The sequence below is a fragment of the Coptis chinensis genome, chromosome 2 (genome assembly GCF_015680905.1).
Source record: "Coptis chinensis isolate HL-2020 chromosome 2, ASM1568090v1, whole genome shotgun sequence".
Classification (NCBI taxonomy): domain Eukaryota; kingdom Viridiplantae; phylum Streptophyta; class Magnoliopsida; order Ranunculales; family Ranunculaceae; genus Coptis; species Coptis chinensis.
Window position 1 is genome coordinate 99,941,546 of NC_141457.1, and position 71,411 is coordinate 100,012,956.

A 71,411-nucleotide genomic window follows, 5' to 3' on the forward strand; every position below is an offset into this window, starting at 1 on the left:
GAGAAAGGTGTGTAATATATAGGAAGGTGTACGTGGCAGTCAGCTGTGATAGACACTCATTATACACGGATTATGATTGGGTTTCGAATTTGAATCTTTGTTGCCTCACGTGCGTATTGAGAAGGAGAAGAAGCCCTTGGAAGCTTTTTACTGCTTCAAAGTAATATGTGCTGGAGAAAAGACAAAGACATTTCGTCCGAGAGAATGACTTTATTCAGGGTAGATTCTCGCAGTGTTGTCCCACAGGTAGGCCCTAATAGTCCACTTAAATTTGAAAGAAATATGTAATCACTAATGGTAATCCGTTTGGTACACATCGTACACCCATGCATTGCTCATTAGCTCATGGACTCGTGCCTCGTGGTAATCCTTTTAGTAAAAAAAATAAAGTAAATGGTAATCTTTTTGGTAGAAAGGTAGTCGAATATGAAGAAAAGTAGAAATTTAATTTTCTTTTACACAGTCAATACTTTTCAACTTGGGTGGAACTGTATAAACTGTAACTCTGTAAGGATGAATATCTGGCCCAATTATAGTGTAGAAATATATGTTTATATGTTAGTAGATTGTAGATGACTAAAGAAAGGTTGGCATTTTTTGTAATTCTGTGTTGCCAGCGTGACAGCGTGTTTGTGTGCTTGTTGACAAGTTTGGCCGGAGAATGTTAAGGTTGACATGACCATGTCAAAAATCAATAATACTTCCGTCCTATATAATTCTCCCGAATCCTGCTGTTAGATTTGGACGTTTCGGTAATTGGATTAACATTTTGTCAACGGTTGGTCAGCAGGACATGTAACAAAACTGCTCACACCTAGCTGTTTTTGGAAAACTACACTCTCACTCTGCAGAATGGATACCAGTGTTTAGAAAACCGGACCGGACCGGTGGTTGAATCAGGGTCCGATTGGAACCGATAAATTTTTGGTTCGGTTCAGTTAAAATTTGAGTTTATAGTTGGACTCTCGGTCTAAACTTAAACTGACCGGCAAACCGGTTCAGTTAAAATTTGAGTTTATAGTTGGACTCTCGGTTGAACCTAACACCTAAACAAGATAATCCAAACTCCAAACCAACATACTACTATGTATTTCTTGTATAAGAAATTTATTTTGATATATAATATCAATTAATATTGAATTAAAATATGTATTTATTTATTTTATTATTGTAATTATTAAAAAATTTGCTAAATAAACATCAATCGGTCCGACCGAGTCGAACCATGGTTGAACCATTTTAACAAAAAATCGGTTCGATTATCGGTTCGGTTTTCAAAACATTGATGGATACTAAACCTATCTTTATGGCTTAGGGACATTCTGCGAGAGGATCGAGTGGCTGTAAATTCAACCTCTGTAATATTTTCTTCTTAACTGTGGAGGCGAGTTTAACATTTTGGAAGGGGTTATGCGGACAAAAATCAACTTGGTTGGTTTATGTCTGTCTGTCCTCATCTCTTCCGTTATGTTTTTTTTTCTTCTCTCTCTCTCTCTCACTTTTCTCTCTTTTACTCTAAATCTCCACTCCTAAATCTCCACTCCTCCATCTTCCTCTCCCACTGGGCTTTCACCCTCACCGCTTAGCGATTAAGATATATATATATATATATATATATATATATATATATATATATATATATCTGATGATGATTATCAAAAAAAAAAAAAAAACGGTTGGTCGGTGACGCAAAAAGGTACTGGATTCGGACCAGATGTGAGGTGGACTCTGGGATCCAATTCCACATTCCCAACCACATCTACTTCAAAGTTCAAACAAAATGCTTCCTCATTTAAGGTACCAATCTCTTCAACATCTCTAGCCACCTAAATTTCTCTTTCACTTGACAATTTTTCTTTTCTTCCTTGGCAACTAAACAAACCTTAAACAATGACTCACAACACCAAAACACCTCCAACTTTCGACACCTCTTACCCCTCTGTCAAAACATTAAGGATGTGTTTGTTAAATTTTAACTCATGGAAAGGAAAGGAAATAAAATGGGTGGTCCACTATGGAATGGAATGGAAAGGAAATAATTTTAAATGGTATTTGTTTGGTAAACTGGGGAAAGGAAAGTAAAAACTGGAGAAAGAAATAATCATGTTTGTTTACAAAAGTTATGGAAAGGAATAATTGTATTGTTGGGTCATGGGTGTATTAGTAGTAAGTCCTTATTTATTTATTTCCTTTCCTTTCCTTTCCACAAAAATTTCAGGGGTTAACTAAAGACACAAAACCTTTTCCATTTCAATAATTTTGTTTCCATATGGAAAAGCCCATTTCCTTTCCATGGGTAAACAAACACCTTATAAACTATGGAAAAAGTGGACCACTTTTATTTTCCTTTCCTTTCCATAGTGTTTCTATCATAACAAACACACCCTAAAGACTTGAACAAAATCCACTCTCTTCTATTAGTACAAGTGTGAGTCTTCTCTTTTTGGTGAACTTATCAAAGTTTGTTTCAAACTGGGCACACCAGAATATGTTCTAACACACTCAACAAACCCAACTTGTTTTCGCAGAATTTAATCATTAGGTGTATGTCAAACTATGGTTTACATGATCAACTATTGAGTTTTTACGCTAAGTGTCAAAAACTAGACGTTGGTTCTGATAATTATATATATCAAAGTTTGTTTTGAGAACTGGGTTTGAGGATAATGTTGTTGTTCAAACTGCACTTATTGATATGTATGCTAAAATGGTTATACGAAAATGTCAACCAGATTTGATTTCTTGGAATGCATTACTTTCTGGGTATTCTTTTAATGGACTTGATCATGAAGCATTTCATGTTTTTCAGAAGATTCAGGTTATGGGGTTTAAGCCTAATGTATGTACCTTTGCGAGTTTAATTCCCGTGTGCAGTCGTTTCGGGGATCTGGATATTGGAACATGTATTCATTGTTTCACTATGAAATGTGGTGTTTTTCTAGATGAACTTTTGGTGCCTGCATTAATCTCAATGTATACTAGTATTAGAGATTGTAAAGGGGGGTTTTGGTTTTCCTTTACATACAGTTGAAGAGGGGAAGATGGGTTTGGGTTTTGGAGAGACCGAGTTTGCTAATGAGCGAGCTGCTTACGTATCTTCTCTTGGTTTTTAAGGGGAGAGAAGAATCAGGTCTTACGTAGTTCAAGTAGGTGGTATTTATAGGCCTAAGGGAGTATTGATCCTTGAGACACGTGTACTCTCTTGTACATATGTAGGGTGGAGACTATGAATGCGTGTTAGGTTGGTTTTAGTAGGAATTGTGTGCTGATTGGGAGTTGGTGCGGTAGTCTATATTTCCCGGTGATGGGATGTAAATGTAAGATTTTGGTGATGATTACATCTGGTGGTGTTTTTATCTGAGGCGTTCTGTCTCCAGTCATTTATTCGTCTTGAGATATTCTTGAACGAGCTTAAGCATACCACTTACATGAAGGGAGCTGCTTACAGATCGGTCTTGAAAGTCGATGTCCTAAGTTCGCTTATGCTTCGCGCGTATGCAATATTCCTTAATGAGGATATTACTCCCCTACAGAGATTTATCTATTGCTAGACAACTATTTGATTTACTAGGTGTAAAGAATGTCGTTGTGTGGAATGCAATGATTTCTGCGTATGCCCAGAACCTAACGTCCAATGATGCTTATAAAGTTTACTGCAAAATGCGACATGACATTGCGCAGCCTAGTCTTGTTACTCTTGTGATGTGCTTGATAACAGTCTATATGGTGAAGCCGTTCATGCTTGTGGAATTAAATATGGTTTAGCACACCAACCTGCTGTAGTTACTGAACTTTTGTCGATGTATGCAAAGCTTGGAGACATAGATTTTGCTCACTTTCTCTTCGGAGGAATGCATGAAAGAAACCTCCTGTCCTGGAATTCAATTGTGCCTGGCTATGTTCAGAATGGGCTTGCTTACAAGGGTTTAAATGCCTTCTCTGATATGCAAGTTGCAGGTTTGGTTCCCGATTCGGTGTAAAGGACACTACCATGGGTAAGTCTGTCCATGCATATTGTCTTGGAAATGGATTTTATTCAACTATCAATGTGGCTAATGCTCTCTTCACATTCTACTCTGAGTGTGACAAACTCTCCACTTCTATTATCCTGTTTCGGAACATGGCGACAAGAAATGTAGTTTCTTGGAATACATTGCTATCTAGTTGTGCTCATCATGGTTACTTTGGTACAACAAATGCAACAAGCGGATATGAGGTTTGATTTGGTTATTTTGGCAGTTCACGGGTATGCCATAAAAACTGGGTTTGGCTTCGATGTTTCCCTCACGAATGCACTTATCTCTATGCATTTCAACTGTGCGCATACTGATGCTGGACACTTGCTTTTTGAAAGCATGCCTATGAGGAGTGTGGTCTCTTGGAATGCTGTGATAACTGGCTACCGCAACAACAATATTAACGAGGAGGTCATGAACATGTTTCACCTTATGATAATGGAGGGCCAGAAACCAAATTTTGTAACTTTGCTGAATATTTTACATGTATGCATGCAGCAACCAGGTGCATGGTAAGTCTTTACATGCATATGTGGTTAGAACTGGAGGTATAGTCGAGCCTTCTCTTCTTACATCCCTTATATGCATGTATGCCAGATTTGAGAATGTAGACTCATGTCGCTTACTGTTTGAAAGGGCAGATAAGAGCAATGTCACTGTGTGGAATGCTATAATGTCTGTGCATGTGCAAAGCGAAAGCCCTAAACATGCAGTTACCTCCTTCATTGAAATGCTCCGAATGCAACATGAGCCAGATTATGTAACAGTCTTGACAGTAATATCTGCTTGTGTCCAACTTAGCAGCCTAACACTCGCTCAGTCAGTGATGCCTTTCATTATTCACAAGGGTTTTGAAAAGGATTTACTCCTAAGCAATTCTGTCATGGATTTATATGCTAGATGTGGATACCTCACAATTGCTAGAAAGATGTTTGATGACATGAAGATAAAGGGTGTTGTGTCTTGGAGTGCGATGATCAATGGTTACAGCATTCATGGCAACGCTGAAGCTGCTCTAGATCTCTTCTCACACATGAAATGTTCTGGACTAAAACCCGACGATGTTACTTTTGTTAGTATATTATCTGCTTGCAGCCATGCTGGCCGGTTTAGTTGAACAAGGGAAGATGCTTTTCAACTCAATGGTAGAAGAATATGGTATGACACCTAGAATGGAGTACTACACGTGCATGGTAGACCTCCTTGGCCGGACAGGCTATTTGGGTGAGGCTTATGACCTCGTCAAGAGATTGCCCTTTAAGCCTTCTTCAAGTTTGCTAGAGTCTTTACTTGGCGCATGTAGCTCCATGGAAATTTTGTGAAGCAATTAGCAGATCGCTCTTTGATATGGATTCAAAATAGTTCTGGATCATATTTGAATGTATATGCAGCAGCTGGAAGGTGGAGTGATGCTAGCAGAGTAAGGTGTAAGGTAAGATGGAAGAAGCAAGACTGCAAAAGGAGCCTGGTTATAGCCTTGTGGGTGAATGACCACTAAGATCTTTTAATCAAGGTGAAAGGATGCCAATAAATCAACTTCTGTGTGTTGAGAAACCGGTAAACCATGCACAAGTGATTATCTTCAACAAGTGATTAAGACTATATCCCTTGGACCAACTGAAACATGGGCAACTGTGTTACACCTTTGTTATGATCAGCAACGGTTTCTGCTATTTATAGAGCTAGGATATGGGTATACGAGTACAGGATGGTCCTGCACAAGCTCTATTACTTTTCCTTCCAAAAATTACAACGGGTGAGGCTAACAGTCAAACTGAGAATTGCAGGCCAATCATACCGATTTTACTTGCATAGTTCATTTTTCAATTATGCTAGTTCCCGAGCAACCATCCTCTCCATCCTCTCTCATCATCTTCCTCACCCTAACGACATCATTCCACCTTCCTGTGGATGCATAAAGATTTGACATTAGCACATACAACCCACCATTCCGCTGATCCAAGAGGAAAATCTTCTTTGCCAGGCTCTCCCCAAGTTTGACCTCTTGATGCAAGTAGCAGGCCCCAAGTAAAGCTAACCAGGTGACAGAATCGGGTTCAACCTTCATGCCCTTAATAAATGTGAGTGCTTCATCCAACAAGCCTGCACGACTAAGAAGATCTACCATGCTTGTGCAGTGTTGGACTCCCGGAACAACACCAAATTCCTCCATCATCTTAAAGTACTTTTGTGCATCATCAACAAGACCTGAATGGCCACAAGCGGATAGCACTCCTAAGAAAGTGATATCATCGGGTTTTATGCCCCATTTCATCATCTCTGAAAAATGGCTTAGGGATTTGTGCTCCAACCTGGACATCCCATAGCCCAAAATCATCGCATTCCAAGTTGCCAAACACGGCTCTTTGATGCTTTTGAATACTCTTTCGGCATTTTCAATGCTTCCACACTTTGCATACATGTCTATGAGGGCAGTCCCCATAAAATCTTCTGTTTCTAGGCTGTTCCTCAGAATGAAGTTATGAAGAATCCTTCCAAATTTCAACGACCCAAGCTGCGAACATCCTGACAGCATGCTGGTCATGGTGATTGTATCTGGACTACACCCAAACATCTTCATCTGGCAGAACAGATCCGTGGCATCATCTAACATTCCACGTTGCACATAGACGGAAATCATTGAATTCCAACTGAATAAAGGTCTTTCATCCAAGCTGAGAAACAAAGAAGCAGCGGCATCCATGTCATCGAACTTGTCATACATGCTAATCAGCCCATTAATCACCAAGCTATAAGAAGTCAATCCGCATTTGATACTGTATCCATGAAGAGAAATCCCAACTCTAAGATATGACAAGTTTGTAAAACCATGAAGGATGCTAACAATTGTAACAGCATCTGGTTTCATGTCTTCATGCTGTATCTTATAAAACCACTTCAGTACAGAATCCATGTTCCCTTTTTCTGCATAACTAGAAATGATTGCTGTTATGGAAACCAAATTCTTGCAAGGCATCCACTCATATAGTGACTGCGCCAATGTTGTGTTTCCAGACCTGGCATACATACAAACAAGTGAAGTAATTACAGAGGCATCAGAGTCGAGACCAATCTTAACAGCATAGGAATGCGCAGATTCCAAATGAGCATTAACAGATAGAAGGCTCACTATAGTAACTGAATTAGCTCTTAAATCTTCCTCACGCATTTGTTTGAAGACGAGTATCGCCTCATCAAAATAACCATTTTGGCCATACGCACTGATCATTGTGTTCCATGAAACTACACATTTCTCAGGCATCCCTTCAAATAAAAGTCTGGCAGCATCTAGATCAGAGCATTTCGCATACATAGAAGTAAGTGCATTTTCTACCCGCGAGTCCAAATCAAGCCCAACCTTAATTCCAAACCCATGAATAGACTTCCCTTGGAAGAAAAGTTCCATTTGAGCACAAGAAGGTATCGCACTAACCATTGTAACAGGACAAGGCCTAAAACCTTGTCTCAACATCTCTATCACCACACCAAATGCATTCAAGTGATACCCATTATATGAATAACCAGAAACTAAAGAATTCCAAGCAATTAAATCTCTGTGGGGTATGTCTTCAAACAATCTTTCCACATAAAAAACACACCCCGACTTGGCATAATGGTCAAGAAGAGCAGTACCTATATAAACAAAGCGATCGAACCCGCATTTAAGAATGTGGGTATGAATCTGTTTAACTTCTTGTTTCACATGAAGCGAGTTTAAAACAAGAGTACAAGATTTGATGAGTAATGAGAAGGTGAGGTCGTTTGGTTTTACATTAGACTGTAACATATGGCGGAAAAGAACAAGTGTCCATCTCGAGTTTTCGGTTTGTAAGTGGGATTTGAGAAGAGAGTTCCAATGAGAAATGTGTGGGTGTGGAGGGAAATGTAAGTTGGTAGAGAAATGGGAGAGAGTCAAGTGTTTGTAGGGTGAAACTGATTTAGTGTAACGAAGAAATGATGTTTTTAAAGAAGCAAAGTTCATGCTTCATTGCTATTTTTTAATTGGCGGGAGCAGCAGAGATTAAATAAAATTGTTGCGGAGCTAATTTTATAAAGTCAAAACATCACTTATTTTAGTTTATTATTATAGCGTTCGATATATACATTTCTTTATTTCAGTGATGATTACAAAATCGTTTATGGTGTTTTTTCCCACACAGCGTAGTCCTTTCCCATGGCAGCAATTCGGAAGTTTGGTGGGACTAGTTTTCCAACATCATACCTTGAACCAATCTTGGCAATAATTTTCTCATTGATTGCAGCTAGATAAAGATCGGCGTCTGAGGCAATAATACGAACAGCGCTATTTGGTTGGATCCCATTCCTAGTCCTTATTGCAGTCAATTTGGCAATTTCCTCCTTTAATCCCCAATCAAATAAGTGGTCATAAAACTGCACAAGGAAATCAGATATACTTTTTAGTCGGTATATCAAGCACATGAAGCTTTCAGAATTATATTTGCATATATGACGCCTGGAATAAGCACTTTCATACCATCATGGTAATGGAAAGTGGTGCTTTATGTTTTAATCTATTGTGCAGTGAATGAAATGTAAAACTTAAATGCAACTATGGAACAAATCAGTTGATCCTAGCACGAGAAAACACAAGAAAAGTTGAACTCACTATAGATGGTATCCCTGGATGAGTGAGTATGTAGACATATCCTTGAATGACTTTATCGGATGGAAATGGCCATGACTTCTGTGTCGATCCTGTGTCATGGTTGTCAATGAAAGTAACACTATATTCTGGTGATAATCCTATCATTCCAGGTGCCTTTTCCATTTGAATCCTTCAATCTCCATAGTTCTCCTTCCACTGCTGCTTGGAGGATTCCCTTTGTAGTGAAATCAAAGGCTGTGACCTTACCTCCTGCTGATTGAACCCAGTGCACTAGTTCCTGCCTATGAGCATCTTGGTTGTACTTTGGCTTCCCGTCCTGCTCGTAAGCAAGAGAGTTCCATACCTCCCCTACAGAAAAATCCGGCTTAGTTTGCTCCATGTAGACTTTTGTGAAATCTGGAGAATATCCTCTGGAAAAATCGAATCTCCATCCATCAAACCCGATTTCAGTCTTAAGCCAATTCATCCAATCAGCTAGCTCCTTCTGAACCCTTGAATTAGTATGATCGATGTCTGGAGCACCGTCAAAGCCAGCTCCAGTATCGGGATTCCCAGTACCATCAGAATATTTTGTGTCGTCGCTGCAAATCATAGTAGGCCCCCAGTCAAGACGTTCATCGGGAGTTCCTCCTTCAAAGATGCAATATACCCCTCTCCCATCTCGCTTATCTGCAGTTCTGTGGTTTATAACTATGTCAGCAATGCACTTAATTCCCTTGTCATGGAAAGCTTTTATCAGGGCCTTCAGTTCATCTTGGTTTCCGTATTTTGATGCATCAAGATCATACAATCTTCCTGGCAAGTACCCTGAGAAAGATTGGAAAACACACTAATATAACCAGGGAAGCCAATTACAGTTGAGCAGAACATTATTCTATATCTCTATTTCTGTAGGACTGCAAAAGAACATTTTCTGTATTTTATATTATTTCATATAATAATTCTATACTAAAGAAAGATTCTAACGATATGGTTGAAGTGACTAATTCTCAAAAAGATTTTATTGACTTCTGTTACAGTTAGCAAGACACTCTTGGAGTTATCGCTCACATGAGTAAGAAAAGAAAAATCAGTGATGTTTGTGTGAAGAAGGCTGAGCGCGCATGCGCTCAGATTGGTCTTGCCCGAAAGTGTGCCCGCACTCATGTTACTAGACTTTTGGTTCAAGGAAAAATCAGAGGGCGCGCTCGATTTTGCCTTGCCGAGGCAGCATGCGCATGTCTAAATTAAGTAGTTTCTATTTGCTTCTGAAAGAACCGATTAGATTATGGGTTACTATATAAATAGAGAAGTAAGGTTTTGGAAAACCTAATACAAGATAACACAAGAAAAAGAAACCCAATTTTGAGAGCTATCAAAATTGAGAGATAACATTTGCAGAGAGAAAAGTCTGTAAAGAGAGAGGAGTGATCTAGTAAAGTGAGAGACTGAAAAAGAGTGATTGTAAGTTCTTCCCACTTTATAAAAAGATTAGCTCTTGTTGAAGTAGACACTATTGCCAAACCATGGTATATCTTTGTGTTGTAGTATGTTTGTTCTTCTCTTTACATTATTATTTGTTGTTAATAGTTGTTTAGAGAGTTGGGCATGTTAGCTAGGTTGTAGTTGATATTTAGAATTTGTCTGGAGTTGTAGTGTTTCATATTACAAATTATTTGTGTAGTGGGTATCGATTGGTATCAAGATTAATCCCAACAGACAATACTTTAATTTATGCTACAAAATACCTTTATGAAAATACGGTGTAGTGGTGTATGTACAGAGTTGCTGTTATAACAAAAAAAAGTTTCTAAAAGATGCATGCTTGGTGTGATTCATTCTAACAAAAATGTGGTTAACTTGTTAGACACAATGGCCAATGGCGTTACGACTTATGACAGAACATGAAATTTTGAAGTCCTGGTGACAGAATTTATTTTGTTTTTTTTCATTTACGAAACTATGTTATGTTAATAGGAAGCAAGTATGAACTTAATCACAAAAGAAGGAATAAGTACGAAGTACGCACATGACTCGAAATCAGGCTTCTTAGAGCATCTCTAGGTGGTGGTAGCATACTCTTCAAATTTGAAGAATGCTACCACAGAATCTGATAGCAAATTTCGACCAACTCTAGGTGGTCGCAAATTCGTGGTCGCAAAATTCATTGGAGACCCACCTGCTTGACATTATTAATCTTGGGCGCCCGATTACTAATGTCGCTACGACGGTGTGGTACTTGGCAGCGCCGATACTAATGTCGCGTGCTATGTTTTATTTAATGTCGCTACGATTCGAATTTTGTCATTTTACAAATTTTTTCAACTTTCGGTCACTCTAGTTAGTAGGAAAAAATGAGTTCGACGACGAATCCGTCTATAATAACCAAACACGATGGAGTGGTGGCGGTGAGGAAGAAGAAAAGCGATGCATAACGTTTGGGATAATCCCGGTGTTGATCTAGATGATGAACTGACCACCGGAATTTGGAAATCAAAGAGCCGAGGGTCGACGATCCATTCTTTGCTTCAATATCGACAAGTCGATTTTGAATTTCTGCGGATGCTATTGATTCGACCATCTTGGGCGGGTGTCTAAGAGGTTTCATGATAGGCATGTCTCAAGAGTTGTTCTTGAACAACGGGGTATGTATTTTAATTTCATAAATTAGTAGTAGTAGTAGTTAATTTTAGTAGTTCAATCATTATATTTTTATTTTTATTTTTTAATTTTAGTTTCATTTTGCATTACATCGGAGATGTGTTATGTATCGGGTTGGTGCACTCTAAAGGGCGTGGTGGGATGATATTAAGAAAAGTCGATTGCACTTGACCATGTTAGAGATGCAATTTTAGCGACTCCCTTTGCTCATCTAGTTGACATCCCTTACAATAAGGCTGACATTCAGGGAGTTATTAATGGTTTAGTTAAGAGATGGTGGAATAGTACACATACTTTTCACTTCCCTCAGGGAGAGTTGGGCTTCACTCCATTAGATTTTTGCATGATATCTGGTTTGAGTATAGGATTAGGTAATCCGTTGAGATGTAGCATCGAATTCGAGTTGTGCCCAAATGATGACTTTCTTCCCTTGTCCGACCCGAGGAGTCATATGATCTTTGGTGTTAGGATTTACGGTATCAAGGCTGCATACATTACACCGTTGACTACTTGATTAGGGATTGCAGGTTTTGATAGATTATTTGTCACTTGATTAGATGATGGTCAAACACATGTTGATGAGTATGTAAGAGCTTTCTGTATGTATTTGATGGGTGTCTTCTTTTTTCCTTCTGGCCATTCCACGATTAACTTGGGATTTCTAGCTAACTTTGAGCACTTGCATGAGTTGGGCAATATTGATTTTGGTGGAGCCATATACTGTCATTTGTTGCGTTGTTTAGATAGGGCTTCTCGGTGGTGGTGTTGTCGGTAGTCCCCGGATAGGAAGAGGTATGGTTTTATGAGTATTTTCGTCTTTGCAAATCCTATCCTCATGAGTAGTATACCGATGAGAGGCCTAGGCTCGGGGCTTGGCACGGACCTTGTCGAGCTCGTCGACCCGGTGAGATCGGTCATAACATAACCGTCCGAACCCGGATCGAGCTTAGCACACAGGCTTCTATTGTTTGGAGGCCTTGGAGGACATCTCGTGCACATCGTAGCGAATGAGTAGATATGCATTGTTTATTTTCATAGGAGGATGGTATTCACTTGTGGGAGTGATATGGAGTGGTATTTAGGGGATAGATGTTACGCACGAGCTCACACCATACTTTGGTATCCCTCGATCCGCTACCCATGTATGGAGGCTAAGGACATGACCTTAGAGCAAGTCATCGAGTAAGCGTGCATTGGACTTTTTCTGGGGCTTCCCGACCTAGTTACATTGCGGACTTATGAGCAATACTACCGTTCTTGGTTTAGGGTGTCTATTGGTCATTTGCTCCCCAGATGGAAGGTCACATTGCAACATTCATGGTTAGCAATTTGGGTGTCGGGCGTGAATTCAGATTGGCCCCGGCGACCCGACGTTTGACTGGACACTGTGCACACATTTGTTCCAAAGACAGATCCCCCTCATCGAGTGGCCTTTGGTTTTCGGTTTGAAGCGATCCGAAAGTGGCGGACGATTTACCGACCCATTTCTTCTATTGATGCCACTCGTGTAAAATACGGTTAGAGCGACCTTGGACATCTATCTCGATAATTATTTTTATTGGTTTTGTTTTATTATTTTGGTTTATTATGAAAATGTCATAAATTATTAATGAATAATTATTTCGGGATGACCACGCATGAGATATGAGACAAACATTCGTGTAAATGATGGCTTGCGCTCCTCGGTATTCGCTACGGTGTTGAGAGAGAGACTTCTTCCAGTGCTCATATGGATTATGACGATTTGCAGCGCCAGATTGATGAGTTTCTGAGAGATTGATCGCACAAGGGGTGAGTTCATCACAGCATGGACAGACGGAGAGTTCAGCACAAGGACAGTCGAGGAGGAGTTCACGGCAGAGGAGGCGTATGTAGGATAGTCTAGGAAGTTGTTGTATGACGATTATTATTATGTTGTGTGATTTAGAATTGTTCATTTGATCATTTTGATATGTTGTGTGATTATTATTATGTTGTGTGATTTAGAATTTACTTCCTTTGATTTAGCAAATGAATTACAATTTTTATTAATAGAATGACAACTAATACATGATTGCAAAAACATAAAATAAAAATAAATAAATAAAAGATAACTATTACATATCACCCTTATTACATACTACTAGAGTTACTATAATTATCAAGCCAGTCATCATTTTCTTCATCATTGGCTTCTTCGTTGTTGGAAGCTTCATTTGTACTACTTGCTCCAGCATTTTTTTTTTTTTCATATTTAGCTACAATTGCATCTTGTTTTAGCTCTAAAACCCTTTCAGAAGCGAGGATTGACATTGTCGAAAGTGACATTGCCAACAACCTAGTCTCATTTTCCTCCTCTACAACACGGAGTTTTTCTTGCTTCAAAAATAACTTTTTGTGTCTTCTCTTGCTTCAATTTCATCATACTTTGAAATTGCTCATTTTGAATCTCTTCTTTATTTCTTCGACTTTCTTTAAAAGCTTCAAGAAAATCATCCATATTTTTAGCGATGGATGCAACATTACCCTCAACGAGTAGAAGCAACTTTCTTTGTTCTTCTCAATTTCTTTGCTCTGCTTCCTACCGTGACCTCTCAAAAAAGCCCGGTCTTGCTAGGATCGTATCTGAGTCTGATTGAAGGTGAAGGGGTAGAGTAAAGGCGTTGAAGGGTTGGGGTTGAGGGTGAAGAATCGAAACCTTCAACATCTCCGGATCTTGCTTTCTTCTTTGGTCTTGGAGCAAAGCGCCGTTATTATGGCGAGTTCTTTGCCACTTTGGTATTTTTTACTAGATTATAACAATTTTGCCATATCCATGGTTTTCCGGTAGTAAAATAAGTTGTTCTTTGCGTCGAAAAGCTACGTTTATTAAAAAAAAAAATCAATATCAAGTAGTATATAAAATGAAGTATAAATTAAGCGAAGTATAAGCGAATCTTACAATGTCTTCACGTCCCCACGCTTGGAGGTTGTTCTTCAAGCTTTCTTAGTATAACATGATATTTGTTGAAGAGCGGTAAAATAATGCCTAACGCGTTGTGAGACTCCCTTCCACTTACGGTTCGCGGTCAAAACCTTGAATTTGATTCATTCTAGCCATAATTTGTTCCCAATAAACTTGACCCGATTGATCATTCCCTACTATAGGATCTTCTCCAATCTCAATCCATGCTCTAATAAGAGCAATATTTTCTTCATTTGTCCAACTTGGACCCCTTCCTTGTTTTGGTTTGTGACATTGAAGTGTTATGTGTGAAAGGTTGAGAGTGTTGTGTGTGAAATGGTTGAGAGTGTTGTGTGTGAAAATGAAGAGGGAGATGAGTGTGGATATAGGAGGTAGAAATCCGCCGTTTTTGCCCGTTGGAGCACGCGACATTAGAGTGTAGCGCCGATAGTAGTGGCGCGGCGATTAATAATGGCGCCGCCTTTGGTTAATGGTCAAAGTCAAAAAGTGGGCGACATTAGTAATGGCGTAGCGACATTACTATTGTTGCCTCGCATCCGCATCCAAATTGCCAAATTTGCGAACAAGAATGGAACAAGCGGTGATCACGAACGAATCGACCACTTAGAGTTGGAATTCTGGGAAATTCCGACGCATTTCTTCAAATTTGAAGAATGCGACCACGGATACGTCCACCTAGAGATGCTCTTAGTTCTTATAAATCAGGCTGCTCATAGGTATTTTTCCCGAGTTGTTGTACGTAACAGATCCTTGTTACATCAGTTACAACGTTATGACTTAATGCCTTACAACCAAGGTTTTATGATCTTGGCTTTCTACTAAGATTGACAATCGTCATATGAGTATAAGTAATACATAACCAAAATGGTATGTTGATATATTCCAATATAAGCTTGCACATATTTCTTCTCAAAGTAGTGATTTTTATACCAAACGTGGTACAATTGTCGAAGCATAAAAGCACAAAACCTTGGAACATAATCGTTTTGTCATACAAGTATACAGCTAAACTCCATTTCGATATCATGGCCGGTGTCGTCCTTAATGCTTACGTTGCATGTAAAAATGACGTACAAGATAAATGTTCAGTGTCATAGAGAGTAGAGACTGGGGAGTACCTTGAGGAGCCACTGAGTGTGAAGATGGAGGGAGCCAAACATGAGTAACTCCAACATTAGCAAGATCAGCAATCGAGTTCTTTAGAAAATTATACCATCCCCCTACTTTGTTACTAGACTCCCAATTAAATCCCTGATCATCAAACAAATCATTTTCACATTTAGATTTCATTATAACAACGCAACTCGTTCAATACATATTAGAGCATATATTAATGAGGGAAAAAGAAAATGACTTTCAAATACTTGCCTGGAATAATAGTTGAGAAGTTGTGAAGGTTGAGAAGAAGGAGATGAAAATGAAGAAGTTGAATAGTGGTTTAAGAAAAGACATGTTCTTCTGTTTTGTTCTTCAGTGGGGCTATATGGGTTTGGACCTTCTTATTTATAAGATCGGTATCACATATTTGGTTACGCGTTTAAATATTTAGGCAACAAAAAAAAAGAAACTACATACGTAACGGAGTTTCCATACATAATAGACAAGAATATATGGGTTTCATCTGCTGAGCCTTCAGGAAAATTCATTAATTAAGGTGTTGAAGTGTTGTAGATGGCGTACATCATACACTCCGCACGATGATTTCCTCCAGTGATTGGAGCTAAATGTGAATAAGATCAGCCGCTATTCCTCTAATTATATTTTCACGTCTATATAGACAAATTTTGTCTAACAAAGCCAAAGATCCCAAACCTTATCTCTCAACTGTCAACGTTTGCATTCTTTCCATTCACATCAACTCCAATAGTCTCGAACACTCAACAAATATTTGAATAGTGTTGAGATGAATGGTGGTTCAGTGTATACCTTGCGCGCCTAAATATGTCGCCATGAGACTGATAAGCTCCACTCAACTCAGGAAATTTCCTTTAGCACCATGGTATTCTCATTTCCATTGAGGGTCCTTTTTCCCATGAAGGCTGTGTCACTGTGAGGCCGTTGAACCTGCTCCAACAAAGCACTTTGGTTCATGGTCTAAGTGTCTAACTACCCTCATTTGGATCCTTCAAGTTGATCACTGAAGCAATGCTTAAAACGTCAAAGCCCTGGTCTTTGAATGCTAATAATACCTCCTAAACGGTAGACAAGTATTGAAGAACCAATATCCAATAACTAGAAATAACATCTGTACTTGCAAAGATGAGTTTAATACTTCAAACCCTGGGAGCTTAAGCATAAGTCTCACCTCAAACTCGATCTACTAATTAAGACCTCTTAATTGAACCATAAACATCAACTTAAAACATTTATATAATGCCAGGAAAGTAAACTGAGTTTTATCCGTCGTGCTGTAGCAGACGAGTTTTAACACCTCAAAATTAGTGAAAATAACAAGGGGACTGTATGGTGCATGGTGTTGGAGTTATCCTCACATGAGGATGAGGAAGAAGCTGGAGGAACAGGTACTGTTAGTCTGAAGAAGTCGTAGCGCGCACTCGACTTAGCCTTGCTCAAGACACGCCCACGCCCTTGCCATGAAAAAGGACTTAGTTTTTTCACGATAGGTGTTTTATTGGAATTTGAGTTTGAGGAAATTAAAATAAGAGAGCGCGCACGCGCTCGATTTTGCCTTACCGAGAGCGCGCCCGAACTCATGCCTAAACTTGTCAATTTCTATTTCTACAGTAACCTCGAAATTGCAAGTTTAGTATAAAAACAAAAGTTAGGCTTTGGAAAACCAAGTCTTGAATAGAAACCCAATTTTGAGAGTAATCAAAATTAAGAGAAAACCCTTGTAAGGAGAGATGAGTGATCTAGTAAGGTAGAGAGAATTGAGAGGAGTGATTGTAATATTCTTTCTCATACTTATAAAAGGATTAGCTCTTGTGGAAGTAGACATCATTGGCCGAACCACGTTACATCTTGTGTTGTGGTATGTTTTACTTTTCTTTGCATTATTATTATTTATTTGTGATAGTTGTTGATTGCTTGGAAGGTTGGGTTTGTTGTTGGTTGTAGTGAAAATTTAGATTTTTGTCTAGAGCAATAGTTTGTCTAATTGCAAGTTATTTTAGTGAGGCTCGATTGGTATCGTTTTACCCAACAAGTGGTATTGGAGCTAGGTTTGATTAAGCCAAACAAGGTTGTTATCCAAATCTTGTCCCAGAAAGTGTTTGATAAAATTCTAAGATGAGATTTGAGTTGAAATAACTTGTTAAAATGGACCATTCTATAAACACTCGCATGACTATTTTAAATAGAGGTAACTATACTATTTGGAAAGCCAGGATGGAAAACTTGTTCTATTGCAAGGACTTGACACAACCCATATATTGAAAATGGAGGAGTAAAACCAGACGCAATTGCCGCGGCTGAGTGGAAGACGCTTGATGAAAAGGCGATTGGGTGCATTAGATAACGGATTGACAACAATGTAATCCGTCTTGTATCCCAAGAGACCACCACTTTCAGCCTGTGGAAGACATTAGAAAACCTCTACGAGAAGATAAGAAAGGGCTATGCGAGAATAGCTCCCCGTCCTTTCGAGAGATCCTTGTTCTGAGAAAAACAAGAGAGAGGCAAAAATAGAAAACCATCTCATTCTAGAGGTGATGACAAAAGAAAATCTAGGAGCACGAGCAAGCCTCCTAAGAAAGACTTGTCGTGTAATCATTTCGGTATCCATGGCCACTTCAAGTATGAATGCATAGAATTGAATAGGGATAAGAAGACTAGTACCGTGCATGAAGACAAGTTAGAGTTGAAAGAAAACACCACCGGTAGAGACGCATAAGACATCGCTCAGAAGGTGAAGTAGGAATTGTGTCAGACTGTGTCGAGTTATGTTTGAGCACTTCATGCCAGGGTACAGAGTGGGTGGTAGATACAGATGTTTCCTACCACGTCACACCCCAGAAGAGTTTCTTCACTACCTACAAATTGGGTGATTTTGGTGAGATAAAGATGGGTAACAATGAAGTCTCAAAGATTGTAGGCATTGGTGATGTTCATGTAGAAACCAATGTCGGCTACACCTTGACACTCAAGGATGTAAGACATGTCCCTGACATCCGGCTAAACCTAATTTCCGCTGGAAAGTTAGATGATGATGGCTTTCAAAACTCGTTTGGTAACGAGGTATGGAAACTGAGTAGAGGTTCCATTGTAGTAGCCAAAGGAAAAAAAATTTGTTCTATTTACAAGACACAGACTAGTTTGTGTAAAACAGAGTTAAATGCGATAAAAGAATAAGCTTCCTCCGAACTATGGCATAAGAGACTGTGTCATATTGGAGAAAAAGGCATGGAAGTTCTTGCCAAGCAAAAGACATTGCCAAACATCAAAGGTACGCATTTAAATAGATGTACTCACTGTTTGGTAGGAAAGCAACACAGGGTGTCTTTCCAAAGATTCCCCTTTCACAAAAAGGACAATGTCCTTGAGCTAGTACATACAAACGTATGTAGTCCTATAAAAGTAAAGTCCCACGGGGGAGCTTTGTACTTCTTGATTTTCATTGATGATGCGTCAAAAAAGATATGGGCATATAGTCTGAAGACCATGGATGAAGTATTTGGCATGTTTAAGACTTTCCATAGCATGGTGGAAAGAGAGACAGGGAAGTCTTTGAAGTGTATTTGCTCAGATAATGAGGGTGAGTACATTGGGCCATTTGAAGAGTATTGCAAGAGTCATAGGATTCGTTATGAGCAGACCGTTCCCAAGACTCCGTAACACAATGGTATAGCCGAGAGGAGAACCGTACCATTGTAGAGAGGATGAGATGCATGTTGTCTCACTCTAAGTTACCTAGAAGTTACTGGGTATAAGCAATGCTTACAGCCGTGCATGTGATCAACCTATCGCCTTCGAAACCTCTTAATAGTGATTATCTAGAGAGAGTATGGTTAGGCCAAGATGTTGATTATGGATACTTGAGGGTATTTGGGTGTAGGGTATTTGTTCATATTCCAAAGATTGAGAGATCCAAGCTTGATGACAAAGTTAAGCAGTGCATTTTTTAGGTTATGGGGATGAGAAGTTTAGCTACAAACTTTATGATCCGATTAATAAAAAGGTAATCCGAAGTCGAGATGTTGTGCTCTTAGAAGACCAAACCATAGCAGACTTTGAGGATGGTGAGAAGCTAGAAGCTTTCACTAATAATAGATCTTGTTGATTCAGAACCAGAAGTTTCTACTGTGGAACGTGCATAAGGCATTGAGAATGTAGATAACCATGGGTTTGAAGCTCATGATGATGATCTTATTGCTCATGATGGGATAGAACTTATTGATATAGAAGATGCAAATGAAGTGCATGAACCACCACTTGAGCAAACAAAAGTGCATCCTCCTGAGGCACAAAAAGATAGGGCAAGGAGGTCTGACAGAGAGAGACAAACTTCAACCAGGTATCTACCACATACGTATGTTTTACTATCTGATGGTGGAGAACCTATGTACTATTAAGAAGCTCTTGAAGGTACAAACAAAGAGAAGTGGTTGAAGACTATGCATGGTGAGATAAATTCTTTGTATAAGAATCACATTTATGACTTAGTTGAGAAACCGAAAGGAAGAAAAGTTCTCAAGAATAAGTGGATCTATAAAGTCAAGCATGAGGAGAATAATCCACATCCAAGGCACAAAGCTCACCTTGTTGTGAAGGGATTTGATCAAAGGAAAGGTATTGACTTTGATGAAATTTTCTCTCCTATAGTTAAGATGACTTCTATCAGGGTGGTATTGGGTCTGACCGCAAGTATGAACCTAGAGGTTGAGCAACTAGATGTCAAGACAACTTTTCTTCATAGAGACCATGAAGAAGATGTCTACATGGACCAGCCAGAGGGGGTTAAGGTTAAAGGCAAGGAACAGCTAATATGTAAGCTGGTAAATAGTTTGTATGGGTTTGAAGCAGGCACCGAGACAGTGGTACATAAAGTTTGATTCATTTATGGTGAAACATGGCTACTTGAAGTCCGCTTCTGATTATTGTGTGTTTGTTCAGAAATTTTCATATGGGGATTTCATAGTGCTCTTGTTGTATGTAGATGATATGTTGATGGTTGGCCAGAACATCAACAAGATATCAAATTGAAAAAAGACTTGAGTAAGTCCTTTGAGATGAAGGATTTGGGTCAAGCAAAGCAGATACTTAGTATGCGGATCACTTGTGATAGAAAGAGTGGGAAGTTGTGGTTTTTCAAGAAAGCTACATTGAGAAGGTGTTGAAGAGATTCAACATGGATTAAGCGAAGCCAATCAGTTGTCTGCTTGGTGACCAGTTCCGCATGACCAAAGATATGTGTCCAAAGGGTGAGCATGAGCAAAATGAAATGGAAAAGATTCCTTATGCATCTGCAGTGGGGCAGCTTGATATATGCAATGGTGTGCACAAGACCAGATATTGCTTTTGCCGTTGGTGTTGTAAGCCGATTTATGTCAAATTCGGGTAAAGAGCATTGGGAAGGTGTTAAGTGGATATTGAGATATCTCAAGGGCACTTCCAAAGCGCGTTTGTGTTTTGGTGGAAGTAAGACCTTGTTTGAAGGCTTCACTGATGTAGACATGGTAGGTGATGTTGACTCTATGAAGTCATCCTCCGGTTATCTGTTTACTTTTGCAGGGGGAGCAGTTTCTTGGCAATCTAAGTTGTAAAAGTGTGTTGCCCTCTCCACTACAGAATCCGAGTATATTGCAGCCATTAAGTATTACAAAGAGATGATATGGATGAAGAGGTTCTTCGATGAACTATGGCTAAAGCATAAACAATTTGTAGTTCTATGTGATAGTCAGAGCGCCATCTATTTTAGCAAGAATCCGAGTTTTCATTCTATATCAAAGCACATACATGTGCATTATCATTGGATTAGAAAAGTTCTCGAAGACAAGCATTTGTGTATTGAGAAGATCCATACCAACAAGAACGGGTCGGATATGATGACCAAAGTTTTACCGAAAGGTAAGTTTGATGTTTGTTGTGCTACCGACGGAATGGTATTACATTCCTTTTGTTGATTTGGGAATGCATGGAGGTATCCCCCCTCACTGTTCAAGAGGGGGAAATTGTTGGAGTTATCCCTCACATGAGGATGAGGAAGCAGCTGGAGGAACATGTATTGTTCGTCTAAAGAAGTCGTAGCGTGCACGCGCTTGACTTAGCCTTGCTCAAGGCGCGTCCGTGCCCTTGCCATAAAAAAGGACTTAGTTTTTTCACGATAGGTGTTTTACTGGAATTTGAGTTTGAGAAAAATAATTTGAGTTTCACGATAGGTGTTTTACTTGCAATTTCGATTTTGCCTTACCGAGAGCGCGCCCGCGCTCATGCCTAAACTTGTAAGTTTCGATTTCTACAGTTATCGCGAAATTACAAGTTTAGTATAAAAACAGAAGTTAGATTTTGGAAAACCAAGTTTTGAATAGAAATCCCATTTTGAGAGCAATCAAAATTGAGAGAAAACTCTTGCAAAGAGAAAAGCTTGTAAGGAGATAGGAGTGATCTAGTAAGGTGGAGAGACTTGAGAGGAGTGCTTGTAATCTTCCTTCTCATACTTATAAAAGGATTAGTTCTTGTGGAAGTAGGCATTATTGGCCGAACCACATTACATCTTGTGTTGTGGTATGTTTTACTTTTCTTTGCATTATTATTACTTGTTTGTGATAGTTGTTGATTGTTTGGAAGATTGGGTTTGTTGTTGGTTGTAGTGAAAGTTTAGATTTTTGTCTGGAGTAGTAGTTTGTCAAATTGCAAATTATCTTAGTGGGGATCGATTGGTATCATTGTACCCAACACATGGAAAATGATTGAATGTGTAGAGCTTGGACAACATAATATCTGGAGTTGTTTGCTCCTACACAAACACGAGTTTTTCTCACCCTCATAGTGTGTCACGCTCGCTTTGAAATCTACACTCATTCCCCAGTCCTAGATGCTATATTGCTACAGCTTCAACTTCATTTTCAGAAGAATCGGCTTGATTCGACTTCATCTTCATTGGAAACCCGGCTTGGCGTCACTAGCATCTATTTTTCCCTTTCTTGATGGGTTTTGCTTCCTTGATATAGTAAAGTTCTTTATTCCGATTCCTTTCCGGAGCCCTCGGCAATTTGGATCTTTGAAACCGTGCTCAACCTTGGCTTCATCCTCCACATCCATATGTCCGAGTTCTTTGTTCTTTATACATCTTCTCCATTTTAGCCTTCCAAAAGAAACCCATTTCTGTGTCCATCTTGTGATAGGGTATTTTAAGCAAGTACTCATGTGTACTGACCTTTACTTGGATGTGACGATCAAGGATGTAACTGAAGAGACGTTTGTCCTGTATGTTCGGTTTCCAAGTTTGCCTTGACCTAATATCACCATGAGCAAATTATTAAGCAAACATCTCTTGTCCCCTATCCTTTTTCTCGTGACTTGAAACTCTAATTTTCAATACAATAAAGTTAAACTTAAATGAATCTCTATCTCAATTTTTACCACACTAGATAAAAGTTTCAAATAAAAGTTTGTTCTTCATCTAAGTATCTAACATTCATGCTTTGTTAGAATCAACCCGAAAAACAAGAAAACGTTCTCTCCCTCATCTATTGATAAGCACCATATGTAAATGACCCAAGGGATGGCACCCTTAATTTTGATGTCTTATTATGTCAGTTATACACTTAGTCCCCTGTTATCCTACTGTATTTTTACTTCATCTTAAATACATTTCATTTACCAAAAATAAAAAGAAGAGTCATTTTTTCTTAGCCACAATTATACAAGCACAACACAATTAGGTTGAAATATTTGATGTGGTTAAAACTATAAATCAAATATTCAATAAAAACGTTTTATAGTGTCTAGAATCTAGAACAGTGAAAAATGGGAGAAGAAAGAAATTTAACTAGATCACTAGGGAGACTGAACTGAAAAACAATTAAGTTCCTTCTTTAGTGGAGTGAGCGATGTTCGGGGACGAAAAAGTGTTTGGTTGGTTTATGTATGTCTGTCCTCTTCTTTTCTATTCTCTCTCCCTCTCCCACTCTCTACTCACTCTCAATCTCCTTTCTTCACTCTTCTTCTCCCTCTCCTCTCCCTCATTCCTTCTCAACCAAATCTAACTCTCTCTGTCTCTCTTTCTCTTCTCACGATACATATTGCGATATTTCAAAGGGGTAAAACTGGGTATTGAGATTTTGAGTTTTTAACACGAGCGAGTGAATAAGGTCCATTCGTTATATTTGACAGCGGTGTCCAGTCATCAACGATAAAATTTCAATAATTTAGACCGAAGACTGCTTGTGTGGAGGAGTATCTTTCTTCTTATTAGTTTTCGAATGATTAACCGAAGATCTAACACACTCTTCAAGGTAAACTTTTCACGCTCCATTATTATTATGAATTAAGTTATTAGTGTTTCTTTCTTAGTACGTAACTATAATTGGTGATGCCGCGCAATTTTTATATCTGTATATGACAAATCAATTTTATCAACTTTAATGTGGAATACAAATCTACTTTCAAGTTGTTGATGATGATATAATATGGCAGTTTGTTTGAATGTGAAAGAGGGGATCATTATATGCTTCATCTGTCAATAAGTCAGTTAAGACGTAGATTATCTTACTTCTTTTATAATGGATCTAACTTTGTTATTCATAGTCAGCCATTCATTCAGCTAATGGAATGAGTAAATGACTCGAAGAGGTACTCGTCCTTATAGATGCTAGCATCACTTGAAACCTCGCCTTGTAACAGCTTCATCTCCGAGCAATATTCAGACATTGGAGATATTATTTTTTGGCTACTTCCAAATTTTTTATCCCTTTGACCTAATGCAAAGGCAGACTTTTCTGAGTTCTAGGGGTTCAGTCAATAAAATTTCAGATGGACAAGTTCGTCTGGGATTTGCTTGTCTACTTCCCAACGTTCTGCCAAGCACAAATACTTTTACATTTTGGCTATTGAGGTCCAGAGTTCCTTCGATCAAGCTCAACCTAAGCATGAAAGTTCACAAAATAAACAGAAACTTCCAACGCTCGAAGTTCAAGAGTATGTCTCAAGATGTTTCAGGAGAATTATTGGACGAATATGAGGATCTTTGTCCGGTTGAATGTGTCAGAGAATTTAATACAGATGCAGAATTTTCCAAAATCCTTGAGAAGGCCAACGAAACTGATTCGTTAGTTGTAGTTGATTTTTATCGCACGTCTTGTGGAAGTTGCAAGTATATAGCGCAGGGATTTTCCAAGTTGTGCAAAGGAGCTGGTGATCGAGAAGCTCCAGTTATCTTTTTAAAGCATAATGTGAGTATCACTTATAACTTTGCTATTTATAGCTGTTAAATTTTTTTGTTGACCCTGCCTATTATACTGCTATAAAGAATTTATCGGGATTGAGGGATCAGTTGTAGTCTTGTAGATCATCTTTCCTGAACGGCTGAACCAAATGCTAGTAGTGAACCAACCATGCCAACCTTTGTCACCAACCATTCTATATATGGTTTTTTTAAGGACCATGATCTGCACTTTGAAATCTCCAAATGCACTTTAAAATGGAGTACAACCCCCTCCCCCTAGCGAAGGTGGGAGTATGATAGATTCAATCTCAATCTTGTAAATCTATGGGGTTGTACCTTAACTAGGGATGGATTTTGGAGTTAAAGTGGTTGTTAACATGGTTCTCTATCACTAAAGTCCAAGTCTCTAATGTACTGCTGGCTGCTGAAGGAAGGAGTGTTACTGTATGGTGGGTTCCTTGGGATGTTGATAGGCCTGTTTTTTTCTTTTTGTTACTTGTGTCTCTGTTTAATAGCTTAGGCTTTGGGTGTAAAGTGGTTGAGCAGTTGTTAGCTCTTGAGATTATTTAAATCTATAAAGCAATTGACCAGACAGGAGCCTTTATTTACTTGCTGTAGGTTATGGATGAGTATGATGAGCAGTCTGAGGTGGCTGAGCGACTTAGAATAAAGGTAAACTTTCTTTGCAGTCAAATGTAGTGAGTAGTGGTAATCTGGGTAACCTGGGTTGCATTCAAAGAATAACGAGCAATTATGTTTCATTTTTCTTAATAGAATAGAAAAATGTCTGAATAATAACATTGACCTTAAGACGTTGGACTTCTTATGTTCGTGTTCCAAACTTGTGTTTGAGTTTTAACTCATGCACATACCAGATTTTTTAGTTGTTATAGGTTACAAATATAGAAGCATCTTCATCTGGAAATGTATCATTGTTTTTTATCTTGCTCTAAAATGTCAAAGTATTATTGCATTGCATGTGCGCCACTTAAAGTAAATGAATTTCACCTGATGCAGGCGGTGCCTCTTTTTCATTTTTATAAAAATCGAATCCTGTTGGAAGCTTTCCCAACCAGAGACAAGGAGAAGATTGTTGCTGCCATTCTTAAATATACTTCTTTGACTTCTGAAGGAATTTAGGTTTTCAGGTTATACTTCTGTGCTTTACACATCATTCAGTTTTATTGGGACATAGTATGGAAAACAATGCTAGTTTCAATTAAAAGCAGGAATCTCCATTTGGATCGGACCTGTATCATTGCTTTTATGCCTGTGAGGAAGTTGTCTTCATGAAGTAAAAATATGCAGAAATCTTTGTAAGTCTGCATTTAAGAATGTAAGTTTTTGATGCCAAGTACTCGTACATTATCTGTATAATTTCATGATACATGATATAGTAGATAGTTTTATCCAGTGAGCGGAGCTAACGTTCTGGGCCAGGAGGGGGGGTGGGGTGTGCGTGGCCCAAAATGATGTTTGGTAGGTTTTCTGTCTGACTGCCCTCATCTCTGTCTGTTGCAGTCTCGTCCCCTCCATCTCTCTCTCTCGTCTCTGCTACGCTACTCATCTCTGCTCAAAATTTCTCTCTCGCCCTCCCCCCATCTCTCTCTCGATACCACTACTATTTTAGGGATTCATACTTTTTACAACAGCCACCAGATTATGATATTGTCCAGCGCTGGAGGCGGATAAGTTGGTATTGGTATTGTTGACTGATATTGCTGGGATTCTTGAATGATTCAACTACTTTGGTGAAGCAAATTGATATAAAGGGTGTGAAGACTGAAGAGAATGGTGGAGGATGGGAAGGTAGTTGTTGGAATGATTCCAAAAGTGAATTGTTGCGTTAGATCACTTGCACAAACGAAGTGTAAAACATTCTTTACTTATTGAAGTTCGTACTTATGAAGGGTCTGGTATTACTATGAAGGTTCTGGTACAAAAAATTATGGGTTGATGTTAGTTTGTTTAGTTAAATGGTCTTTTGATCTTTGTATGCTTATAATTTATAAACTTGAGTCAGAGTAGAGTTCAATTAGATTTCTACTAAATGTGTACGTCGAAGTCTTGAACCATACTTTTAGGAAGTAGAGAAACTCTCTTAGCTGTAATGACTAATGAGGAAAAAAAATTTAAGAAAAAATGGAATTGATAATAATAAGAAAAAAAATTAGTTAAATAAAAGTTAAAAGTAGCTTGATTTACAAACCAAAAATGGAGTGAGCGTCAAGAATGATGGCCAAAAGATGGCGAGAGTGAAACATTTAAAAAATGCTTGGTTCCTTATCCCTTTTATAGTGCTTCTTAAAATGTGCATTTGAGATTTACTCTATTCTTGTTGAGGAGTGAACTAGTTTATTAGTCTAAACAATTTTTTACTTGTAGTTTGCTTATCTCTTTTACATTCTTCTCTTCATCTATATCCACAATAATAATAATTGTTATATATATATTTTTAATTTATGGATTAATCATTAATGTATTTATTTATTTATTTTGTATTTTCCTATGTGAAAGTATTTACTATTTTTTTTTAAGAACGAGAATGCTTGTTTTGAGTGTTGGTCAAGTAATGGTGTTAGTGTTTTTTTGGTTGGAGAAAGTTGTAATTATCTAAAAAAAACATTAGAATGGTTATTTTTGGTCTCTTAGTTTTAGGGTTAGAATGGTTGAACCCTTGATACAGAAGTGTTAGAGTTGTATTATTAGAATGGTAATACTACAAAAGTGTGAAAATGTTGCGGTGTTGGAAAATAGTATATAAGAAGTAAGAAACTTTTAACATATCTCTTGAATCTTGATGAAGGTTTGGACAATTTTTTTTTTTTTTATCATTTTTTTCTGCCAGTTTCTAGCGCTGGTCATAAACATGCTCCTAATGTGCTTTTTCAGTGGAGTTGCAATGCCCTTTCTTTTTATATGAACTTATCATTGCCCTCGGCATTTTTGTGTGTTTGTTATTATACTGTAAATTCAAAATGTTTATCTAGCTGGAGTTATTGGACCTGCATAGATGCTTCAGAATACGTTGTTTTTGGTTAACTTGTTATTATGCGGTTTTCATTTTTGTTGATATTTGATCTAAATCCCTGCTCCGCTCACGCCCTCCACTGCAATTGAACTATGTGCACTTCTTTACACCAAAAAGGTTGAATTTATTTATTTATTTATTTTTATGTTTTTTTTTTAATTTTCAATTTCTTACTGAGCTGAGAAAATACACTAGCTATTCTGCAAACCTCTGCTTGGAGTTTAACATGGAAAACTTTCCAGCTTATATATTATGTTCACTGATTCCAAGACAGCTTTGAAATAATGTAGTATATATTGGCAGGAAGTTAGTTCCATGCTATTAATTTTGATGGTAACTAAAAAAGTAATCACGTTGATAAGTATGTGACTTGTCTGGTAGCCTTCTCATGGAGTCATGGTCCTTAGAGGACCATTATCCACGCTCAATCACCTTTAGTGAGTGAAAATGTAGTTCAGGACTTCAGGACTCTAGATGATTCATGTCCTATTTTGGGAAAAAGGAAACTGCCTTTCTTTACTCAATATAAGCCTGCATAAATGCTTATGATACTTGAAAGTTGAAACCATGATATCACAACTTTTAATGAATGGCATTATTAGAAGTCGGAGACATTGGTCCTGCTAGGTTATGAGAGATATTGTGCAATTGTCAAAATAACTCGTTTTCATTTGTTGTAATTGCTATCACTATAGTATCTCCTTTCCTCAATGGTACGTTTTATCCCCCATCACATGAGATTCTCTCTCGGTTCATTGTTTCCTCTCTGTACAATTCTTGTTTGATCCTTAGACATAGAGGATAGAACAATTGGAAACGGCAGGCCATAAGGCATTTACTTCAAGTTTCAGTTTAAATTAAGAATCGCATGTTGATCTCCACTTTCTAGGGCATCCTTAGCCTTTTAAAATAGACCCTCCTGGATGAGCTTGAGTTATAGACCGTCTTTCCGGTGGTTACATTCCTCCATTAAATCAGTGTTTTTAGCATGATATTTGATTCAACTCTAATTCATCAAAAGAAAAAGGGCTCTAATTCCTTGTCCAATGGCTCCATTCTGAGTTTTCAAACACTTTCAGGGAGGAAAGTTCTTTTGGAAGACATTAATTATGTGGTAGTTGAAACATCTTTTTATGTTAATTGATGAGGTTGATAGATCTTAACGTCGGAGTTTCTTAATTGGTCAGTAGCTTCTTAGTTCGGATGATTGGTTAGTAGCTTCTTAGTTCGGATGAACCTATAAGACTTTGAATGCCGGAAGATAACAAACAGAACAGTAGGAATTGCAACTAGGCATTATCGCAATACAGGCAAAAACTAGATTTCTAATCCTTCCACTAAAGGGAGGATACACTTGTCCAGGACGCCTATTGCACTTGGTATGTCTTCGTATGGATAGCTGGTGCACATATATGTAATGTGCCAATGGCTCTACAGATCTTCTCATACCACCTCAATATTGGATGGACCGCATGAATTGTAGTTTGCTATTCAACTATAGGGTCTTCACTAAGCACAACTCAAATTACTTTCATGCTCTGAATGTGTTGGCTGAATGCTGACTAGCGATCATCTCCTTTTTATCTTTTACTTTTGAAATCAGAGATATTTTGATATTGGTTGTCATTTTCTGTTCAAACTTCAAACGTGCATTCGTTTTCTCTTTTACGGTTAAATTGATCTTCCAATTTGTTTCCATGCTATTTTTCAGAAGTCCATGAGGTTAACATGTATGCTAGTTGGTTTTACTCTCCCATCTCCAGAGCTGGAGGTCCCACTTGTTTCTTTCACTCGTTGGATTATGGGTCTTTCCCAGAAGGAGGTACTAGACTAATTACCACTCCAGTAACCTTATCTTGGTCACCCTGCGAAGGGTTGGCACCAAATTTGGTGTTCTTTGTTGCCGATCCACTGCAACCCGAACATCAACCATGTTAGCGTCATTTGAAAGAGTGATTTCTAGCTTTAGTACACTCAACCTATTCTGGTCAGCCAATCATTTCGTATTTTCGTTGACACATGCTTACTCGTTAAAAATGTGATAAGATCATAAGAGGCATTTCTTCAGTATGTGCTGCTGTCTTAAAATTCAGATCTAGAGATAAATATGATTAAACAAGACACAAGTAACTTGCCTTCTTCTTTTTCTTATGAATATTAATTTCATTATGAATAACTCAAATCATAAATTACTATTAAATGATAGTGGACTTCATTTGGAAGGACTTCATTGAGAGTGATGGTAAGAAGAAACCAGAAAAACATGACCACTACTCCTTGAACGATGTTGATAGTAAGACCACGAAGGGTAAAATAGCTTCAGTTTTTCATTTCTGTAATTTAAAATGGTTAAAATCACGAGGGTAAATTTGGCTAAATCCTATGATGAACCACTCAAATATGTAGCTATCGTTCAGACTCGTGTCTTCTGTTGTTGTTGTTGGATGATTCTCCCCAAAATCTGGCTGGCAGTCCGTGCTGAGGGACTGGGAATGGGCCATACTGAATCCCATTTTCGGATCCCACTACTTCCCACCTGAACTTGGTGACCAGATGGTGAATTAAAATAAGGATCTCCAGCTTGGCAAGCTCGTTTCCAGGACAGGCGTGCACTCCATTGCCAAATGGCATAAAAGTAAATGGTTTTGGTGCTGCCTGCATAAACTAAAAAAAATCAGTTTCGAACTCCCCGAAGATATTACTGAAACTAAAATTCAAACGTACTACAGAAAATAATTATTCTAAAAAAAAATCTTTCCAAGAACCGCACCTGGAATCTTGAAGGATCGAACTTGTCAGGATCAGAGAAAAATTCAGGGTTGTGATGAATATTTCTGAATAAAGGCATCACCTTCCAACCTTTGGGGATAAGGTAGCCTGTCACAATAGCACCAATCAGTCAGTTATAATTGAAAGAAAACCCACATGAAATGATTGGTCACACTTCATGCAGAGTGTTATCTTCTTAGCTCTTACCTTTGTATTCTACATCAACTACTGCTTCTCTAAATGTGAAAGATATGATACTTGACATCCTTAAGCTCTCTAGTATAATCTGGAAGTTAACACTATCATTTGGTCAACCAGTCATATTAATGTACTCAAAAGGCTTCAAACATAAGAAGTACATACATACCCTTTGAGTAAGTGTCATACTTCTAGTCTGAGACCATGTCAAGGATTGGTTTCGATGGTCATTTTCTTCGTATATAGCCTCCTGTTCAGCCTGCATGACAAGCATATATCTACTTGTGAGCATTCAGACTCTCCTGAGGATATATTTCCAAGGTTTCCGAAAAAGAGACTCGGTGTAGTATGTCTAATTACCTTTACAGATTCTAGAAGTTTAGTGTTGTCATGTAGGAATTTCAAAATCCATGTTAAGGCACTAGCTGTCGTGTCTTGAGCGGCAAACAACACACCGATAATGTTATCAGCAATTTGATTGTCAGTCAGGGTTTGTCCCTTTTCATCTTTGTAGTTGATCAGACAGCCCAATAGATCCTTCTTGCTTAGTCTCTTCTCCCTTCTCTCACAAATTATCTCACTTAGTATCTGATTAAGTCTCTTCCTTGCCTTTGAGGTTTTAGCAGTGCAGTAAAGATAAACTGTCAGTCAACTGCCTCAAACAGGACATAATTAGGGAGTAGACGGATGTGGTTTTATGTTGCTTACCAAAATGGCTTTGTTGTAGAAAGTTCCTGGTATGTTGGTAGGAAAAGAATTGTATCCTTTATCTACTATGCAGTAGTTCTTCATTAGCTCTTCCTTGTAGTAGGTGTCCAAGTTACCGAAGATAGCAAGTATACCGATGTCAAAGGAGAACTGCATGATATACAATAAAGAGAACAAAACTCAGATTACTATGACAGACGAAAGAATGAAATTCATCTCATGGATAACTAAATCTAACCAAACAGATTTAGTATGTAAAGAACAAATGCTAAAACTCAAAAGCATATTCTTTTGTTTACAAAAGGCCAAACAAAACTCTTGTTTTTCACATTACTAAGTAAAAGCTAATCTTGTGTATACCTCCTTCATTTCATGGAAGGTGTTAACAATGCGCCCACCAGCCCATGACTCCAATGCAGAGGTCGCAATGGCTTCGATGCCAGGAACAAGGTTGCGGAGAGCCTCCAGAGACAAGGAGCCTTGGACCAATTTTCTCAGGTGAGTATGATAGTCTCCTTGGTGGAAAAACAGGGCAGATGGACCGATCATTTGTTCCTTACTCTTTGGGTACGTCGGTTTGAACAAGTAAGCGTGAGTCACCAAAACAAACCAAGCAGCCTCGGGGCTCGCCAACATAACACAAGAACAACCAAGTATATGTGTCTTGAATATCTGTCCATATCTAAACCACAGCAACCAAACACTACTATCAAATGCTGAACTTAGAAAGCTTAAAACAAGAAAAATGAGAACAAAGTATATAGTATAGAGGTAATAACAACCTTTGTTGCTTAGTAGTAAAGAAAACATTTGGGTCTTGAGAGTAGAGCTGAAGCGTTTCTCCTATGTAAGGCCACCCCATGGAACCAGGAGGAAGCTTAGCTCTTTTTTGAGGTTTTCTCTTGTTTTTTCTCATGAAAACGTATGAGAAAAGAATTGGCAGGAAGAGCAGAATGTGTACAAGAATACCACCTATCTTCATCTCCTAACGAATAGTCTCTTATCTACCTCTCTTTCCCCTCCTCTCTATTACTATCTTCTAAAGTCTCTCACCAGGTGTGTGTGTATGTGGTATTTGGGAGCTATCTTAGTTTTCCTGGTAAAATGGCCAATAAATAGCTGGATATTGTTAGGATTGTCGATGCGGATTTTATGATGAACATGTGTTTATACTTTAATATAGACGCAGGGGATGTGATCAGTTTTAAGTTTGAATATTTGCTTATGCTAAAGTTCATCTCTTTGACTGTGGAGAATATTCCTAGTCTAAATCGTGCACTTGACATGTGGCTATTCAATTCCTAAATTAAATGAGAAATTTGTTCACGGCTGATTGTTTCAGCTCCCTATTAAACTTTTTTATTATCTATTGAATAAGTAGAATTCATAAATTTGTTCTGGAAAAAAACAGGGCTTTTTAGAAAAACAACCCCCCCACCCCCACCTTGGTTTAGGATATTTTTTTCTGTTTTTTTAACTATTACTGTAGAAAAGTCCAAAATAAATCAAACAAATGATCCATAGGCCAAGTACGCTACAAATTACACCACAAGCCTCTTCTGAATAGCCAAACTATTTTTTTTTCCTATCACATTCAAAGTTCGCGAACATAATCCTCCTTAGCTTTTTATCACTTAATCAAATTGTATATTACATAGGGGTTGATAGGTGCGCTCCTTTTAACCACTGGAAACAAATTACCAGTATACTGAACCTTTTTGCAAAAAAAAAATTGTTATCAATAAAATATCTTATTACTTGTGTGCAAAAAAAAAATTGTAGATGTATGTCGGCATCTGCATCGTTATTTTATTTTGAGCTCATTACTAAAGTACCATAATTAATTTATGACATCAGCACAATGTTTTCCAAGCCAATTAGGCAGTAACCAGACAGGTTGAAATTGCACTTAGCAAGAAAAAGACAGCTTGAATTTGTGAACTGGTCCCAAAAGATTTTAGTCCACAAATTGAATTCTTCGAATTTCTCTATTGATTTTGAGGGCCGGGCTATTTTGTATTGAGGGCCGGGTTGAATAGGGTCATGACATGAAAATTCAAGCTCTTAATCCGCACTTATCCGCCTCTCGATCTCATTTTTTAGGGCCAAATGAGGGTCGGGTTGAATTATACTTTACTAATTTACTTAATTTTTTTTGGTGATTTTTTATTTATTTTTATCATATTGTGATTATGTATATCAATTTTAACTAAGTATACAAAACTAATTCTTATGTCTTTAGAAAAAGAGATATAGAGATGGTGAAAAAGATGAAACTCTTAAAACATCTACATTTTTCATACTTAATTATGTTATTAAGTTAGATTTGTTTTTATGTATGACTTATATATATATCCTTCAATCAATTATAAAAAATGCATATGTTATGTTCAAATCTATTCTCTATTGAAAACTAATTTAGTAAATTTTTTTTTTAAACAACTTAAATAATTAAAATATAATATATAAATGTGATGTAAAATAACAAGAAACCATATAAAGGCCAAGTGAGAGATTAATGAGGGTTGGACTCATGCTTCAGAACTTAGGCCCTAGCCCGCCTCTTATAGGCATGAGGGTCGGGCAGACTCGGCTCTCAAATATGTGAGAGCCAACTTTTGAGAACTTGACCATGCAATTTTAAGGGCCGGGTCGGAGCATGTTGAGGGCCAAATTATCACCCCTAGCTCAGACTACCTTTTTGTTTAATCATCCTAATTATTGATATAATGAAAATGAAGTAATTAATGAACTCTTACAATTAAGTTCAGTAGGCTAGCTTGTCAGAAAGTGTAACGTAAAGTGTGGCATATATAGAGTGGGAGGTTTGGATTTGGAGTATCAATAAGTTGTTGTAATCTTTTACTTGGTTTTTCAACAGAGACAAAACTGTGTATGTATTAACTATTAAGCAATTTAAATATCAAATTATTGGTGCTATTAATTTTGTCTATACCAAATTAGTGAAATTGCTAATTAACTAATTGAAAGCATGAGTTATTAACCCTTTCCCCCCCTATGTGTGGGATTCCACTTGGTATACGCAACATTATCAAACTATAAATAACTAATTATTGCAATTTCTAATTATTTTTGTTAACGCGGAATGTGTTTATCAATCCAATTAGTCGTCGTTGAAGCAACATCCTTCTGCCCAAAAACAAAAAATAAATTAAGCATCTTGGGAAGTAAGGTGGATAGGAATCATAGGATAATCCATAATCTTGATAGAATGAATAACTTCAAAGTTGGTTACTGATGTACCCTCAAGTAAAATATCGGGTTGCGTAGAGAATTAGAGATGTAAAAATTGTTTGGTTATAATAACTAGAGTTCGGATCATATTAAAAATAGATAAATAAATACAAACTAAATTATATATTTTTTTAGTGAGAAGAAGACTATGAATGCGAAATTTCTTATCCATTTTGTCTAACAAAAACACAACATAAATCTACAATTATAAATTTAGCTGGTTATTATTAGACCAGAAGATGCACCGATTCTTTTAGCACTATCTATATTGAGACGCTCCATTGTAAACTCTAAGAGTTCGACTTTGAGTGAATTCATATTGGAAACCTCGTATATATTACTCGGCGTAATAAAATGAGTTCTCTTACAATTCATTTTGTCTTATAGACCATTTAGTGAGGCAGCTCAAAGTTTTATTTTAAGCTCATTTGCAAATTCCAAATCCATTTCTTTGCTGAAAATACATAGAGAAATTTTTGCAAACGGACTTTTTTTTGTTTGTTTTTTTTAATGTACTTCAGTTTCCTTCTCGACAGGTAAATCAACAGCAAATCTTAAAAACACTTTTCCATCAACAAACAATAACAGATAACATAATTTCCAGTCATTATTTCATTTTCATCCAGCAAGTTCTTTTTATAGGCCGGTCGTGGTACCCCAAGTTGTATGAGAAATACTGGGTCCACTGGATAAATATTGCCGTCCAGCTCAAGTTGATGGGCCTTGAGATCGTATACAATTTTCAGATCAGCGGACCTAATTGATCCATTGGGATCAAGGTAGGAAACTATACGGATTTACGGAACGTAGCTGATGTGGAACATTTGGGTACATGGTTAGATTATTGCGACATCAAATGCAGGGCACTCCAACGGACTTGAGACTTCGACAAGTGTCGAGATAGGGTGGTGCATTTCGAGAGAGTTCGGTTGCGAGAAGAAATGGGAGTGTGCTACCTAATGTACCTTTAGTCGTGTAAATGGGAGGTTCCCAATATGTTCTATTTGGTAAATACGCACCACTTTCCATTCCTCATACTTTGCTAGGTATTATCCTCAGTTGCGTATTATACGCGGTGTAGAAAAAGACGTAAGATCCTGTGGTCCCTAGAGCGAAGAAACTAAATTCTAGTCTTTCAATCATGTCCTCCCTATCAAATAAGGAAATTTTTTCTCTTTCAGATGCAAATGTACGTACACATGTATCCATCTCTTTTAGTAGGTCATAGAAAAGCGGTGCTTAATCAATGGAGTGTACTTGTATAATTGTATTGGACCACCATCCGATTTTATGAGGTATCGATACGAGTTAAACTGCCAGCTAGCATATACCAAATTAATGTACTATTTCTTTGTCTTTTTTGGGTAGGATAATATCTGTTTCAAGTCCTTGAAAAGGAACTTATTGGTGGTATTCCAGTGATATATAGTATTGTGTGCATAATAAATTTAGCTTCTAAAACTTGAACCTGCTTATTGTTGGAGTGTAAACTGAAAAGAGAAATAGTCTTATATGGAGCAAGAAAAGAATTCATTATGGGATGACGAAGTGGGATTCTCATCAACTAATTCAGTTGTGGCCCTAGCCCAATAGGCAGTTAAGTTGGGGATAATATCTCCTAGACACCGAGGCCCAACCTTGGCGGGGTGTGCCAAAGTCCCAACACTTGATAAATTAGATACGATCGCTTTAATTATAGGTATCATTCCATAAAATAAATGCTCGTTTAAAATTTTCCTATATAGTAAAAAATGAATGTTGTAAAAAAGCTGTAAAAAACTAATAAACTGCACAATTTTTTTTTTTTTTTTTTGGTAACTAACTGCACAATGATTGTATGACTGATTTTATGTGGATATATATAATCTCTAAAAGTAGGTGGCCCATTCTATTATTGTCGAAGGAAACAATATGTATAGCCAAAAACACCTTTCACCATTTAATGCAATTGTACAAGAATCATGTGATGGGGGCACGGGAGGTTTAAGCAACTATAGACCCTGAAGTAATTTAGACTTCCAAACAAAATACCAAAGTATAGGCTTTACCTTAAAACAGACAATTGTATTCCTTGATCCTTGGTGCATATCATATTTCACATGCTTTATATCTACTAGTATGACAGTGTGCGTGTTGTACAGTACACGTTTGTAAAAAAACAATAAATAAAATAACACAAATATATGTGGGATCCATATGTAGACCTACAATATAATTATCAATTTAAAATTTATTTAGAATCTTGATTAGAAAATATTGAAATTTATATTAAAGACAAAATAGTAAATACAAATTTCTATGGAACAAATCTGAAAAGAAAAAAATAACCAAAAGTCATACATAAAAAATTATTAAAGTACTATTTTAGTACTGAGGTAGAGGTGGGATTTTTAAGGTGGAGGTGTAGTACTTCACAAAAACTAACTCAGCTAACTCTTACCCAACTTTTGCCGTTTTACAGAATTATAGGTACAGATCTTTGTTTTGCACGTGAACAATCAATAGAGAAGAAATCGAGGAACTATGAGCAGAGATTGATTGTAATAATTTTCTAAAACGTGGTATATAGTATCTCTTGTCTTTTAATTGTGGTATACAGAGATCGATTGTAATAATTTTAGGGTTAACTAGTATTACCTCCCACTAGACGAGCCAATTAGGATTTCTCCCCACCAGATGAGAAATTAGGGTTTCTTCTCTAAATACACACACAAAAAAAAAGTCAAAGTGGGTTGACCCAAATTTTTTTGTGTGTATTTAGGGAAAAGACCCACCCTAATTTCCCATCTAGTGGGAAGAAAATCCTAATTGGCTTATCTAGTAAGGGAGTAATACTAGTTAACCCATAATTTTAAACATGGTATAAAGTCATAAACTTTAAAATACAATACCATATACTCTTCGTACGAACACACATTGGTTTTGAACTTCTATATCTACGCATGACTGCATGAGAAATTCGGTTTCTTTAATTTTATTCAGATTTGAATACTACTTTTCTCCATGTATTTAGAGAGGGTAATTGTGTGGCAGATGCTCTAGCAAAGTGTGCAACACATAAGGAGTGCTATGATGTATTTGACAACGTTAATAGATTTCCTAGGAAAGCTTAAGATTGCTATGTTCTCAGCAAAATGGATTCAACTAGTTAGCTAGTTTAGGTTTGTCGCATCTATGGATGCATAGTTTTTTGTAACAGGGTAAGACTTGTGTTTTTTAGGAATTTATAAACTCATATCAAGGTTTCTTAATGTGTTTGATAATATATCAAGGTTAATCTGGAGACATACTTAATACTAGATATTTCATTAGGCCCGTACAAACCCCAAGAATGTTGAACAGGCTATCGGGTCACTTGAGTTGTGTTCAAAGCATACTATGCCCAAACTTTAGTTGGGGGCATGAATACCCACTAGGGGTGGGAATTTGGCCCTAACGACCCTAATCCCACCGACCGAACTAAACCCTAAGCCCCTATAAAGCCCCTCACAACTAAAACCCCTCACAGTTTTTGAACTCCCCTAATCACTTCTCTAGTAATGACTGGCTAAGATTCTAAAACATAGTCCTAATCCCTAACTAAGCCCTAACCAAGCCCTAATTGTTTCATACTTTCACTATAAATACACATACCATAATCATTCTTTGTTAATAAATATTTTCAATTAAAATAACATTGTCGCTTTCAGAATTTATCACTTACACCCAAGTGGTATTTCCAATAACTTGTTTTATATAACAAAACTTCTTAACTTAGCGTTTTAAATAAAATAAACGTTCACTAACTAAATTAAAAAAAAATAAGACTTTATTTGATGTCAAAGTTCCATAACTTATTATTCTCAATTTCTTTTCTCACTTATTTCTTATAAATTATATTTTTATTCACATCCAAGCCAAGTCAAAAACTAAAGGTTTCCTTCCACACCATTAAAAGAAAAATCTGAGTACATTTTAACATGTAAAACCAAAAAACACCTTTGTTAGAAAAATGACATTTGTAATCTCAAACCTTTTCCAGGATTTTCAAAAGCCAATATTTTCATTTCCATATACAAAGCTTGAATCACTTTTAAATTAGAAGAAAGGTAATATTATATTTGTTTGAATCTATTATAGAAATAATTTATGATATTACAAATAGTTTAACAACTTTGTGACCCTTTAACCAAAACTATTATGTTTTTCTTTATATCTATTACTTTTCCTTTAAAATGATAATATAATTATTTGTTTACATGTATTTGATGTTAAATGTAAAATTGAGATTTGAGGAAGAACAAATTCAAGGTTAATCTGGAGACATGGACAAGATTTTAAATTTTGGACTTATACGCGATTATTTAGATTGGTTGGACTTTTAGGACATTTTGTAATATAAACCCCAAGAATGTTGAAACAGGCTAAAATCGGGTCACTTGGAGGTTTAGATTTTGTGTTCAAAGCATACTTTAATGCCCAAACTTTAAATGTTTAGGGGGCATGAATACCCACCCCCTAATACCCACCCAGTTCATATAGGGTCACCAATTATTTGCTTATCTTTTGCAGTATTTGTGGGGGAGGATGTAGGTGAACTAAACTAGAAAATAAAACTTTTGGACGATGATACTAAAAAGTTTGGGGCTTGAATCCCACCAATTACTGATCTATCTGTCCACAAAATCCCAATCGAAATCACCATTCTGATCGAGGACGAGGCGTTACTTCCATCAACTTCCAATCACGTGTGCAGGGAAAAATAGATAACACAACGGTAACAATTTTGTTACCTGGAACTGGAATCTCAATCAAATGTGGTTTAAAGATTATCGAAAAAAAAATCAAATGTAGTTTAACGGGTAATACGTCTCACTCATTAGCCTCGCTTTTAGAATGACACAGCAGTTGAAGTGGCGACACGTTTCAATTAGTACAGTACTAAGCGAGTCATGTCGCTTTGAAGTTTGGGACTATTCAGCCTGATTCATGGGATGTTAAAGCTCGCTCAGTGGTCCATCAGATTCTCTAGTCACCATTTATGCGACATTGGGTACCACAGTAATCATTATGTTTCGTTTTAAATAAATATAAATGTATTATGGTTCATTTTCTGCCAGGTTTAATAAATAAATAAATAAAAAAAAAACCTCCAAGAGTACAATATATTTTGGGTGATTTTGGATACACCCATAAAAACACTCCCATACCCTAATTTTGAAATAAATAAATAAAATTGTTTAAGACACATTTAGGTTCCTAAATTACTTTTTCTTTTATTAAATATATCCAAGACAAAACAAAATAAGAGTTTATCCTTCCAACAAACACAAACTCCCACTTATTATTTTTTTTTTTTTTTTTTCGTCGAAAGAAATTAGAAAGAGTAAAATTGTAGAATTTGGAAAAATAAATAAGTCTTTCTCCTCCTCTCACTCATTAGTCATTAATACATTTTTTTTCCTCATTGTAGCTCCTTGCTGTCTTTTTCATTTTTCACTTGAGAAATTTTCAATTGGATATATTTCTACTAAACTCCTTTAACCCTTCTACTTTCTACAATGATGAAGAAGAAGTAATTGCAATAAGAAAAAGAAAATCAAATTTAAAGCAACTTCTAGAGGAAGAAAAAGACAATTTGTTTTTTGGACTTTCTTTTACTTTTATTAGAAGTTCTCTTATTGTGCAGTGTGTTGTACTAACACAAAGATTCTTCAAAGTCCAGTATTACTTTCAATTTTTTTTATTTATTGTTTCCTTTTGGAATGAGTCTCTTATTTTTTTTGTTTTCTCTTTTTTTTAGCCCTATTGAAAATATCTCAAATTAATTTGGGAGATATTATTAGATTGAAGCGGTTATTGGGGTATGACAAAAACTTGGTTAGTTATGGGGTACGGGAGTATTTTTATGGGTGTGTCCAAGATTACCCTATTACTTTCATTTTTTTTTTATTTGTTGTTTCCTTTGGAACGGGTCTTTTTTTTTTTTTTTCTTTACTCCTATTGAAAATATCTCAAATTAATTTGGGAAATATTATTGGATTGAAGCGGTTATTGGAGTATGACAAAAACTTAGTTAGTTATGGGGTACAAGAGTATTTTTATGGGTGTGTCCAAGATCACCCTACATTTTTCACGTTATATATAAGGGTGATTTTGGACACACCCATAAAAACACTCTCCTTACCCCAATTTTAAAATAAATAAATAAAATTATTTAAGACATATTTAGGTTTCTAAATTATCATTTTTTTTTATCAGGCGTACCTAAACAAAACAAGTCATTTACTTATTTTTCTTTCTTTAAAAAAATAAAAAATATTATTTAATTCTTCTCCAATAATTTATCTCGCTCTCTAACAACATTTATCTCGCCAATAAACATAATTACAAATCAACAACTAATTATTTTGAATTCTAAAGTGCAAGATTATAAGATCATGTGTGTTGTTGTTGTTGCTGTTTTTTTTTTTTTTTTTTTTTTTGCCCTATTAAAAATACTCCAAATGAATTTGGGATACTCCAAATGAATTTGGGAGATATTATTGGATTGAAACAGTTATTATAGTATGACAAAAACTTTAGTTAGTTATGGAGTATGGGAGTGGTTTTATGGGTGTGTCCAAAATCACCCTTATATTTTTCTTTTTCTTTTTTCGATATAAATCACGTTATATTTTTTCAGGGATCAGACACAGAATATCGTTGTGTCCGCATTTTGTATGAAGCATTTTACAACGACAACAGGTGTAGGGTTGGCTTTTAATGTTATCACACATTCACACCTATCAACCAACTGAACCAAGCCCATGATTAATGGTTAGACCAAAATGAATATATATTGGAACATGTCGACTCCAACTTGAACACTCTATGGAGTTTGGTGGGCTAATACCATCCAACCCGACCCAAATTAAAATGCTTGGTGAAACACTTCTAGTTTCATATTTACTATTCCTTGTGCAAATCTATTACCAAACTAGCCATGACTCCATGATCGAGTAGACGGTGATCGAGTTCATGGTCTAAGACAGCAAAAACTATATGGAAGTGTATAATTGTGCTGGACTGCTGGGTACAGATTGAAGCTATTTCAAACTGCTTCACTTTCTCGTTTTGGCTTATTTAGGCCGACATCATTATAATGAGATAATATAAAGTTCGCCAGTTGTGGCTGCAAGCCTGAAGTATGAACTATAAAACACCATGGATACAAATATGCAAACCGAAATACGCATCGGTTGTTAAATCTTCAAACCCGTATTTTGAGATCGATAGGGAACCTAGTTTCATTAGATTCTAATTGTAATTAAAACAGTGGTATAAAAACATTGGGAGGATAATCTCATAATCATATAATGTTTGTGATATAATAGAGGTTCTTCTAATTATTTTTTTTAAAGTGGAGGATAATTGTATAATTTTAGTGACTTGGGGGGCCTCTAAATCTATCTAACAAAATAGGAAAGTGTGGGGCCCAAAATACTATATCCAATGGCAGGTAATCATTATCATTAAAATATAACTTGGCAGAATCAGGTATTTAGTGGGTCTGTACAATTTTGTTAAGTGCAATCAATACTTTGGGATCTATCCAAAAATGAGCCAAAAGTTAACAATTGCAGCTGGGCTTCTAAACTGTTGGGCCTCCAAATTTGATATGGTACTACACAATTGGCTGACCCAATTAATGTTATTGGGTTTATGGATAATGGGCAATTGGGCTGGCCTTGTGTCGAAGGCGCGACGAGTTGTCAGGGGTAGCGCTACAGGCATGTCGAGATCTCGCGAGCCGTAGGTACATGCATACCCTAGTTATTAATAGAGAGGGGCTGATTCTAATTTCAGTGTGGGAGGTGCTTCTAAATTAGATAAATAGGGAAATCAAAATTTGCTTATTCGATGGTGAAGGTGTTGTTCCGGAAAACCCGACTATCATAGTGTATAGAGAGAAAAAAATTTGATTATACTTTTTAACTATTGATTAACTGTAGTTAATTAAAATTTAATTAAATGTTTATTTTATTCTCTCTCCAAATTATTCTATTTTTTATATAATAAGGACATTCCCAATGCAGGTGTATATAGTGGGAATGTGACTTTATTCACCTCTTTATGGTTCAAAATCTTTGCCCAATGCAAAGGTGAATATGGTGGTGACTATTTTCCCTAGCCAAAACGAAAGTGAAACCTTCAACCGAGATAGTGGTTGAGTTGTGGACTTCGGACGGGATGTTGGATTCCGTCTCGTGTGTTTTTTTTTTTTTTTTTTTTTTTTTTTTTTTTTTTTGAAGTGGAAATTTTATTAATAATGATAACGAGTTTTATAAATAATTAGGACAAGCGTGCAATAAGCTGCGCCGCAAGTCCTTTCTGAATGGCAAAACCTATCCTCCTAAAACAAACTCGTTAGAACCAAATCATTACGTTGGAGTCCATAACTTTCGAATCTCTTAAGGAGCTCAACAGATGTTGTGCCAAGAAACTAAAGGTGTCAAAAACCGAAAGGAATGAAACAATCTTTGGTTAGCTCTACAAGCCTCCTCGTGTTTCTCAATTTTCCCACGCTTCTATTAGCCGCTTCTCCCACCTCAAAGACTCCATTCCCAAGCCCTACTAATGGAGATGCTCCGATTACATCAACACACGATGCCTCCCCCGGACCAACGGTAGATCAATACATCTGCGGCAGAAGTGTCGATCTCCCTCATTCGGATTAGTGAGAAAATTCACAGGGAGCCTCCTTCTTCTTCACGAACCTGGCCCCCTCCAAAATGCATCACATAAAATATCTCCGACATGATCATGTCGGTATTTGAAGCCCGAGAAATATCTACAATGTAGTTTCGCATGGTCCCCAAAAGTATCTAGTCCGCTCTTTTTGCACACGGGGCATAGACTACCATCGAGTACAAATGAATCATGAGGCATCATGGGAGAATAGAACGATACTCTACCGGGCGACATCCGGCCCAAGTCCCTCCATCGGAATAGCAAGTAGGAAATCCTTTGCATGTTCTCGACCGTAAGCATCCAACGACCGCCGACGAAAGAGATAACACAAACTCCCTCTCAAGACCAAAGAACAATCTTACTTATAGAATGCTTCCGCCAAAACTTTTTGTGGTTTTGAGGGGACGGTAAAGCACTCACAGACCATAGGCGAGGTCAAAATCGGGTAGACGGAGACTCAATGCATTGCTAGCAACATCAAGAATCTCGTCCAAAGGTATTGGGCCACAAGTCCTAAGAATGTGGTTCTCAAGGCTCGAAGTCGGACCATGAGGGAGGCCACAAAAGCAAATGTAGATACATCGGTGGCAACAATAAATACCTAAACCGCCTAGGCGTAATGGGAGTGTCGATAAACGCCATCAGTAAATCACCGGTGCGGAGAACCATCGAAAACCACAATACCACGGAGAACAACGCGGAGATGCCGATCAAAAAGTCCGAAATTAGGCCTGCCTCAAAAAAGGATGGTGGACAAGTACGAATCGCGGATAAGACCAACTTAGAGCCCAACACAAGCTTGTAAGAGCTTAACTCACACCGTGGATTTTCTAATCTGACCAAACAAAGTCCATCGAGTCATAGCCTTGTCAATACTGCGAATAAGACCCATGACAAAAAGATGCATCGCTAATCGCACCTCCAAGCAACCCGACCCCCCGAGGGATGGGACAAATCAAGGAAAGAGACCAGAGGAGTAGAGCGGCGTGGATCTAGTGATGGCCAAAATATCTCGTTTTAGCCACATTAAGAACCAACCCCATAAGAAGGTCCTTCTTCCCCGAATCATACCCAAAGTTGTCTCCACTGCTTCAGATCCCCACCGTGAGTCCCATCATCTAAGTACCACAGTAGCAATAACCGACAACCGGATCGGTAGAATAAGAGGATGCAACCGGTGCAAATATAAGGGGACCTAGAGAGAGGTGGTGGTATTTGGCTTTGGACCCAAAAGATGGACCATATGTAGCCATCCCCACGATAACCTCGCAGGTCGACAATACAAGTACTTTCGACCCGAGGGGCAATAGTGGGCATCGGATCTGAACCTCTTTCAACATGATGGTCCGATCAACCATGTTAAAAGCATTCTGAAAATCTACCAAAGATCAAAAGAGCTATTGTCATTTGTTAGCATACACCATACGGGTTGACAGTGCAAAAATCGCCTCGCTCCACCGTAAACACCTACCCCATAATCGAAATCCCGTAAGTACCCAACCACATCTCTGGAAACTCCTCTCATTGCAATCTTAGAGACCGACGACGCGGGATTTAAACCATGCCCACGCCTATAGGATCTAATACTATTATCCGGCTTAAGAAGTGTTTGGAGTAAGCGGAGCACTCGCTATGAATTCCGAGCTTAATCGTTTGACATCGCCCCTCGAGGAACCAAAGATTCACCATTGTGGGTCAATGCATCTAGCAAATCGACGATATATAGTTGTTGTTGTTGTTGTTGTTGTTGTTTTTTTTTTTTCGGACGAAGTTTTCATTCGTCTCGCGTTTTTCGTTTTTTAACTTCGAGACGGGATGTTTCATTTCGATCCCTCATACACGGCGCTTTTTCGATTTTTACATTCAGACGGAATCCAACATCCCGTCTGAGATTAATATTCACATTTGCATTGGGCAACCTCACCTTGTTTTTCACCAAAATGGTGGAAAAGAAGGAAAATATTGCCTACGTGGAGGTGAATAACATTGACATGCATTGGGAATGCTCTAATAATAATAATAATAAACCTTATATAATAAATTGAAAACGACACTAACATTTATGAAAAAACTCTTAAATAAATTTTATCATAATTTTTAAAGAAACGTAAATACAATTACAAATTGCTATTTTATTACAACCCAAAATATTGACAATATAGCTAATACAAAATAAAATTGAGAAATTCGCAATGTAATTGAATGAAAGAGAACCCATTGAAAAATGTGCAACACAAAATTAAAAATTTATTTGCAAATTTTTAAATTTTAATTTTAGTTAATAATTAATTTTATTTTAATTTTGTGGAAACACAAAAAAATGAAAGATTTGTGGGAAAAATATAGAATGATTTGGAGAGAGAATCAAATAAATATTTGTTTAGATTTTAATTAACTAGAGTTAATTACTAGTTAAAAGAGATGGTGGATATGCGTGGTGGATGGTGCTTAGGAGACTTTTCACTCCTAAGCGCCTAGTAGCGAATTTTTTCTCATGGTGGGATAATCCTAGTTAAGGGGCGGGGTGTGCTGCAACACACCTAATTTTTCTATCGAAAAAAAAATACTAGTTATAATAGTGTATAATTCACCCAAAAAGGATTACTAGTTAACGCCTTCTTTAATTTAGAAGGTAGTCAAGGTACATTAATTTAAGGAGCTCTAACTAGTAACAGGTAAATCCAAACTGCCATGGATGACGCTCTTTTTTATGTTTGGATTGTTGCTTAGATCTCTTTCATGTTGATACTGATACATATCTTGCATTCATGCGAACTGATAATTTCACGACAGTAACAACACCACTAACTTGCAGTCCTATACATGCAACAAATCAATACAGTTTTCTTATTTAAGTTAGCCGGAAAGAGCCACTTCCAAACATTATTATTTTTTGAATCATCGATCAGTGTATCCATCCTCAACTGTTGAATTTAAGAGTCAGAGAAGGGAGAGTACAGGTTAGAAAATTGGTAGTTTACTCTCCTCCCACTTCTTCCCTCTCCCTAGGAACAGCTCCAAAGTACTTAACCAAGATGTCCACCACAAGAGGAACCAAGTCCTTACAAGGTACACTCTTCTTATAAACATCTCCCAGATGAGAGTCGCACCCAATTCTCCCACCTAAGAAAACATCCACCCCTTCACATGGTTTTCCATTTTCATCCCTAGTCATGCACCCCATGAACCCAATATCGGCCACTTGCACCTGCCCACAGCTGTTTGGGCATCCAGTCCAGTGCATCCTTACTGCTTTAGTCAGCGCCACCTGCCTTTCCACCTCTTCAGTCACCTTCATTGCTCTTGCCTTTGTTTCTATGATGGCTTGACCACAAAATTGGTTGCCTGTGCAGGCCACCAGACCTTTCATTAGAAGAGGTGGAGAGGGCGAAAACCTACCCCTCAAAAGTGGCTCCTTTAGAAAGGCGTCAAGTTTTGAGTTCTCAACATTAGGGATAATAATATTTTGTTCCACGGTCAGACGAAGCTCGCCGGAACCATACTCATCGGCTATGCAGGCTAGTTCATCCATGTCATCAGCTTGGAGTCTACCGACAGGTATGTGAAGACCAACAAAGCTATAACCTGGCTGTTTTTGTGGATGGACACCAAAGTAGTCTCTCCTCTCCCATTCCTTTTGAACCAACTCTTCATTCGATGACCTCTCGAGCTCTTGGTCCGGCATCCTTTTGACCACTTCAGACCTGAATCCTTCTATCCCCTGCATAAATAGAACACAGATTATTTAACTTTTTCAACAACGATGACAGACTGGACTTTCTTCTTGAAAACAGGTTAATGATCAATGCACTGATTTAGAAGGGGAAAAATGTTGAGAACTTGCTTAGTAATTCAGTGTGAATTTCTTTTTTTTTTTTTTTCCCCGTAAACACTCCCGAATGTACATTACAAGTGTGAATCTCCAAATTGGTGTTGCATTCTATTTCAAGAACAACTGATATGCTGTCACTTAGAATATATCAGTTATCACTTATGACTAAGAAAAGCTCTGTTCCAGTCTAAGGTGTTTAATTAGCATTAAAAAATGGAGAAAATATACACTCACAAGTTCATCTATTAACCACATCATTCGTGTTTTCTGCCGGTTTCCTCTGGTGCCCAGATCTCTGTATGCCTCTAGTATTGCTTTGCAAACTGGTATAACATCTTCTTCTGGAACCCAAGCATCAAGAGGAACGGCCTCTGCGCACCGCTTAGGACTAAAGAAACCACCCACTAACAAATTAAATCCAAAACGACCATTCTTTGTCGCAGGCATGTAAGCTAGGTCATTGATGTGGGGATGTTCAAAAAGATCATGAGAGCCCACCACACAAACATTCCATTTCCTTGGCCTGTTCATAAAAAAAACATAAATCACAGTGTTGACATTTCAATTTGTCCGTGGTAACTACTTCAATTAAGTGTTAGCATTTAGGTATTGCAATGGAGCTGCAACAGACCAGAGTTTATCAAAAGTGTTGAGTGCCCATATAAGACCAATTATAGGTTCACTCAGTAGTTTTTGAATCTTATGAGCATCCATTGTAACAAGGGACCTTCCTTTTGTGTGTAACATTTTTATCACTAATGCTCAACAAAACTCCTTACTTTTGTAAAAAAAAGGCGTTTAGGTATTAATCTATGAGTAATGTGAACTATAAGAGACTCACAGATTAGTTAATGCCAGGTTCCCCCTCATATTTGCAGTGACAAACTGAGATAGCTGATCATTGTAGGGTCTGGTGTCCACAATCTCATGAGGATCAATACCTGCGAGTGGATTGCCAACAGGGTTACGCACATTGTCCATACCACTTTGTAGGCTTGTAAGGCCAACTTTGTTTAGGCCCTCTATTATCTCAGGTACGTGAGGCAGCTCAACACCACGAATTTGCCAGTTCTGCCTAGTTGTGACATCAGCACATCCCTCCTTTCCATACTTTCTTATCACGCTTGCCAGGTAACGAGTCTGTGAGCTCGTAGTGACTCCATTCGGAAGCTTCAGTCTCATCATAAACCTCCCATCTGTAATTAGAATGGCAAGACAAATTAAGGACACTTATCTGTAAAATAACCATAATCACCAGTCACTATTGAAAAGGACATACTGGTTCTAGGCCAAAAGCCAAATTTCAACTGCATTCCAAAATAATCATCAGTCGCAATGAAATAATGCCTCTACAATATTGCCCATGACTCCATGAGATAATATTCTTACATTGCACTTGTCATGTGGGCTAGTTGGCAATATGTTGCAAGTGTGCAACTATATATTTGAAGGGCATGGTCGTTATTAGGGGAGAAATGCAACGGAGACACACCATAAAAGGCTGCTGGGGATGTCTTGGAGTACTAAAAAGTGAAATATTGGAGTATTTTTTTCCCAAAGTGATTTAAGCTACTAGATATTATTATTACTAAAAGTTTAACTAACTTACAATGATGTTTTCTGCGATGAAAAAGACCAAGCCACTTAAGCCGAACATCAATATCATCTTTGGTCAGCTTCGACTTGTCAAGCTCTTCTAAAGAAAGCTTAGCCAATTCCTCAATCCCACCTTCCGTAACCAGCTTCATCGGCTCTTTCTCTAGCTTCAGTTTCTCTTGTGGATTTATTTTCTCTCTATACTTTTCTTTCAACACCCAATATCCGTTTTCTCTCTCTTCAACTCTGGGATCAAGTCTAGATAACTCCACCACTTTTGTTTCTGTTGTTGCTGCTGCTGCCACTTGTTTCGAACTAGCACTCGCTCTAATGCTCCTTCGATCATGAGAATGAATCGTTGAAGGCGCCAGAAAGTGTAAAGAAGAAGACATTTGTTTATGCAGATTAGAGGATGAGGAAGAAGAAAAAAAGTGCGTGGAAGGTTCTTCATTGGATCAGGGAGGTGCTTCTTGTTTTTGTAGACTTGTTTTTTTCATCACTTGTTGTCTCTTTGGTGATGCAAAAGGTCGTTTTAAAAGGGTTAGTGTCTATATGAATTTACTTGAATGCCCTTTTGTTTGAGTGCAAGAACCAATTTGGCTTCTTGAAACAGCCAAGGGTCACGGGGTATCCGTGGGTATGTCGGTATTGCGCGCTCACCGAAACTACTTCTAAGCTTCCAAAACTTTCGTTTTAACTCTGAGATTCGTATCTCGGCAACTTAGTTCCGTGAAACTTGTCCAATTATACCGAGATTACCAAATCCAACATTATGGGCAATCTAGATTCACAATTCAGTGTTACTTTTCACCGCGCAATCAACACCACCACCACACTTTCTAAGTTGCTATCAAGTTGGCTAGAGGATCAAACAACATATTCTTAGTCCATATTTCAAGGCGCGGCATTCGCACCCCATTTTATGGGATTAACACTTTTTTGGCAAAAAGTAAAACAATAATAGTTATTTTCAAGGTACAATAGTTCTACAGCATAAATTGCTACGAAATCCTATATCCCACGACAGGCAATTATCACAAAATCGCACAATTCACGACATCGGATTACCGCGAGATCCCATATCCCATGACAGAAAGTTGACGCAAAACATTTTTTTTTTTTTTTTTTTTTTTTTTGTTTTTTTTTTTTTCACTTCAAATTTTACGTATTTAACACACACTATATATAAATACCTAATTTTCTTCTTTAAAGCTTCTTTATACACTCCAAGAACAATACCAAAACCATAGAAAAAAAATATACAATCGAAACATAATTTTGCTATCTCGTAACAAATATTTTCATATGCTATAAGAAAAACTTATGATCAAATTAATAAAGAATAGTTTTAATAATTAACACAAGCATTTTAGTGAACACAACTATGTCACGTAAACTAACTTTTTTTACAATGGTTATTAAAAAAAAATTAAAATAAAAAATGACCTGCGAACAGTAGTTATTAAAAAAAAAATTAAAGAAAAAAATGACCTACAGCAACAACCTTCCGTGAGATATGGAATCTCACAGCAACCCGATGTCGTGGATTGTGCAATCTCACGACAATTTCTTGCCACAAGTGTTTTTTTATGTGATTAATGAAAGAGTGTCAGTATTTTTGAATTGGTCAAAGGTGCCAATTCTATAAAGTGGGGTGTTAATACCGCAACCCTATTTCTAACAATAAATGGTTTGACTGTAGTTAAGTTAGCCAAACAAATCAAGGCCAAAATAAAAAGCGATCCACTTAAATAAATCCTAAAAAATGTGATTTCTCTGTGTATTGCTCTTTCAATCGTCCTAAAGCTATACTATCCGGGATCACCCTACAAATGCATAATTTCACATAGGTCAAGTAGACAACATACAAAAGGCGGCATAGGCATCAACCGTCAAGTGGTAGCAAAGAACTCGCAGCTACACGAATATGACTTCAAGTTTCGCACACAGATTTCCCTTTATGTGACTCCTAAGTTCATCATTACTTTGAAATCTGAAGGTGAACAAAGCTTGCCTCTGGGTCATGCCAACAGGATGTATTCTGTAAACTTTCAGTTCATTCCCTCCTCTGATGCTTTCTGGTCTTTCTTGTTTCCAGATGGGTACATGATTCATAGACTCAAACTTTGCCAGCACAGCAGACTCTAAAGCCTTCAGGGTAAGATTGTCGGACCTGCACAAGAGTTGCAAAGATGAGAACTTCTGTTGTGCAAGAAGTCTTTTCACTTTTTTCTGTGTACGTGCATGTGTGAGACCAAACAGACCTACTGCTAAAACTGGGCTCAAATTTCCATGCTAAAAGTAGAGAGCTGAATTTGGGTTTTTGCTATTATCTTTGAAATTTTAGCACTGAGAACTAATCGTTCGAACGGAATAATGATGCTAAAAATTACTCTCACAACTAGTTACAAACTACGACCGCTAATCTTGAAGCAAGAACTTGATTGCCAGAAGAAAACTAAGATAAAATATTTGTATTTGGCTATATTCATGTGTAAGTTGATCGCTGATTACCTCAAGAAAATGGAGTGCATCTCAAACCTTCCTCTTTCCCTAACATATAGATGGTACACAGTGTTTACACCTCTTGTGCACTTGCAAGGGCGTCTTTTTAATCCAGGGCTTCTTTCTTCAGTCTCCCGGATCTTTGTAGCTAGGTGAATGCAAAGACGGCAGGATGAGTGAACAGCCGCCATATCCACAAGGGCCTTAAAAGAATCAGATGGTCCATCATACTTCCATCTATGTGATAGGACCCATTGTTAGGCAGAATACTTGAGGAAACACACAAAAAGAAAAAGGAATGAACATAATTCATCCAAGGTTTCGAGAAATGCAACTGACCAAGATGAGCAGTATACGGTTGGTTGCTTCACTAGGAAAGAAAGAGATATATACCTTACAGATTGATTAAAAGCAGTAGGATTTTCAGCAAGCTCTTTCATAGTCTTGGCTACTGAAGAAATGTCACTTCGCTCCTTGATATGTAAAACTGAAGTAGGAGAAGGGGCAAAATCCATAATATTTGGAGCACCAACAACCACCGGGACAGTTCCTGTGGAGTTTTATTACATGGGCAAGCATGACAATATATTAGAACAGAAATTGGTAAGCAGCAGTTTACTCCTAGTCTAAAAAATATCCAAACATGTGCAAACAGCATGTGATCAACTGAATGTACTTGGTCATTACCAAAGTGGAAAAAAAATATTGTGAGAGGTGGAAGAAGAAAAAGGAAAGAAGCATCAATAAAATGGCATACCAGCAACAAGGGACTGGAAGAATTTCTCTGTGACATAATCTTCCTCATTGGAATTTTCAAAAGACAAACTAAATTTGTAGCGCTTCAAAGTTTCTACTTTGTCAACTGCACACATAGCAAAACAGCAGATAGTCGGATGTCTAAATAGCCGTTCAGATGCCCTTTCATCACTTCTATCATCAAGTTAAGTTATAGCAGAAATGAAATTTAGTTTCTACTTTTATAATTGGGTGAACTAGTGTTACCCCCCTACTAGATGAGCCAATTAGGATTTCCCCCCCACTAGATGGGAAATTAGGGTCTCCCCCCTAAATATACACAAAAAAATTCGGTCAACCCACTTTGACTTTTTTTTTTTGTGTGTATTTAGGGGGGAGACCCTAATTTCCCATCTAGTGGGGGGGAAATCCTAATTGGCTCATCTAGTGGGGGGGTAATACTAGTTAACCCTTTATAATTTAAACTCTTCATCAATCAATGATTATTTTGTATAAAAGTAAAATGTGGGGTGAGTTGGTGAGTTAGTAAAATAAATGACTCATAACAGGTCAAAAACATTATGCACACAAATAAATATATCTGTACTAAAAAGTCTGCTACGTCGGTATGTCGCAAGAAGATTACATTACACTTTCCATAGATAATCATGTCCATGACTAAAACATCAACAGTTAATTCCCTACTTCTAATGCCATAGTGACCATTTCGCCATAAGGACATCTCATCATCAGAAATACTAACCATATCTCAAGTTGAATTCGATGGTAAATTTTCCTGTGTTTTTTTGAAGTTTGATCTGTTACTGAGTTGCTCAACATAATAGATTTAAGAGAGTCAAAAGATACTTGATGTATCTATGAAAATCATTAACAGGCCCACAGAACAAACAAACAATCAATTTACTCACATTCTTCGAGGAAAAAGCCTTGTCAAACAGTATATTATAGAAAGTATTTGGCCACATACTTCAGATAAAAAACAAGTGTACTAAGCAGGCATACAACTTTGTGAAGCTATCAAGACACCTAATATGTCAAACTTAGGAGCTGATGTACAGAAAATTATAAGTAAACAAAAGAGATGAAGAGACTACTCTTTGCAATCTTTAAAATATTAAAGAATTAGAATATTAACTATAGTACTTTCAATCTTCCATGCATGTGCAGGTGCCGACTAGCAAAGTCAGTAAAACCTTTGGGTGATGATACCAGAGGTCTGGGAATCGAACTCCGCCAGTATCAAGGGGTTACTAATCTCATTTAAAATAGGCTTGCCAATCAAAAAAAAAAATCTTCCATCATGTATTGTTTTCAAAAAAATTAAAAATAATAAAGGACCATGATGACTTTAGTTACAGTTCTCACGTCTACCTCTTCCATCACGATTCCGATGACAACCACCATAGGAATCTATCTTCACATTCAACTTTTCTAACGTCTCAAGGGCCTGTAGGCGGAAATTGCGTGCTGCACAGTTTGAAATGAACGCAGCTGCAAGAGCACTTTCAGTCTTTGGTTGCAAAGGTGCCATGATATCATACTCAGCCCATGAGAAATAACCAACAGGAACATCCGATGAGAGACTTGTTGTCATTATAACAGTATACCCTCTCCTAAGACAGGAAATGAAGTCATAAATGTCAGTTTTTCACTTGAGTTGCAAAAAAAATCTAATTAGGTGTATATATTTCCCTAGAAGTTGCTAGACTTATATGATCATAAAAAAAATTTATATCAAACGCCGAGTTACCTAGCGTAAAGGATGAAGGTTGCACACTTGTGCAAGGAGTTAATTAGTTTTATTTCATTTTTGTTACCTATAAATGGGTCACTGAGATTTTCTAAAAAGATTGACCTATACTATAATAATAATGAAAAATAAGTGCTTACCCACCGTCTTGCTTGATTGATGTTGTTCTCTTGATAATAATGAGCAGATTCCATTGATCGAAGAACTCCTTCTGTTGGTGGATCATTAGGCACACCAAATGCAGCATCAGGCTTCTTACCTGATCGTGCTTCATATCCGAACTTACATCCCACACCACAAGAGTTCCACTCCTGGACAGAGTCATTAGAATGGTAGATGGAAGTCAGAGATATGACAAAGAAGGCATTATGATTTACTCTGAACAACTCCAGTAAATTTTAAATATATAGTCTAATCCTTTTACCCTTTTTTTAATAGCCAAAAAAGAAAAAAGATGAATGCAGCAAACTAATAACAAACACAAGCAGGTGCCGACTAGTAAAGTCGGTAAAACCTTTGGGTGATGATACCAGAGGTCTGGGGCTCGAACCCGCCAGCATCAAAGAGTTAAAACAGGCTTACCAAACAAAAAAAAAAAAAAAACACAAACCTACACTCCCCACTTCTGAACAACATGCCAATCTCAATTTAATTATGTTCTACAAGTAAATTATAAATCACCATTTACTCTATTAACTAAAACGATAGTTGTTCTAAAGACATACAAACGAAATTTAAAGAGATTGAGAAAAACAAACCTGCTCTAAACCAGAAACCAAGATAGGGTATTTCTGAAAATCTCTAGAATAAGACACAGCATCTTCTCTCTCCAACCAAACCTCGCAATCTTCCCCGTCGCCAGCGGTACTTCTCTCCTTAACGTCACTATTACTTTTCTCATCAAAAGCCTCGTCACCACCCATCGAAGCATAATAAAACGATTTAGTCCAAGTATTAACCATAGAAGCATTTTTAGCCATATCTAAACGACCAAGAAAAGCAATCTCTGCAATAACAACCAGAGCAACAACAAGAGGCACAAAATTTGACCATTTCTTTTTATTATTGTTTGTTGGAAATGCCCCACCTGTTATTAGACCTTCTTGATTTGTAGCAACTCTTGTTCCTCCTCTACTCCCTGTTAATATACCCATCAATAATATTATTTTTCAGTCTCTATATAAGGGGAATAATAATTTGCAGAAAATTTTCATTTGAACAAGAGATGGGTTCGGAGAAATTGACGTTTGTTTGTTTGGTTGTTCCAAGTTTTAATGAAGAGAGATTGGATTTAGTTTTTTTTTCGCTCGTCAGGTCTTCTGGTGCTTTTGGTCTGTGCACGGTCGTTTTAGCGTGGTTGACCTGCTAAGTGCTAAACAATAGTATTTGATCAGATAGAGTGGAATCTATTGTGAGATTGCTGACGACCAGATTCAATGACAATCTAAATCTAGATGGTATATTCATGATTTCACGTGACAGCAATTTTCTTAAGTGACACCCGTTTCACATCTAAGTCTCGGCTTTATTTTTTGAGCATTTACAGAGTCTCTAATATTTATAAAATTCTTTGACTAATTACAAAAAAATATGAGACTAATGTGGAAAAATCACCAATTTTTTCTAAACTCTATTAGTAATTACGAAAAAAAATATGATATAAAAAAGAAACAATCCCATTTAGAGTTTCACAGATTCTCTAATTTTTTCTAAACACTATAGTTAATTACAAACCCTTACGCTACAAAAAATATTTTCCACACTAATCTTAGGTGAAGTTTAACAAAACAAAGTTTCTTTCTAGAAAAAGACAATGATATAGTGAAGGAAAAAATGAATTGAGTTGCATGAAAATTTACTTTTTACATTTGTTAACCATAGTACATGTAATTGGGACAAAAAGGAAAAATAAAAGTCAACTAATTATAAAATAAATAACAGTGTACACCCAAAACTAAGCGGAGAATAAATAAAATTGTATTGTATGCACTATATGTCTATATTGGCCTAAACAAATAAAGTTTGATAGATTTAATACATCATTCACTTTGGAATTTAGTCATCGTTAAAGATTTCAAAATCCACATAAATTACGACATATTCCAATTAAATTTATAATTTTTTTTTCAACACTATAATGTAATTTCTAATTTTATAATATATATATATATATACCAAACCAAAACAAATTACAGTGGAAAATTAAATTATACAAAAAATAACATCACAAAACATATAATATAAAAATTTGTATTCATTCTAATGTAAGTTCACATGTATAAAAATAAAATAAAATAACGGCAAACCAATAATGACAAATATTTTAATATATATATGAAACTAAGCTCAAAGAACAATTAATGGGAAACTGAAAACTGGTTGCAAATGCATCGAACTAACCTCAAATAATATTTAACGGAAAATCAAAAACTTGATACAAATGAAAACATTAAATTAATCTTAAAAAGTAATTAATGAGAAATCGGACTATGGATACAACTGCATTAAACTAACGTCAAAGAATAATTAACGGAAAATCAAAACTTGGATACAAATACATCGAATTAACATAAAAAAATAATTGTTAGGAAATAGAAAACTAGTTGGAAATGCATTGAATTAACCCTCAATGATTAAATTAATGGGGGTTGTATAATTGTTGAGAAATCGGAAACTGGATGCAAATGCATTGAAATAACCCTCAGAGATTAAATTAACGGGAAATTGGAAAATGGATACAACTATATTAAACTAACCTAAAAAAAATAACAATTTAAACAGGATGCAAATGCGTTAAACTAATCTTAAAAAATAATTAACGGAAAATTGGAAACCGAATGCAACTACACTGAACTAATTTTAAAAAATAAATTTGATGCAAATGCATTAAACTAACCTCAAGAAATAATTAATGACAAATCAGAAACTGGATGCAAATTCATTGAACTAACCTCAAACAATAGTTAACGGGAAATCATAAATTAGATGCAAATGCAATCTCATTGAATAATAAACGAGAAATTGGAAACTATATGCAAATGTATTAAACTAATCTTAAAGAATGATTAACGGGAAATCGGGAGCTGGATGCAAATGCATTGAACTGACCTCAAAGAACAATTAACAGGAAATTGAAAATTAGATACAAATGCATTGAACTAACTGCAAAGAATAATTAACAAGAAATCAAAAACTGGATGCAACTGCATTGAACTAACCTCAAAAAATAAATAACAGAAAAATAGAAAACTGGATGCAAATGCATTAAACAAATCTCAAAATATACTTGTGTTATATGTTGTGAGAATATCTCGATAAGTATATATAGTTTTGCATTTAAAATTATGTTTATCTTATCTTTTTTCTTATGATTGGGAACACCTTGCTATTTGAGTAGCGTTAATATGAATTTCGTCTTATTAGACAATCTCACAAAACTTCAATTATTAAATAACAAAATGAAGTTGAAATGTTTTATCAATGACGAGTTATTTTTTTTACTAGAGAGTACGTGGGGTTTTCATGTTATAAGAAATTTGGATAAGTGATCAATACAATATTTGCATATAATAGTTCTGCATATATAGTTGCATATATTTTTCAGAATAATTAATGTTACATGACCCGTTCGTAGATAATCTTTGAAGATCCCACAAAGTGAGTCGTATAATTTAAAGAATAATTAACAGGAAATCGAACTGGATAATCTTTGATGATCCCACATAGTAAATCAAATATAATTTATTTTTATGTCATGTTTGCAAAGATACTACAAATGGATCAGTAGAAAGTTGGTATTACACACTACATTGGATAATTAAAAGGAAATTGAAAACTTGATTCAAATACATTGAACTGAGCTCAAAGAGTAATTAACAAGAAATCGGAAACTTTATGCAAATACAATAAACTAAACTTAAAAAGTAATTATCTAGAAATCGAAAATTGGTTGCAACTGCATTAAACTAATGTCAAAAAATAACTTACGGATAATTAGAAATTGGATGCAAATCCTTGAAAAGTATTTAACGGAAAATCGAAAAAAGTATGCAAAAATGCATCAAATTAACAAACCTCAAATAATAATTAACAGGGAATCAGAAACTTGATGCAAATGCATTGAACTAACCTCAAAAAAATAATTAATGTTACGGTTTGAAATAAAAAACCAAATGCATGTTTGTGTATTGAACTAATCTCATAGAAGAATAATTGGCGGAAATAGCTTAGAAACTAGATATAAATGCATTGAAATAACCTCAAAGAATAGTTAACGGAAAATCGAAACCGGATGAAATTGCATCGACTAAACCTCAAAGCATAAATAATAAGAAATTATAAACTATACTTGGATGTATTGAACTAACCTCAAAGAGTTATTAATAAGAAATCGGAAACTGGATGCAAATGCAATAAACTAATCTAAAGACTAATTAACGAAACATCGAAAAATGGATGCAACTGCACTGAACTAACCTCAATGAATAATTAATGGGAAATCATAAATTTGATACAACTGCATTGAACAAATAAACCTAAAAAAATAATTAACGAGAAATCAAAAACTTGCTGCAAATGTATTGAACTAACCTCAAAGAACAATTAACGGGAAATCGAAAATTGGATGCAACTGCATTGAACTAACCTCAAAGAACAATTAACGGGAAATCGGAAATTGGATGCAACTACATTGAACTAACCTCAAAGAATAATTAACGGAAAATTGGAAGCTGGATGCAACTGCATTAAACTAAAATCATAGATTAACTAATAGGCCGGTAAATCAGAAATTGGATGCAATATCCTTGATGAATATTTAACGAAAAATCAGGAACTGGATGCAAATGCATTGAAATAACCTCAAAGAATAGTTAACTGAAAATCGGAAATCGAATGTATAGTAACTACATCGAACTACCTTCAAAGCATAAATAATCGAAAATTGGAAGCTAGATGCGAACTAACCTCGAGAAATAATTAACGAGAAATCATAAACTGGTTGCAGAAGTATTGCACTAACCTCAAAGAGTAATTAACGGGAAATTGAAACCTGGATGCAAATGCAATGAACTAATCTCAAAAAATAATTAACGAAACATTGAAAACTATATACAACTGCACTGAATTAACCTTAATGAATAATTAACGAGAAATCAGAAACTTGATACAACTACATTGAATTAACCTCAAAGAATAATTAATGGGAAATCGGAAACTAGATGCAACTACATTGAATTAGTATTAAAGAATAATTAGCGTAAAATCGGAAACTTGATGCAAATACATTGAACTAACCCCAAAATATAGTTGTATTGTATGTAGGGAGAATATAATATCTCGACAAGTATAATTTTACATTTTAAGTAGTGTTTATTATAATTCTTTTATTATGATTGAGAATGTCTTGCTATTCAAGTAGCTTCAATATCCTTTTCGCCATATTGGTCATTCTCACAAAATTTCAATCAAACTTCTATTATTAAATAACCTAACAACAAAAATAAGTCGATGAGTTTTATTAAGGTTTGGTGCTTTCTTTTTATAGAGAGTGGTGCAAGGAAATTGAATGAGTGATCAATATAATTTCCATATATCTCATAGTTGTGCATAGTTGCTAATATTTTTTAGAATAATTTAATATAACGACAGCCATTGATTGAAACCTGGATGCATATGCAATGAACTAATCTCAAAAAATAATTAACGAAACATTGAAAACTAGATACAACTGCACTGAATTAACCTTAATGAGTAATTAACGGGAAATCGAAAACTTGCTACAAATGTATTGAGCTAACCTCAAAGAACAATTAACGGGAAATCAGAAATTGGATGCAACTGCATTAAACTAACATCAAAGAAAAATTAACTATAAATTGGGAACATAATACAAATGCGTAGAACTAATTTTAAATAATAATTAATGGGAAATCGAAACCGGAAATTATTAAACTGCATTGAACTAATCTCAAAAATAAACCTGGATGCAAATGCATTGAACTAACCTCAAGAAATAATTAATGAAAAATCGAAAACTGTATGCAAATTCATTGAACTAACCTCAAACAATAATTAACAGGTCGGAAACTATATGCAAATGCAACCTTATCGAATAATAAACGAGAAATAAAAAAAATGGATGCAAATGCATTAAAATAATCTCAAAGAATAATTAACGGGAAATCGGAAATTGGATGCAAATGCATTGAACTGACCTCGAAGAACAATTAATAGGAAATTGGAAATTTGATGCAAATACATTGAACTAACCTCAAAAAATAAATAACAGAAAATCAGAAACTAGATGCAATTGCATTGAACTAACATCAAAAAATAAATAACGGAATTGAAAATCAGAAACTGGATGCAAATGCATTAAACTAATATCAAAACATAGTTGTATTATATGTTGTGGGAATGTCTCTATAAGTATAGTTTTGGATTTAAAATAGTGTTTATTTTATCTTTTTCTTATGATTGGGAACGTCTTGCTATTCAAGTAGCTTCAAGATGAACTTCGCCTTATTAGGCAATTTCACAAAACTTTAATCAAACTTTTATTATTAAACAACAAAATAAAGTTGAAGGGTTTTATCAATGGTGAGTTATTTTTTTTTAATGGATAGTGGGGTTTTCACATTATAAGAAATTTGGATAAGTGATCAATATAATATTCATATATAATAGTTATGGATATATAGTTGCAAATATTTTTCAGAGTAATTAATATAACATCACACGTTCATAGATAATTTTTTATGATCCTACATAGTAAATCAAACATAATTTAGTTTTATGTCCTATTTGAAATTGATATTACACACTACATTGGATAATTAAAAAGAAATCGAAAACTAGATTCAAATATATTGAATTGAGCTCAAAAAGTAATTAACATGAAATCATAAACTTTATGCAAATACAATAAATCAGACTCAAAAGTAATTAACTAAAAATTGGAAACTACATTAAACTTAGGTCAAAGAATAACTAAAGAGAAATTAATAAATTGGATGAAAATATTTGAAAAATATTTAATAAGAAATTGGAAACGGTATACAAATACATCAAACAAACTTCAAATAATAATTAACGGGAAATCGAAAATTGGATGCAAATGCATTGAACTAATCTCAAAAAATAATTAACAAAAAATAAAAAACCAAATGCAACTGCGTTGAACTAAATTTATAGAATAATTGACGGAAAATCATAAACTAGATGCAAATGCATTGAAATAACCTCAAAGAATAGTTAACGAAAAATTAGAAACCAGATGTAATTGCATCGGACTAACCTCAAAACATAAATAATCAAATACTAGATGCATATATATATTGAACTAACCTTAAAGAGTTATTAACGGAAAGTCAGAAACTATATGCAAATGCAATGAACTAATATTAAAGACTAATTAACGAAACATCGAAAACTGGATGCAACTGCACTGAACTAATTTTAATGAATAATTAACAGAAAATCATAAATTTGATGCAACTACATTGAATTAATCTAAAAAAATAATTAACGGGAAATCGGAAACTTGATGCAAATGCATTGAACTAAACTCAAAGAACAATTAACTAGAAATCGAAAATTAGATGCAACTATATTGAGCTAACCTCAAAAAATAATTAACAGAAAATCAAAAATTGGATACAACTGCATTAAACTAACTAAAATCATAGATTAATTAACGGGAAATCATAAACTTGATACAAATGCATTCACTATAAGAAAGCTGACTTTTAGCCACGAACCAAAACCGTGGGTAAAGGGCTTTAGCCACGGCTATTGAATGTCGCAAGTCCGTGGGGTTTCGACCTTTAGGGAAAATGTTAGCTACAGCGAATGACCGTGGGTAAATGTGACGGTCCACGAAAATCATAAACTAGATGAGAATGTTTCAAGTAGTAGGAACTTGCCCATCGCGAATGACCGTGGCAAACGCAGTCGCAAGTGCCATAGATAATGACCGTGGGAATAGCCGTAGCAACTACCACAGCTCTCGACCATGGCATAAGCCGTGGCAAGTGCCATAGATAATAACCATGGCATAATCCGTTGCAATTATTTTTGTGAGAGATAAAAGTTGTGGCATAATCCGTGGTAAAAGTACCTCTACCACACATCTTTTTGCGTTATCTACGGACATTGGCCGTGGCTAAAACGTTTTAGAATTAAAAAAAAAAACAAAAATAAGATATATATATATATATATATATATACACTAGTTTTATCCACTTTTGCCTTTCAATCCAACTAATAATCCATCCATCCTAATAACGATATTACAAAGAAGCCACATTCTCAATCAAAATTCCTTTGCCGAATAATAGATAAAGAGATGAATATTCATACAAGTAAAAAAAAATATATATATATGTAGCGTTTATTACCACAAGCTCAATATAATATGAATTTCCAAATAGTTTTCAATATATTTCATCGCCCCGTACAAGTAACAATGCCTTAGTTCACCTCGCGCATGTTTCTCTGTTACGTTTTATCATTCCCTTGCACTTGAATACTTTCGAAAATGATTTGAAGTCCGAGCTTCATAGAACCCTAGCCTTAATACCTTTTCATGAGCATCCACCTGCATTCAAATACCTACATACAAATGAATCACAAGGAAATGATATTAAAGTCAAAATCCCATAAGTCTAAAAGTCAGAACCTAGTTGAATGGAAAACCATAATTTGAAGAATTCTACTACTCCAACTTTATATCAACAGTAATTCATGAAGTTTGGTTGTCATCAACTGCTACATGCTTACATAGTTATATCAACATCCATTCCCTCGTATCATCCTACAAATATAGTCAGACATATATGTCAGAAATAAATCTTCATGTATATTGTGAAGAACATAAAATGATACAACGTTTAATAAGATGCATGTGTAATTCAATAGAACTTGAGATAAGAAACAGTCCTTGGCTTTAGCTTACCACAGTAGCAGGTCACACTTGACTACAAGTAAACGGAAGTGAAAACAAGAGAAGCTCCAACATGATACTATTAGCAAGTGAAAACATAACTTCATTGCGACCACAATAGTTTTTGGCATTCATATACTTTTAACACCAGTTATCAACCCAAGGACCATCAACGGAAGATAGGGACTATCATGCAGACTTGATTGTCATAATAATACTTATGCATTTTTCATCATTGCATTTACTCTCTTGAAGTGAAAAATGTTATGTCAAGTGTATATCCCTGCACATAATCATAATCTAACCATTTACAACTGAGACTCCACACTTTGGATTTAGTGACTGCTTATCGCCTTCTCTATAGACAACACATGGTCATTGCTTAAAGACCCATTCACATGTTAATAAGCAACATGAACTGAAAGACTGTAGGGATGAGAAATGTTTTCGTTAAGTTCTTTCATGCAATGAAGCTGATGGAGAATTCCTTCCCCAACTCTATTCTTTTCTGGGAAAGAGATAAGTTGGATGTAATCGAGGAAAAAGTGAAAAATTGTACTACAAGGCTTTCTTCAGAAGTTCACTGACACATATTCCTTAAGGTATGACCCACTTCAATTGCACACAATCAATTATATTAATTCTCTCTTAGGGTTTAAGAAACCCGGTCTCAAAACAAAACCCGACCTTTCTATAAGCCTTCACAAACTCCAAGACGATTACAAAATCTCTTCATACAATTCGACAAAGTTGGTGATGTAAAACCCGTTATTTTATAATTACGTTCTAGAAGAGCTCATTATTTTGCTTGACCACATCTGCATTTCAATGATAACACATGGTTTACGGACTATAGTTAATCCCTAAAAAGAGATGAGGAAACAAGTGAAAAACTTAAATGAATATATAGAAAATTTTATTTTGGTAGATTAACTATCGCCGATTTCACTCACGGAGAGTAATACTTCCAAATAACTTTGAATTAAGGTAAATATTCTATACCTTGGAAAATGGACGGTGTTGTCTGGAACTCTTGCCACATTCCATGATGAGTAGCAAGATCGAAATTAAGGATTTTGGCAGCAAGATATGCAGCTCCAGCAACAATATGATGAGGTTTAAATGGAAGCCATAAAGAACTTTAGAGCCTGCCAAGAAAAGAAAAGAAAAGCCGAGCTTAGTTGCCTGATAGGACTGTATAAAATGTACAACCCCATGATAATTTAGGATTTGAAAAATAAATACTGTGTAACCAACCATTTTCACGAAGTCTATAAATGAACAGGGTAATGTCTTGCAAATCGGTATTTCCACATCAACAGAGTCTATATCAGTCTCACAGGGACAGAGGAAAGTTAAATCTAAATTATATATTCCCAAACATGCAAAGCAAGCCTGACTATTTAACATTCTTATCCTTACCAACTATTAAAGCAGCCACCAAGTGGAAAATTAGCCAAGAATCTTCTGCAAATGCTGACAGAGAACCAAAACTATAGCAAAATGACAGGCTCAATTTTGATTCTCCAGTGGTCCATCCGGACACAATTCAATACGATAAGTATTGCAAATTTACAAAGCAATATAAGAGAATAGATGTCTCAAAGTGCATGTCTGCATCTTCTGCTCAATGGTTTACTAATTGAAAAGCATGCCAAATGCACGCATCATGTTCATGGCCCAAACTTTTAGGATAACATAATGCAGGACATAAAGGTCGAAGTCGGGAATTTGGAATGTGTGATGCAAGGGACCAAGAAACATGCACACATGCTCAGGATACTAGTGAAATGGGTGCCACCACCACCACTAGAGAAAGTTGTACTGAAGGTCCACTAGTATACATTAGACAACCAAAAACAACAAATGTTATATACGATAATCAGATAATGCAAAGGTATCTATGTAAATATTCCATTATAAATAAAGTACAAATGCAAATTCTTTTGTAGGAGTAAGAGAAACACTACAATTAGGTTTTTGAAGCTGACGACCTAGCTTCTCTATACAATTGTAATGAGGATAGCTTAATTTGTTTTGTCCCTCCTCTGGACTTTGTATCAGACAAGATTGTAAGGGAGGAGATTAATGATAGATTGAACTCTAGGAGGATTCAATAAATACAGGTGAGGGTCTGCCTAACCCTAGCTTAATCTTAAAAAAAAAAGCCAAAAAAAAGTTTTGAAATCCAGTAATCAGAAACATAGTTTCCTGGACCTGTTCACAAATACTTAAACCAAACTAGAACCAAGACAATATAATAACACAAACCAAGATTATAAATTTCACCTTTTGATATATCAAATACAACAAACTTGGCTATTAGAAAACATACTCAAAGGAACTATATATAGTCAATAAAGATACACTTAACTAATTTAAGGATCTGGGAAAAGGAGTTCGTAAATAGGTTAAAAAAGTTCATGATTAGCTGATTCATTTTCTTAAGCATGAGTACATTTTAGGCTAGTTACATGTTAAATGAAGACAGTAGTATGACGCGATACTTCGTGATCCGTCCCCCCGTCTAGACAACAATGGAGAAATAATAATAAATCATACTAACATATATAAATATTGAGGATTTATGAAACATATAATTCAGTTTTCCAGTTTCATGGACAACCAGATAATTAGCCAGACTACTATCATTACTGTACATACTACCCCAAATGATGGGGAAGGTGCCCTTTGACTAACTATTCATGGAATTGAATAGAAGTCACAACTAAATAATTTAAGCTACTCAATAATTTAAGACCAAACCTAAAATGTTTAACAAATTGGACACAGTAGATACAAAAGCATGGTGTAGTAAAAACCAAAGGTTAACTAAATAATAATAAACAGTGACGTGAACAACAAAACATAGAGCCTATAGTCTCAGTAGTAAAACAAATCGCGAGCACTTTTAAGTTTTCAAATCCACCAAACAACAATAAAGTGCACAAACAGAGCGATACCTCATTACCACTAGCACAATATCCTCTGAGAAAACCTTCACAAACAGGAGCATTTGGGTTTACATTCACATGCCTATATGGACAACTCTCGTTCGTGCATAATCCTGTTAAAGGAGTGTTAGAACTTTAGTGTACTTAAGATCATGTTCAACCAATATAACAGAGAACAACAATTCACCTTGTAAGAAATATGAACAGTCCGACATTCTTTCTGGAATGACCTGCATTATAAATCAAAACAAATTTTGAGCAACTTAAACAAAATCAATTGATAACTTACATAATTTATAAGAAATCCCTTTGGTATGACAATATGTAACCCACCTTATGAGTCAATTTGCAGCTAGGATTGGAACGAAGCCTTTCGGAAACTTTGTGCATACTGCAATTTTATCGGGATCATGAATGTATAGACACTTTCCATCACCCTTGTTGCATTTCCCAAATCTTGTGAAAATTTGACAATCTTGTTGTTTTCTAGCCAAACGTAATCTAGCGATTGTGCAAACTCCAAAGAAATTTTCTCACTTGCCAAGAGGCGACAAGTTTCTTTGGATCCCTAACAAGCTGGTTACCATTGCCAAGTCGGATGTATCTGCACAATAAAATAAAATAAAATAAAAAATGGGATATAAATAAATAAACAAATTAATTAAAAAACACACACACACACACACACAAACAGAAACAGAAACAGAGATCAAAGTTTGATGTTTTTTGACATCCCTCTAACATCTGTACATTAGCTTAAGGCGCTCTACATAAAATATATTCATTTCAAAGGAAGCTCCTATTATTGTTTTTATTCAAAGAAACTGCAAAGCATAAAAATACCTTCGAGAAAATTATAAGAAATTTAATCTTCCATCCTAATTTGAGATGTTCCTATCCACTCAAAAACATAAATACTAGAATAAAACGAAACATACTCATTATTGTCAATCAGCAATCTCTTCGGGATAAAAGAGTTACTAGTTCCCTTTCCTGATTGGATATCAACAACACAAGATAAATTCTCATCTGCATAAATCACAAGAGGAAAAAGACATGTGGATGATTCTATGAACAAAATAAGTAATATGGTGATTAAAGAGCAAAAACAAGAGTATATAAGAAATTTTAAATAACAAGTACATCGCATGATGACAATGATATCCTTAAAAACAGAGCTTGTACACCATAAATTGATATCCAAAATAGTATATGTTAGTTATACCAAGATACTGCCCTGACACGCTATATATACAAAATAGTATATATACTAGCTCAAACCAAACCCAAAAATTTGGGCCAAGTCATCACCTTTTATTATTAATATAACCCTATACAAAGACCTACTACATAGTGGATTAGTGGCCCTATGTGAACTGAAAGACATTTCGCTCCAACAACTTCAAATTAGTAAGCAATAACCTCCCTACAGGCCAAGAAGAATAAGGAAAAAATAGACAAGTTTTATGTCGCTCACAGTTCTCTCTAGAAAAGACAGTGACTGCTGCTAGGGAAGAAACTTAGAAATTTAAATCCTCCTTGGTATTTCTCCTTAAGAAACTGCTAAAACCTTTCTTGCTTTGCAGGACCACCTTTGAAAGGTTTTACACGTTATGGAGTATCATTCTATACATATGACAAAAAATTGTTGTCAATGACGTAAGCAGGCACTAATGCACTATCAATATAGATGTACTTACAATGACTGGCCTGCAGAAAATTCCCATCTCCACATCACGGACTGGTTGGAATTTTCTGGATTCTAAGAAAAACCTCCAGAAAACTCAAACCTCTCAGGCTACGAAAAATTCTCACCTTCAAGAAACTATCAAGAGATTCAGTGTTCGTTAGAAAAAAAAAAAATGGATAATTATCAAAGTAACATAGCTATACGCAATACTTACCAAACACTTGAATTGTAGACATTATCTTATTCAACTCGGGAACTAAATCTGCATATTCTTGTGCTTCAAGGGACAGGTGAGGTTGTTTTCACTTCATAACCTGCAAAAACCAATCAGTTCCACCTTTTCCCTCCTCCTTTATCTGGGATTGGGACCAACAACATAAATATCTAGTTTGCGTTGGCGAAACTAAAAGGGGTTAGATTAGTACAACGAATCCCGCCACCTGAAAAAGTAAACAAACAACCACACAATTGCAAGTACCACATATAGCACAACCAAAATATCTATAAAACAAGCTCATCCAACATATAACACAACCAAAATATCCATAAAACAAAATAACACATCGGAAGTATCCATAACAAAACAACGTATCCAGAAAACAAAGTAACATGTCCAAAATCCTGACTTGACTAATACAAAATAAAATACTTCCAAATCCAAGATGAAAATGACACTATATGTCTACTAAAAAAGGGGAACTGGCCTTTAACAACGAGGGGGGAGAAACTGCAGAAATTCCTTAGGCCAAATAACATGTCCCTGCCCAACTTGACCAAGGGTACGAAAGTGATTATAGGGCTCAGGCAATTCACAAGAACCTATAGTAATCGCCTCAATGTAAACTAAGAATTTTCCATCCCCCAAAGTTCCATCTCCAATCTTAAATGTTGGATCAACTTGTTTCACCCTCCCAGATGCAACCTTTCTCAAGGGCCGAAAGGCTCTCACATTGACTTCAGCATTCATGTAATCAGCTCCCTTCAAAAATAGATAAAAAATAAAATAAAATAACATTAGTTAAAATTTCAAATACACAAACCATTAAATTTTACTATTACTATGAGAATAAAATAAAGTCATAATGTTATTCGCACTGAGAGAATATATCATGTGATCCAGAAGAAGAGGGTCCAACAGGGGAATTACATGTGGGTGGCATTTGGCGGACAAGATTTTGCACCGTTTCATTAATCTGATTTACTTTTCCATCAAATGAGTCCTTCAGCTCATCAATTTTCTTTTCAAACTGATTTTTTAACTCCACAGTGACCTTAATCTGTTTCTGATATCTCTTCCTATAAGGAACTGAATGCTTAAATGAAGACTTAGAGACACTAGAATCCATGACCCGCATGCGTCCTCTTGAGTCTTTACCAACAACCTGTGTACTTGGAGATTTTAATTCGAGGAATAAAAATAAAATTGAGCAAAGTATAAATTCATACCTTTGTCACAACATCATTGTCGCATGCTTCAAAGTCGGAGTTGGAGGTCGTGTTAGAGTTCAAAGGGGAATGTTGAGAAATCCTATCCTATTCAATGGAAAACATAAAAAAAATCTAAAATCATATAGATAACATAGATGTATCACTGACTAAACATACACTTTTAAATAGTATATATATATATATATAATTGACTAAGCATCCAAGAAAAAAACATATAAAATAAAGACTTACTGCCAAACTCTGTCGTTGGGGTGTACCAGTTTTTTTAAGTGTGTGCATTTCTACATACATATCACCCCGATCAACTTCTTCCACCGACACACCTTGTTCCTTTGCAATTTTACGGCGATAAACTTGTGTTGGTGTCCTCCCCCCACAGTTTGGTTCAATTTGCATTTACCGGTTCGAATATTTCTCACACTTAATGCCTACATAACATACACAAATTAAGTTACAGTTTGCTTTGCACCTTATAAGCTAGTAAGGACAGTGCATATCGTATAGTATATCATTAGAATGTCTAAGACAATACCTTAAATTCATCTGAATGACAATGATTCACAAAAGCCTTCTAATCCTCCAAAGGGATTCCGTCTGGTGCCTTCATTTTCACAATTTCTGGATCCTTACCAGCAACATATTTCTTTTTCGGTTCACCCTTGTGGCTCCTCCATGCGGCCATGACTTTATCCCGAACATACTTACAGTCTACCCCCTTGTCTTCGTCACCATTAACAAATACAAAAGTGTCGTTCAAACTTTTAATGATTTTGTTATAGTGAGTTCCTTTACTAAGTTTCATCATAGTTGGCCAATCCTTATAGAAACATGGGATCTCACAGTCCGCAAGGCGAGCCGCTTCACTAGATAACTCACGACACCTTCTTCGGGAAAATCAGCTGGTTATAGATATTAAGCCAAAGTTCAATTCTCTGCCCCTCTTCCAAATGATCGGATATAGTTAGAGTAGGACCTCTAGTGTTATCTGAGCGCGGTCGTGAAGTAGCAGACCCACCTGATAATGCAAAAACTGATGATGTTATACAAGGATGAAATGGAAATAATTAACTTAATAAGATAATCATGAATTATTAACTAATTACAAGTGTTAGTGTTAGGGGAGTCCTCTAATGGGTGAGCTGAATCTGGGGATGTGCTACTAGCCATAGTACAAAGCGACAACTAAACTCTACAAATTAAACAAGTACTTGCATATACAGTTAAGTTAATGATCAATACAATAAGGATCAATGTACAAATAACAAAAAATGAATTCATAAATTAGTCAAAATGTGAAACACTAATTTAAAAATGTGAACCACTAATGTAACGCCCGTATTTTTTTATACGTATTTTTCTATTTATTAATTAATTAAATTATTTATTTTAAAAATTCGTCGGATTGGACTCGGGATACGTGGGCCTGGTTTTGGGCCCGAGTCGGTGTTGGGCTTGGGTTTCGGACCCAAGTATATAAACACATTGTTCTGGAAAATAGGGTTAGGAGAATAATACAATAATGAAAATGGAGGCAGAGAAAGAAGCTGGTTTGCTGGAGAGGTGGAGCGCGACGGTTTGGACTACGGAGGATTCATCGGGTTTTAATTCAGGTGAGTAGCTATTTTGCTATTTCACCGAATTTATAGTTTTCCGTGTACCGGTGTATTCTGTTAAAAGTTTCTGCTCCTGTTTTCGGTTTAATTCATCCTATCATCGTTAAAATTTGGTTAAACTGTCGAATTATAATACTGTAGGGGTGTCTATCTTTATTTTAACTGTTGGAAGCTCTGAACAATGTGTTAATGGCGGCCAGTACCGTTATGTTAACTGTGGTGCGTGAGTGGTTATTCTTTATTTGTTTTCTCGTATCTAGACACAGACACAGCCCACGTTTCATTTACTGAAGAACCATGTTTCATTTACTTTTCATGCCGCTCATGTTTTTCTGTTCAACAATGGTTCTTCCTGTACTTGTGTAAAACTCTGTAGATTTGGTAGAACCGTGAACACCCTTAGGTGGTGGTGAAGGGAGGCGTGAGCCCCCAACCCCCTCCTCTGTCAAAAACGCCATTTCTGGCATTATTGTGATACTGAGGAATTTGATTGTTTTGAATTTATTTCGTGTAGTTTGAACTGTGATTTGGTATGGTGGGTTGGTCTAGTGTTGGTTGTGGAGGTTGGATTTGTGTGAGGGCTGTCGGAGGTGGTTGACGCCATCAATGGCGGCGCGATTTGGCCGAATTCGCGCTGGTGCGCTGGTGAGGGGGAGATGAGATCGAGTTTTGTGTATTAAAGATGTTGGGTTTTTCTTTAGGAGTCCAACCGCTTGGTTGGAATGAGTAGGCGATTGGAACTTGTGGTGGCCGGATTTTGGTGCTGGTGGTGGAAGAGAATGGGTGAAGAAGATGAACTGTTGGGGCTTGGGCCTTGGGCCTTAGCAAGGTTAAGTTGGTTGGGCCAGTTCTAATTTTGTTGTGGTTGGGCCCGATTTTAGTTTAAGTTGTTATGGGCCGGACTACATTAGTTATGTTGGGTCAGTTCTCTTTGTTTCTTTGGGCCGACCCAATTAAAGTGTTGGGCGGTTCAAATTAAGTTGTGGACCAGTTTTGGTTTTGATTGGGCGGTTTCAAGTCAAATTTTGGTAGAACTTCGGTTGTGTTTTGGGCGAGTTAAGTCTAAAAGTTTTTTGG

At 36.3% G+C, this 71,411-nt stretch overlaps 6 protein-coding genes, 1 long non-coding RNA gene and 1 pseudogene across 11 annotated transcripts; 2 read left to right on the forward strand and 6 right to left on the reverse strand.

The window, feature by feature from the left end:
* The first annotated feature begins 204 nt into the window (after window positions 1-204).
* LOC147519593 (pentatricopeptide repeat-containing protein At1g06140, mitochondrial-like) lies at window positions 205-6,088 on the forward strand (annotated as a pseudogene). Its single transcript, XR_015213147.1, has 5 exons — window positions 205-246; window positions 2,639-2,973; window positions 3,534-3,611; window positions 3,719-3,962; window positions 4,140-6,088. The product of XR_015213147.1 is annotated as a pentatricopeptide repeat-containing protein At1g06140, mitochondrial-like (transcript).
* Window positions 5,593-7,998, reverse strand: LOC147519594 (Tetratricopeptide repeat (TPR)-like superfamily protein). The gene has a single exon (XM_086591165.1). It carries the CDS (start codon window positions 7,996-7,998, stop codon window positions 5,833-5,835), a length of 2,166 nt encoding a protein of 721 aa, XP_086447291.1. The 3' UTR covers window positions 5,593-5,832.
* Window positions 7,999-8,070: 72 nt separating this feature from the next.
* LOC147519595 (alpha-amylase-like) lies at window positions 8,071-15,752 on the reverse strand. The gene is given in 5 exon segments (XM_086591166.1): window positions 8,071-8,408; window positions 8,644-8,799; window positions 8,801-9,450; window positions 15,346-15,478; window positions 15,596-15,752. Coding segments are annotated over 5 exon segments (1,278 nt in total). The 5' UTR covers window positions 15,680-15,752; the 3' UTR covers window positions 8,071-8,153.
* Window positions 15,753-23,157: 7,405 nt separating this feature from the next.
* On the forward strand, window positions 23,158-25,985 carry LOC147519596 (Thioredoxin superfamily protein). Of its 3 annotated transcripts, none has more exons than XM_086591169.1 (5): window positions 23,158-23,643; window positions 23,936-24,579; window positions 25,191-25,244; window positions 25,590-25,720; window positions 25,802-25,985. In XM_086591169.1, exons 2-4 carry the CDS (start codon window positions 24,109-24,111, stop codon window positions 25,710-25,712), a joined length of 648 nt encoding a protein of 215 aa, XP_086447295.1. In that variant the 5' UTR covers window positions 23,158-23,643; window positions 23,936-24,108; the 3' UTR covers window positions 25,713-25,720; window positions 25,802-25,985. The 3 variants fall into 3 exon arrangements, with proteins under 3 accessions (XP_086447295.1, XP_086447294.1, XP_086447296.1); XM_086591170.1 differs by having other exon boundaries at window positions 23,505-23,643; window positions 23,940-24,579; XM_086591168.1 differs by having other exon boundaries at window positions 25,590-25,985.
* Window positions 25,986-29,745: 3,760 nt separating this feature from the next.
* Window positions 29,746-32,402, reverse strand: LOC147519597 (abscisic acid 8'-hydroxylase 4-like). Its single transcript, XM_086591167.1, has 8 exons — window positions 32,061-32,402; window positions 31,639-31,960; window positions 31,279-31,428; window positions 30,931-31,179; window positions 30,740-30,829; window positions 30,580-30,658; window positions 30,374-30,480; window positions 29,746-30,258 (listed from the first exon to the last, which is right to left on the reverse strand). The coding sequence occupies exons 1-8, from the start codon at window positions 32,258-32,260 to the stop codon at window positions 30,010-30,012; spliced, it is 1,446 nt and encodes a 481-aa protein (XP_086447293.1). The 5' UTR covers window positions 32,261-32,402; the 3' UTR covers window positions 29,746-30,009.
* A 13,667-nt stretch (window positions 32,403-46,069) lies between these two features.
* NIR1 (nitrite reductase 1) lies at window positions 46,070-49,339 on the reverse strand. Its single transcript, XM_086591171.1, has 4 exons — window positions 48,687-49,339; window positions 47,919-48,273; window positions 47,312-47,600; window positions 46,070-46,966 (listed from the first exon to the last, which is right to left on the reverse strand). The coding sequence occupies exons 1-4, from the start codon at window positions 49,063-49,065 to the stop codon at window positions 46,223-46,225; spliced, it is 1,767 nt and encodes a 588-aa protein (XP_086447297.1). The 5' UTR covers window positions 49,066-49,339; the 3' UTR covers window positions 46,070-46,222.
* A 1,063-nt stretch (window positions 49,340-50,402) lies between these two features.
* LOC147519599 (glycoprotein 3-alpha-L-fucosyltransferase FUT11-like) lies at window positions 50,403-55,039 on the reverse strand. Of its 2 annotated transcripts, none has more exons than XM_086591173.1 (7): window positions 54,443-55,039; window positions 53,829-53,995; window positions 53,306-53,547; window positions 51,936-52,040; window positions 51,572-51,728; window positions 51,188-51,415; window positions 50,403-50,846 (listed from the first exon to the last, which is right to left on the reverse strand). In XM_086591173.1, exons 1-7 carry the CDS (start codon window positions 54,836-54,838, stop codon window positions 50,591-50,593), a joined length of 1,551 nt encoding a protein of 516 aa, XP_086447299.1. In that variant the 5' UTR covers window positions 54,839-55,039; the 3' UTR covers window positions 50,403-50,590. The 2 variants fall into 2 exon arrangements, with proteins under 2 accessions (XP_086447299.1, XP_086447298.1); XM_086591172.1 differs by having other exon boundaries at window positions 53,300-53,547.
* Window positions 55,040-61,996: 6,957 nt separating this feature from the next.
* On the reverse strand, window positions 61,997-66,048 carry LOC147519600 (uncharacterized). The gene is made up of 6 exons (XR_015214263.1): window positions 65,916-66,048; window positions 65,770-65,812; window positions 65,592-65,695; window positions 63,631-63,776; window positions 62,466-62,499; window positions 61,997-62,297 (listed from the first exon to the last, which is right to left on the reverse strand). It is a non-coding gene; the product is annotated as an uncharacterized LOC147519600 (long non-coding RNA).
* Window positions 66,049-71,411: the final 5,363 nt, after the last annotated feature.

Bases quoted from the DNA above. Each gene is read 5' to 3' on its own strand.
- LOC147519594 (XM_086591165.1), bottom strand. From the start codon at position 7,998: ATGAACTTTGCTTCTTTAAAAACATCATTTCTTCGTTACACTAAATCA.
- LOC147519596 (XM_086591168.1), top strand. From the start codon at position 24,109: ATGCAAAGGCAGACTTTTCTGAGTTCTAGGGGTTCAGTCAATAAAATT. The intron at 24,580-25,190 runs GTGAGTATCACT...TACTTGCTGTAG, and splicing joins TTATCTTTTTAAAGCATAAT to GTTATGGATGAGTATGATGA. The intron at 25,245-25,589 runs GTAAACTTTCTT...CACCTGATGCAG, and splicing joins CTGAGCGACTTAGAATAAAG to GCGGTGCCTCTTTTTCATTT.
- NIR1 (XM_086591171.1), bottom strand. From the start codon at position 49,065: ATGTCTTCTTCTTTACACTTTCTGGCGCCTTCAACGATTCATTCTCAT. The intron at 47,601-47,918 runs GTGAGTCTCTTA...TTTTATGAACAG, and splicing joins AACCTGGCATTAACTAATCT to GCCAAGGAAATGGAATGTTT. The intron at 46,967-47,311 runs GTGAGTGTATAT...CTATTTATGCAG, and splicing joins TGTGGTTAATAGATGAACTT to GGGATAGAAGGATTCAGGTC.
- LOC147519599 (XM_086591172.1), bottom strand. From the start codon at position 54,838: ATGGGTATATTAACAGGGAGTAGAGGAGGAACAAGAGTTGCTACAAAT. The intron at 51,729-51,935 runs GTATGCCATTTT...AAAACTCCACAG, and splicing joins CTTCCAGTCCCTTGTTGCTG to GAACTGTCCCGGTGGTTGTT. The intron at 50,847-51,187 runs GTAATCAGCGAT...ACTCTTGTGCAG, and splicing joins ATGCACTCCATTTTCTTGAG to GTCCGACAATCTTACCCTGA.
- LOC147519597 (XM_086591167.1), bottom strand. From the start codon at position 32,260: ATGAAGATAGGTGGTATTCTTGTACACATTCTGCTCTTCCTGCCAATT. The intron at 31,961-32,060 runs GTTGTTATTACC...GCTGTGGTTTAG, and splicing joins TTTACTACTAAGCAACAAAG to ATATGGACAGATATTCAAGA. The intron at 30,481-30,579 runs GTAAGAGCTAAG...CTATTGTGACAG, and splicing joins AGTTGATGTAGAATACAAAG to GCTACCTTATCCCCAAAGGT.